Genomic DNA, 62,423 nt, shown 5'->3' with positions numbered 1-62,423 from the left:
CCTAACCCCTACTTCCAACCCCTAACATTCACCCTAACCCCTAACCCCAACCCCTTGCCCTAACCCCTAACCTCTTCATCTAACCTCTTACCTTAACCCCTAACCTTCACCCAAACCCTAACAAAATTTTGTCCAAAAACGGCATAGATTAGTATGCCAATTTGCTTTTTGGCTAAAAAAGGTGTGCCGATTTTCTGTGAGTTGAAAATGTATCGTGAAATGTTTAATCGTGTACGTAATATGTAGAATACTACAGCAAACACAATGGAGGAATGCACTTGTTGTTGAAAAATAGAGCTATGGGAATTTGGCTCATCTTTGACATAAACGGCAGAGTTTTTTTTTGGGACGTGAACATTTAGTCCCAAAATTTTTCACTTTTAATCTAATACATAGCATACTAAGGGTAAATACAATGGATGAATTAACTTTTGTCCAAAAAGAAAACTGTAAAAATTTGGCCAATTGTGCCTAAAAACGGCAGAGGTTAGTATGCTTATTTTCTTTTTGTGGGACGTAAAAATTTCATCGTAAAATGTTCCACTTTTAATCGAATACATAGTATAATAAAGCTAATACAATAGAGGAATGAACTATTGTCCAAAAATAAAGCTGTGAAAGTTTGGCCAATATTGGCCAAAAACGACATAGGTTAGTAGGCCGATTTTCTTTTTTTTACTTGAAAATGTCATGGTGAAATTTCCAACTTTTTAACGTAATATATAGGATATATAAGGCTAAACAACTCCGAGGATTGCACTTTTGTTGAAAAAGAAACCTGTAAAAATTTGGCCAATATTGGCCAAAAACGGCATAGGTTAGTATGCAGATTTGCTTCTTTTTTACATGAAATGTTCATGGTGAAATATCGTACTTTTAATGCAATATACTGTATAACATACTAATGCTAAACAAAAGGGAGAAATTCACTTTTTCTTGGAAAATGTAGCTATGAAAATTTGGATGATTTTAACATAAAACTGCATAGGTGCCCTAATCCTAACTACCCCAACCCTAACCCTCAGCTATAACCCTAACCCCTGAACCTAAACCCTAGCTTCTAACCCTAAACTTAACCCCTAACCCTAACCCTAAACCCTGAACCTCATCACCGAGCCCGAGCCCTAACCATAACCTCTAACCCTAACCCCTAACCCTTAACCCTAACACTAAACCCTGAACCTCATCCCCTAGCCCTAACCCTAACCTCTAACCCTAACCCCTAACCCTAAACTCTAACGCTAACCCTATGCCCTAACCCTAAATGACCCTAACCCTAAACCCTAATCCCTACCCCCAACCCCTAACATTCACCCTAACCCCGAACCCCAAACCCTTTGCCCTAACCCCTAACCTCTTCCTCTAACCTCTTACCTTAACCCATAACCTTCACCCAAACCCTAACACAATTTTGTCCAAAAATGGCATAGTATGCCAATTTGCTTTTTGGCTAAAAAGGTGTGCCGATTTTCTGTGAGTTGAAAATGTATCGTGAAATGTTTAATTGTGTACGTAATATGTAGAATACTACAGCAAACACAATGGAGGAATGCACTTGTTGTTGAAAAATGAAGCTATGGGAATTTGGCTCATTTTGGCCATAAACAGCAGAGGTTAGTATGTCGGGTTTTTTTTGGGACGTGAACATTTAATCGCAAAATTTTCCACTTTTAACCTAATACATAGAATACTAATGGTAAATACAATGGATGAATTCACTTTTTTCCAAAAATAAAGCTGTAAAAATTTGGCCAATTGTGGCCAAAAATGGCATAGGTTAGCATGGCGATTTTATTTTTGTGGGACGTAAAATTTTCATCGTGAAATTTTCCACTTTTAATCTAATACATAGCATACTAAGGGTAAATACAATAGAGGAATTAACTTTCGTCCAAAAATAAAGCTGTAAAAATTTGGCCAATTGTGGCCAAAAACGGCATAGGTTAGTATGCCGATTTTCTGTTTTTTTAGTTGAAAATTTCATGGTGGAATTTCCAACTTTTTTACGTAATATATAGGATATATAAGGCTAAACAACACAGAGGATTGCACTTTTGTTGAAAAAGAAAGCTGTAAAAATTTGGCAAATATTGGCAAAAAACAGCAGTATGCCGATTTGCTTATTTTTTCACATGAAATGTTCATGGTGAAATATCCTACTTTTAATGCAATATATAGCATACTAAAGCTAAACAAAAGGGAGGAATTCACTCTTTCTTGGAAAATGTAGCTATGAAAATTTTGATGATTTTGGCATAAAACTGCATAGGTGCCCTAATCCTAACGACCCCAAACCTAACCCTCAGCCATAACCATAATCCCTTAACCTAAACCCTAGCCCCTAACCCTAAACTTAACCCCTAACCTAAACCACTAACCATAACTCTAACCCGCACCTTAACCCTAACCCGAACCCCTAATCCTAACCCCTAACCCTAAAACTAATTCCTAACCCTAATCCCAAACCCTAATTGATATGCCTTTAAACGTGTCTCAGCGATATGAGTTGAATTGTATATGGCGCGACTCTGTCGAGTAGAGTCGAAGGGCATACACCACTTGCTTGTGTGACTTGTGGAACCGGGTCGGCATTTTGCATTGAAGTCAATGATGGGTGTGATTTTTGCCGATTTGAAGCGCACTGTTTGGGAATGCAGTGCGTTTCACCATTTCAGCACCGATGTTCACCAAATATGCAACTGTGTAAACGTATGGGACAGCTTGGGATGTCAATGCAGTAGTTTGTTACTTGAAAATCCGTGAAGAAATAAAGAATTGAAGTGCAAATTCGGCCAGATAGTTTAGTTTTTATTTTCGGCGCTTGACGTGTTATGTGTGCCCTCTGGTGTACACGTGCAGTACCACAAGCATTCAATTCGTGGTGAAGTCTGCTATGTGGTGGACATGTGCAATGTAGGCCAACACAGTTCGCCAGCAGTTGCCGCTGTCAGACGTCACCCCGCGCGTTCCCCGCAGTTGTGAGTCGCTGCTGCTGCGGCGTCCTGGCGTTAGTCCCAAGCGCGGTTGGCTGCGATGAAGCCGTGAAGACGCCGCACAGTGACACTGCTGGCTGTCACCGCGCCAGGCACTGCAGTTGTACCACGTGACCACACGGTGGCGCTACAGCACCTGGTTGAATTTCGATTTAAAACTTTCGTGACTGCAGGGATTCATCTTCTTGGTTCTTTTGGTAAAGTCACATAGAAGGGAATTAATAAAATAATAAAAATAAAACATAAAAAAATATTCTCACGACGTTTCGGCCACAACGCAAGCAGCCGTCCTCAGGTGAAACCAGGTTTGTCCAGGCGAGAGCGTCGCCGTGATAATTATTTTATAATGTTTTATTTTTATTATTTAATTACTTCCCTTCTACGTGACTTTACCAAAAGGACCAAGAAGAAGCACCTAGTTGGTTAAGTTGTTGAGCGAGTGTCCATGATGGTTAGGTTATTTAGAGAGTGTCCTTGTTGGTTAGGTTATTTAGCGCGTGTCCATGTTGGTTAGGTTATTTAGCGAGTGTCCATGATGGTTAGGGTATTTAGGGAGTGTCCATGATGGTTAGGGTATTTAGCGAGTGTCCATGATGGTTAGGTTATTTAGCGAGTGTCCATGATGGGTAGGGTATTTAGCGAGTGTCCATGATGGTTAGGTTATTTAGCGAGTGTCATTGTTGGTTAGGTTATTTAGCGAGAGTCCTTGTTGGTTAGGTTATTTAGCGAGTGTCCATGTTGGTTAGGTTATTTAGCGAGTGTTCATGATGGTTAGGGTATTTAGCGAGTGTCCATGTTGGTTAGGTTATTTAGCGAGTGTCCATGATGGTTAGGTTATTTAGCGAGTGTCCATGTTGGTTAGGTTATTTATCGAGTGTCCATGATGGTTAGGTTATTTAGCGAGTGTCCATGTTGGTTAGGTTATTTAGCGAGTGTCCATGCTGGTTAGGTTATTTAGCGAGTGTCCATGTTGGTTAGGTTATTTAGCGAGTGTTCATGTTGGTTGGGTTATTTAGCGAGTGTCCATGTTGGTTAGGTTATTTAGCGAGTGTTCATGTTGGTTAGGTTATTTAGCGAGTGTTCATGTTGGTTAGGTTATTTAGCGAGTGTCCATGATGGTTAGGTTATTTAGCGAGTGTCCATGATGGTTAGGTTATTTAGCGAGTGTCCATGTTGATTAGGTTATTTAGCTAGTGTCCATGATGGTTAGGTCATTTAGCGAGTGTCCATGATGGTTAGGTTATTTAGCGAGTGTCCATGTTTGTGTGTATGTTGAACTTCCTTCACACCGTACATACCGTACACCCCCTAACCCCTAACCCTAACCCATAACCATAACCTCTAACCATAACCCGTAACCCTAACCCCTAACACTAAACCTAACATTGACCCTAATCCTCCCCAAATCCTACCCTAACGATAACCCCTAACCCTAAACTCTGAACCTCATCCCCTAGCCCTAACCCTAACCTCTAACTCTAACCCCTAACCCTAAACTCAAATGCTAACCCTAAGCCCTAACCCTAAATGACCCTAACCCTAAACCCTAACCCCTACTTCCAACCCCTAACATTCACCCTAACCCCTAACCCCAACCCCTTGCCCTAACCCCTAACCTCTTCATCTAACCTCTTACCTTAACCCCTAACCTTCACCCAAACCCTAACACAATTTGTCCAAAAACGGCATAGATTAGTATGCCAATTTGCTTTTTGGCTAAAAAAGGTGTGCTGATTTTCTGTGAGTTGAAAATGTATCGTGAAATGTTTAATTGTGTACGTAATATGTAGAATACTACAGCAAACACAATGGAGGAATGCACTTGTTGTTGAAAAATAGAGCTATGGGAATTTGGCTCATTTTTGACATAAACAGCAGAGGTTAGTATGTCGTTTTTTTTGGGACGTGAACATTTAGTCCTAAAATTTTCCAATTTTTATCTAATACATAGCATACTAAGGGTAAATACAATGGATGAATTAACTTTTGTCCAAAAAGAAAACTGTAAAAATTTGGCCAATTGTGCCCAAAAACGGCAGAGGTTAGTATGCTTATTTTCTTTTTGTGGGACGTAAAAATTTCATCGTAAAATTTTCCACTTTTAATCTAATACATAGTATAATAAGGCTAATACAATAGAGGAATGAACTATTGTCCAAAAATAAAGCTGTGAAAGTTTGGCCAATATTGGCCAAAAACGGCATAGGTTAATAGGCCGATTTTCTTTTTTTTACTTGAAAATGTCATGGTGAAATTTCCAACTTTTTAACGTAATATATAGGATATATAAGGCTAAACAACTCCGAGGATTGCACTTTTGTTGAAAAAGAAAGCTGTAAAAATTTGGCCAATATTGGCCAAAAACGGTATGCAGATTTGCTTCTTTTTTACATTAAATGTTCATGGTGAAATATCCTACTTTTAATGCAATATACTGTATAACATACTAATGCTAAACAAAAGGGAGGAATTCACTTTTTCTTGGAAAATGTAGCTATGAAAATTTGGATGATTTTAACATAAAACTGCATAGGTGCCCTAATCCTAACTACCCCAACCCTAACCCTCAGCCATAACCCTAACCCCTGAACCTGAACCCTAGCCTCTAACCCTAAACTTAACCCCTAACCCTAACCCTAAACCCTGAACCTCATCCCCTAGCCCGAGCCCTAACCCTAACCTCTAACCCTAACACCTAACCCTTAACCCTAAACCCTAAACCCTGAACCTCATCCCCTAGCCATAACCCTAACCTCTAACCCTAACCCCTAAACTCTAACGCTAACCCTAAGCCCTAGCCCTAAATGACCCTAGCCCTAAACCCTAATCCCTACCCCCAACCCCTAACATTCACCCTAAACCCTAACCCCAAACCCCTTGCCTTAACCCCTAACCTTCACCCAAACCCTAACACAATTTTGTCCAATAATAGCATAGATTAGTATGCCAATTTGCTTTTTGGCTAAAAAAGGTGTGACGATTTTCTGTGAGTTGAAAATGTATCGTGAAATGTTTAATTTTGTATGTAATATATAGAATACTACAGCAAACACAATGGGGAAATGCACTTGTTGATGAAAAATAAAGCTATGGGAATTTGGCTCATTTTGGCCATAAACAGCAGAGGTTAGTATGTCGGGTTTTTTTTGGGACGTGAACATTTAATCGCAAAATTTTCCACTTTTAACCTAATACATAGAATACTAAGGGGAAATACAATGGATGAATTCACTTTTTTCCAAAAATAAAGCTGTAAAAATTTGACCAATTGTGGCCAAAAACGGCATAGATTAGTATGCCTATTTTCTTTTTGTGGGACGTAAAAATTTTATCGAAAAATTTTCCACTTTTAATCTAATACATAGCATACTAAGGCTAAATACAATGGAGGAATGAACTTTCGTCTAAAAATAAAGCTGTGAAAGTTGGGTTTATTTTGTCTATAAAACGGCACAGTATGCTGATTTACATTTAATTCTCGAAAATTTAATGGATGAAATTGCCCACTTTTAAATGTAATATATAGGAGACTAAGGCTAAACACACCCGAGGATTGCACTTTTATTGAAAAATAAAACTGTAAAAATTTGGCCAATGTTGGATAAAAAGGCATAGGTGAGTATGGCGCTTTTCTTTTTGTGGGACGTGAAAATTTCATCGTGAAATTTTAGACTTTTAATCTAATACATATCACAATGCGGCCAAATACAATAGAGGAATTAACTTTTTTCCAAATATAAAGCAGTGAAAGTTGGGCTTATTTTGGCTAAAAACGGCATAGGAGCCCTAACCCCAACTACCCCAACCCTAACCCTTCAACATGACCCAGAACCCTGACACTAACCCCTAACCCGTATCCCTAACCCCTAATCCTAACCCCTAACCCGAACCCCTTACTCTAATCCCTAACGCTAATCCATATGCCTTTAAACGCGTCTCAGTGAGATGAGTTGAATCGTATATGGCTCGACTCTGTCGAGTAGAGTCGAAGGGCATCCACCACTTGCTTGTGTGACTTGTGGAACCGGGCGGCATTTTGCATTGAAGTCAATGATGGGTGTGATTGTTGCCGATTTGAAGAGCACTGTTTGGGAAAGCAGTGCGTTTCACTATTTCAGCACCGATGTTCACCAAATAGTCAATAATGTAAACATATGGGACAGCTTGGGATGTCAATGTAGTAGTTTGTTACTTGAAAATCCGAGAATAAATTAAGAATTGCGGTGCAAATCGGCCGTAGAGATTCGTTTTTTTTTACCGGCGCTTGACGTGTTACGTGTGCCCTCTGGTGGACAAGTGCAGTACCACAAGCATTCAATTCGTGGTTACGTCTGCTATGTGGTGGACATGTGCGTGTGTGTGTGTGTTTAGTGGGGGTGTACTTGTGTGTGTTTAGTGGGGGTGTACTTGTGTGTGTTTAGTGGGGTGTGAGTGTGTGTGTCTAGTGGGGGTGTGTGCGTGTGTGTGTTTTAGTGGGGGTGTGAGTGTGCTCGTGTGGAGGAGTGCGAGGAGATGGCGGCGCCAGCAGAGTTGCTCCGTTGCTGTAGCACCACAAGTGTCCATGATGGTTCAGTTATTTAGCGAATGTCCATGTTGGGTTAGGTTATTTTGCGAGTTTCCATGTTGGTTAGGTTATTTAGCGAGTGTCCATATTGGTGTGTATGTTGAACTTCTTTCACACCATACAGAGCCAACCATGCTCATTGGAGGTGCGGGGAAAGGACAACAAACTAAGCACAAAAGTTTTGCCAAAAAATGGCATAGGTTAGTATTCCGATTTGCTTTTTTTTACTTAAATTTTCGTGGTAAAATTGACCACTTTTAATGTAATATATAGGATATTTAGGCTAAACACAACCGATGAATGCACTTTTTGTTTTAAAATACAGCCGTAAAAATGTGTTGAATTTTTGCAAAAAACGGCATAGGTTAGTATGCCGATTTACTGTTTGCAACGTGAACATTTCATGGTGAAATTTTCCACTTTTAATGTAATACATAGCATACTAAGGCTAAATACAATGAAGGAATTAACTTTTGTCGAAAAATAAATCTGTGAAAGTTGGGTTTATTTTGTCTATAGAACGGCACAGTATGCTGATTTACATTTTATTCTCGAAAATGTAATTGATGAAATTGCCCACTTTTTGATGTAATATATAGGAGACTAAGGCTAAACACACCCGAGGATTGCACTTTTATTGAAAAATAAAACTGTAAAAATTTGGCCAATGTTGGCCAAAACGGCATAGGTGAGTATGGCGATTTTCTTTTTGTGGGACGTGAAAATTTCTTAGTGAAATTTTAAACTTTTAATCTAATACATATCACAATGCGGCCAAATACAATAGAGGAATTAACTTTTTTCCATTATAAAGCGGTGAAAGTTGGGCTTATTTTGGCTAAAAGCGGCATAGGAGCCCTAACCCCAACTACCCCAACCCTAACCCTTCAACATGACCCAGAACCCTGACACTAACCCCTAACCCGTATCCCTAACCCCTAATCCTAACCCAAACCCAAACCCTAACCCCTAATCCTAACCCCTAACCCGAACCCCTAACTCTAATCCCTAACGCTAATCCATATGCCTTTAAACGCATCTCAGTGAGATGAGTTGAATCGTATATGGCTCGACTCTGTCGAGTAGAGTCGAAGGGCATCCACCATTTGCTTGTGTGACTTGTGGAACCGGGGCGGCATTTTGCATTGAAGTCAATGATGGGTGTGATTGTTGCCGATTTGAAGAGAACTGTTTGGGAATGCAGTGCGTTTCACTTTTTCAGCACCGAAGTTCACCAAATAGTCAATAATGTAAACGTATGGGACAGCTTGGGATGTCAATGTAGTAGTTTGTTAGTTTTAAATCCGAGAATAAATGAAGAATTGCGGTGCAAATCGGCCGTAGAGATGTGTTTTTTTACCGGCACTTGACGTGTTACGTGTGCCCTCTGGTGGACAAGTGCAGTACCACAAACATTCAATTCGTGGTTAAGTCTGCTATGTGGTGGACATGTGCGTGTGTGTGTTTAGTGGGGGTGTGCTTGTGTGTGTTTCGTGGGTGTGTGAGTGTGTGTGTTTAGTGGGGGTGTGTGCGTGTGTGTGTTTTAGTGGGGGTGTGAGTGTGCTCGTGTGGAGGAGTGCGAGGAGATGGCGGCGCCAGCAGAGTTGCTCCGTTGCTGTGGCACCACAAGTGTCCATGATGGTTCAGTTATTTAGCGAATGTCCATGTTGGGTTAGGTTATTTAGCGAGTTTCCATGTTGGTTAGGTTATTTAGCGAGTGTCCATATTGGTGTGTATGTTGAACTTCTTTCACACCATACAGAGCCAACCATGCTCATTGGAGGTGCGGGGAAAGGACAACAAACTAAGCACAAAAAATTGCCAAAAAATGGCAGAGGTTAGTTTGCCGATTTGCTTTTTTTTACTTAAATTTTCGTGGTAAAATTGACCACTTTTAATGTAATATATAGGATATTTAGGCTAAACACAACCGATGAATGCACTTTTTGTTTTAAAATACAGCCGTAAAAATGTGTTGAATTTTTGCAAAAAACGGCATAGGTTAGTATGCCGATTTACTGTTTGCAACGTGAACATTTCATGGTGAAATTTTCCACTTTTAATGTAATACATAGCATACTAAGGGTAAATACAATGAAGGAATGAACTTTTGTCGAAAAATAAATCTGTGAAAGTTGGGTTTATTTTGTCTATAGAACGGCACAGTATGCTGATTTACATTTTATTCTCGAAAATGTAATTGATGAAATTGCCCACTTTTTGATGTAATATATAGGAGACTAAGGCTAAACACACCCGAGGATTGCACTTTTATTGAAAAATAAAACTGTAAAAATTTGGCCAATGTTGGCCAAAACGGCATAGGTGAGTATGGCGATTTTCTTTTTGTGGGACGTGAAAATTTCTTAGTGAAATTTTAAACTTTTAATCTAATACATATCACAATGCGGCCAAATACAATAGAGGAATTAACTTTTTTCCATTATAAAGCGGTGAAAGTTGGGCTTATTTTGGCTAAAAGCGGCATAGGAGCCCTAACCCCAACTACCCCAACCCTAACCCTTCAACATGACCCAGAACCCTGACACTAACCCCTAACCCGTATCCCTAACCCCTAATCCTAACCCAAACCCAAACCCTAACCCCTAATCCTAACCCCTAACCCGAACCCCTAACTCTAATCCCTAACGCTAATCCATATGCCTTTAAACGCATCTCAGTGAGATGAGTTGAATCGTATATGGCTCGACTCTGTCGAGTAGAGTCGAAGGGCATCCACCATTTGCTTGTGTGACTTGTGGAACCGGGGCGGCATTTTGCATTGAAGTCAATGATGGGTGTGATTGTTGCCGATTTGAAGAGAACTGTTTGGGAATGCAGTGCGTTTCACTTTTTCAGCACCGAAGTTCACCAAATAGTCAATAATGTAAACGTATGGGACAGCTTGGGATGTCAATGTAGTAGTTTGTTAGTTTTAAATCCGAGAATAAATGAAGAATTGCGGTGCAAATCGGCCGTAGAGATGTGTTTTTTTACCGGCACTTGACGTGTTACGTGTGCCCTCTGGTGGACAAGTGCAGTACCACAAACATTCAATTCGTGGTTAAGTCTGCTATGTGGTGGACATGTGCGTGTGTGTGTTTAGTGGGGGTGTGCTTGTGTGTGTTTCGTGGGTGTGTGAGTGTGTGTGTTTAGTGGGGGTGTGTGCGTGTGTGTGTTTTAGTGGGGGTGTGAGTGTGCTCGTGTGGAGGAGTGCGAGGAGATGGCGGCGCCAGCAGAGTTGCTCCGTTGCTGTGGCACCACAAGTGTCCATGATGGTTCAGTTATTTAGCGAATGTCCATGTTGGGTTAGGTTATTTAGCGAGTTTCCATGTTGGTTAGGTTATTTAGCGAGTGTCCATATTGGTGTGTATGTTGAACTTCTTTCACACCATACAGAGCCAACCATGCTCATTGGAGGTGCGGGGAAAGGACAACAAACTAAGCACAAAAAATTGCCAAAAAATGGCAGAGGTTAGTTTGCCGATTTGCTTTTTTTTACTTAAATTTTCGTGGTAAAATTGACCACTTTTAATGTAATATATAGGATATTTAGGCTAAACACAACCGATGAATGCACTTTTGTTTTAAAATACAGCCGTAAAAATGTGTTGAATTTTTGCAAAAAACGGCATAGGTTAGTATGCCGATTCACTGTTTGCAACGTGAACATTTCATGGTGAAATTTTCCACTTTTAATCTAATACATAGCATACTAAGGCTAAATACAATGGAGGAATGAACTTTTGTCGAAAAATAAAGCTGTGAAAGTTGGGTTTATTTTGTCTATTAAACGGCACAGTATGCTGATTAACATTTTATTCTCGAAAATGTAATGGATGAAATTGCCCACTTTTTAAAGTAATATATAGGAGACTAAGGCTAAACACACCCGAGGATTGCACTTTTATTGAAAAATAAAACTGGAAAAATTTGGCCAATGTTGGCCAAAACGGCATAGGTGAGTATGGCGATTTTCTTTTTGTGGGACGTGAAAATTTCTTTGTGACATTTTAAACTTTTAATCTAATACATATCACAATGCGGCCAAATACAATAGAGGAATTAACTTTTTTCCATTATAAAGCGGTGAAAGTTGGGCTTATTTTGGCTAAAAACGGCATAGGAGCCCTAACCCCAACTACCCCAACCCTAACCCTTCAACATGACCCAGAACCCTGACACTAACCCCTAACCCGTATCCCTAACCCCTATTCCTAACCCAAACCCTAACCCCTAATCCTAACCCCTAACCCGAACCCCTAAATCGAATCCCTAACGCTAATCCATATGCCTTTAAACGCGTCTCAGTGAGATGAGTTGAATCGTATATGGCTCGACTCTGTCGAGTAGAGTCGAAGGGCATCCACCATTTGCTTGTGTGACTTGTGGAACCGGGGCGCCATTTTGCATTGAAGTCAATGATGGGTGTGATTGTTGCCGATTTGAAGAGCACTGTTTGGGAATGCAGTGCGTTTCACTATTTCAGCACCGAAGTTCACCAAATAGTCAATAATGTAAACGTATGGGACAGCTTGGGATGTCAATGTAGTAGTTTGTTAGTTGAAAATCCGAGAATAAATGAAGAATTGCGGTGCAAATCGGCCGTAGAGATATGTTCTTTTTTTACCGGCGCTTGACGTGTTACGTGTGCCCTCTGGTGGACAAGTGCAGTACCACAAACATTCAATTCGTGGTTACGTCTGCTATGTGGTGGACATGTGCGCGTGTGTGTTTAGTGGTGGTGTACTTGTGTGTGTTTAGTGGGGGTGTGAGTGTGTGTGTTTAGTGGGGGTGTGTGCGTGTGTGTGTTTTAATGGGGGTGTGAGTGTGCTCGTGTGGAGGAGTGCGAGGAGATGGCGGCGCCAGCAGAGTTGCTCCGTTGCTGTGGCACCACAAGTGTCCATGATGGTTCAGTTATTTAGCGAATGTCCATGTTGGGTTAGGTTATTTAGCGAGTTTCCATGTTGGTTAGGTTATTTAGCGAGTGTCCATATTGGTGTGTATGTTGAACTTCTTTCACACCATACAGAGCCAACCATGCTCATTGGAGGTGCGGGGAAAGGGCAACAAACTAAGCACAAAAATTTTGCCAAAAAATGGCATAGGTTAATATGCCGATTTGCTTTATTTTACTTAAATTTTCGTGGTAAAATTTCCCACTTTTAATGTAATATATAGGATATTTAGGCTAAACACAACCGATGAATGCACTTTTTGTTTTAAAATACAGCCGTAAAAATGTGTTGAATTGTTGCAAATAACGGCATAGGTTAGTATGCCGATTCACTGTTTGCAACGTGAACATTTCATGGTGAAATTTTCCACTTTTAATCTAATACATAGCATACTAAGGCTAAATACAATGGAGGAATGAACTTTTGTCGAAAAATAAAGCTGTGAAAGTTGGGTTTATTTTGTCTATAAAACGGCACAGTATGCTGATTTACATTTTATTCTCGAAAATTTAATGGATGAAATTGCCCATATTTTAATGTAATATATAGGAGACTAAGGCTAAACACACCCGAGGATTGCACTTTTATTGAAAAATAAAACTGTAAAAATTTGGCCAATGTTGGCCAAAACGGCATAGGTGAGTATGGCTATTTTCTTTTTGTGGGACGTGAAAATTTCATCGTGAAATTTTAGACTTTTAATCTAATACATAGCACAATTCAGCTAAATACAAGAGGAATTAACTTTTTTCCAAATATAAAGCAGTGAATGTTGGGCTTATTTTGGCTAAAAACGGCATAGGAGCCCTAACCCCAACTCCCCCAACCCTAACCCTTAACCATGACCCAGAACCCTGACACTAACCCCTAACCCGTATCCCTAACCCCTAATCCTAACCCAAACCCAAACCCTAACCCCTAATCCTAACCCCTAACCCGAACCCCTAACTCTAATCCATATGCCTTTAAACGCGTCTCAGTGAGATGAGTTGAATTGTATATGGCGCGACTCTGTCGAGTAGAGTCGAAGGGCAAACACGACTTGCTTGTTGTGTGACTTTTGGAACCGGGGCGGCATTTTGCATTGAAGTCAATGAAAGGTGTGATTGTTGCCGATTTGAAGAGCACTGTTTGGGAATGCAGTGCGTTTCACTTTTTCAGCACCGAAGTTCACCAAATAGTCAATAATGTAAACGTATGGGACAGCTTGGGATGTCAATGTAGTAGTTTGTTACTTAAAATCCGAGAATAAATGAAGAATTGCGGTGCAAATCGGCCGTAGAGATTAGTTTTTTTTTACCGGCGCTTGACGTGTTACGTGTGCCCTCTGGTGGACAAGTGCAGTACCACAAGCATACAAATTCGTGGTTACGTCTGCTATGTGGTGGACATGTGCGTGTGTGTTTTTAGTGGGGGTGTGCTTGTGTGTGTTTAGTGGGGGTGTGAGTGTGTGTGTTCAGTGGGGGTGTGTGTGTGTTTTAGTGGGGGTGTGAGTGTGCTCGCGTGGAGGAGTGCGAGTAGATGGCGGCGCCAGCAGATTTGCTCCGTTGCTATGGCACCACAAGTGTCCATGATGGTTCAGTTATTTAGCGAATGTCCATGTTGGGTTAGGTTATTTAGCGAGTTTCCATTGTGGTTAGGTTATTTAGCGAGTGTCCATATTGGTGTGTATGTTGAACTTCTTTCACACCATACAGAGCCAACCATGCTCATTGGAGGTGCGGGGAAAGGACAACAAACTAAGCACAAAAAATTTGCCAAAAATGGCATAGGTTAGTATTCCGATTTGCTTTTTTTACTTAAATTTTCGTGGTAAAATTTACCACTTTTAATGTAATATATAGGATATTTAGGCTAAACACAACCGATGAATGCACTTTTTGTTTTAAAATACAGCCGTAAAAATGTGTTGAATTTTTGCAAAAAACGGCATAGGTTAGTATGCCGATTTACTGTTTGCAACGTGAACATTTCATGGTGAAATTTTCCACTTTTAATGTAATACATAGCATACTAAGGGTAAATACAATGAAGGAATGAACTTTTGTCGAAAAATAAATCTGTGAAAGTTGGGTTTATTTTGTCTATAGAACGGCACAGTATGCTGATTTACATTTTATTCTCGAAAATGTAATTGATGAAATTGCCCACTTTTTGATGTAATATATAGGAGACTAAGGCTAAACACACCCGAGGATTGCACTTTTATTGAAAAATAAAACTGTAAAAATTTGGCCAATGTTGGCCAAAACGGCATAGGTGAGTATGGCGATTTTCTTTTTGTGGGACGTGAAAATTTCATCGTGAAATTTTAGACTTTTAATCTAATACATAGCACAATGCGGCTAAATACAATAGAAGAATTAACTTTTTTCCAAATATAAAGCAGTGAAAGTTGTGCTTATTTTGGCTAAAAACGGCATAGGAGCCCTAACCCCAACTCCCCCAACCCTAACCCTTAACCATGACCCAGAACCCTGACACTAACCCCTATCCCGTATCCCTAACCCTTAATCCTAACCCAAACCCTAACCCCTAATCCTAACCCCTAACCCGAACCCCTAACTCTAATCCCTAACGCTAATCCTTTAAACGCGTCTCAGTGAGATGAGTTGAATCGTATATGGCTCGACTCTGTCGAGTAGAGTCGCAGGGCATCCACCAGTTGCTTGTGTGACTTGTGGAACCGGGGCGGCATTTTGCATTGAAGTCAATGTGTGTGATTGTTGCCGATTTGAAGAGCACTGTTTGGGAATGCAGTGCGTTTCACTATTTCAGCACCGAAGTTCACCAAATAGTCAATAATGTAAACGTATGGGACAGCTTGGGATGTCAATGTAGTAGTTTGTTACTTGAAAATCCGAGAATAAATGAAGAATTGCGGTGCAAATCGGCCGTAGAGATTAGTTTTTTTTTTTTACCGGCGCTTGACGTGTTACGTGTGCCCTCTGGTGGACAAGTGCAGTACCACAAGCATACAAATTCGTGGTTACGTCTGCTATGTGGTGGACATGTGCGTGTGTGTTTTTAGTGGGGGTGTGCTTGTGTGTGTTTAGTGGGGGTGTGAGTGTGTGTGTTCAGTGGGGGTGTGTGTGTGTTTTAGTGGGGGTGTGAGTGTGCTCGCGTGGAGGAGTGCGAGTAGATGGCGGCGCCAGCAGAATTGCTCCGTTGCTATGGCACCACAAGTGTCCATGATGGTTCAGTTATTTAGCGAATGTCCATGTTGGGTTAGGTTATTTAGCGAGTTTCCATTGTGGTTAGGTTATTTAGCGAGTGTCCATATTGGTGTGTATGTTGAACTTCTTTCACACCATACAGAGCCAACCATGCTCATTTGAGGTGTGGGGAAAGGACAACAAACTAAGCACAAAAATTTTGCCAAAAAATGGCATAGGTTAGTATTCCGATTTGCTTTTTTTTACTTAAATTTTCGTGGTAAAATTTACCACTTTTAATGTAATATATAGGATATTTAGGCTAAACACAACCGATGAATGCACTTTTTGTTTTAAAATACAGCCGTAAAAATGTGTTGAATTTTTGCAAAAAACGGCATAGGTTAATATTCCGATTTACTGTTTGCAACGTGAACATTTCATGGTGAAATTTTCCACTTTTAATCTAATACATAGCATACTAAAGCTAAATACAATGAAGGAATGAACTTTTGTCGAAAAATAAATCTGTGAAAGTTGGGTTTATTTTGTCTATAGAACGGCACAGTATGCTGATTTACATTTTATTCTCGAAAATTTAATTGATGAAATTGCCCACTTTTTGATGTAATATATAGGAGACTAGTGCTAAACACACCCGAGGATTGCACTTTTATTGAAAAATAAAACTGTCAAAATTTGGCCAATGTTGGCCAAAACGGCATAGGTGAGTATGGCGATTTTCTTTTTGTGGGACGTGAAAATTTCATTGTGAAATTTTACACTTTTAATCTAATACATAGCACAATGCGGCTAAAAACAATAGAGGAATTAACTTTTTTCCAAATATAAAGCGGTGAAAGTTGGGCTTATTTTGGCTAAAAACGGCATAGGAGCCCTAACCCCAACTACCCCAACCCTAACCCTCAACCATGACCCAGAACCCTGACACTAACCCCTAACACCGTATCCCTAACCCCTATTCCTAACCCAAACCCAAACCCTAACCCCTAATCCTAACCCCTAACCCGAACCCCTAACTCTAATCCATATGCCTTTAAACGCGTCTCAGCGAGATGAGTTGAATCGTATATGGCTCGACTCTGTCGAGTAGAGTCGAAGGGCATCCACCACTTGCTTATGTGACTTGTGGAACCGGGGCGGCATTTTGCATTGAAGTCAATGTGTGTGATTGTTGCCGATTTGAAGAGCACTGTTTGGGAATGCAGTGCGTTTCACTATTTCAGCACCGATGTTCACCAAATAGTCAATAATGTAAACGTATGGGACAGCTTGGAATGTCAATGTAGTAGTTTGTTACTTGAAAATCCGAGAATAAATTAAGAATTGCGGTGCAAATCGGCCGTAGAGATATGTTTTTTTAATCCTTTATATTAAGTTCACTTGCTTGCTTGCACGCTTACGACCGTGCAAATCTTTTGGTCGTTTTTTAACCCACTTCCCGTGATCCAATCGAGCTGACATTTTGCACACAGACTCGTTGTGCGTGACAATTTCTTTTTGTGAAAATTTTTCCCAAAATTTTACTTTTTTTAAATTTAAAATACCAATGTGATAAAAATGAAACTCTTACTCAAGAAAAACAAAAATGAATAATAAAATAAAACCGGTGCCACGCATATAAAGGATTTATAGTGAAAAACTTTGTTTTTACTGGTTAATTTTACCGGCGCTTGACGTGTTACGTGTGCCCTCTGTTGGACAAGTGCCGTACCACAAGCATTTAATTCGTGGTTACGTCTGCTATGTGGTGGACATGTGCAGTGTAGGCCAACACAGTACGCCAGCAGTTGCCGCTGTCAGGCGTCACCCCGCACATTCCCCGTAGTTGTGAGTCGCTGCTGCTGCGGCGTCCTGGCGTTAGTCCCAAGCGCGGTTGGCTGCAATGAAGCCGTGAAGGTTCTAGATTTGAAGCTTTCGTGACTGCAAGGATTCATACTCTTAGTTCTTTCGGTAAAGTCACGTAGGTAAAAATGAAATTAAAATTTATAAAAAATAAAAACAATAAAATCACGACGTTTCGGAGGCAACACAAGCTTCCGTCTTCAGGTGAAACTGTCACAGCAAAACATCTGTATCAAGTGAAGAGAAGTCACAAGAGGTACGACCTTATATACTGCTGCTGGAACTACGCCTTTGTAATATAGATGGCATATGTAGATAAGCCAGCTAGGATTAAGCCACCTTTTCTTATGCTGCTGGGTGGGTAAATGAATTAAATCCGAAAAAGAAGAGTACTGTTAAACGCTGGGGATGTTAACACTCGGTAAACCCTCTGGCTACCATCAAAGGTTTGTACACGAAACCATCTATATATATAAAATCGCAAATCTGTCTGTCTGACTGTGTGTGTGTCTGTGTATCGGACCATACGCAGTTTCATTGGACGAAATGTCAGGGATTTGCGAGACACGATTGGTCCGGCGGTTGCCCCTGGCAACGGGTAGCGACGCATTCGCCGCGGGGTGGACGCCATTTTTAATTCCCGTTAAAAATAGGCGCACACATTAACACGCGACTCTGAGGTAAATTCATCAAAGTTTCACGTCCTCTTCACTCCCCCCCCCCTCACCACAATATGTGCAATTACTATTATAGGGTCGGTAGATTATAAAATTATAGCGATTAGACAGTATTATTGTAGCGCGGGGGGGGGGGGGGGGGGGGACGGCACCCGTACCCAGCCTCAGCCGGGTGGGCAATTTAGGCGAGGCCGGAGGCTCTGCACGGTACTAGGCCTCGACACCCACCACGCGACTCTGAGGTAAATTCAGCAAACTTTCACGTCCTCTTCACTCCCCCGCCACCCCAATGTGTGCAATTACTATTATAGGGTCGGTAGATAATAAAATTATAGCGATTACACAGTATTATTGTAGTGCGGGGGGGGTAACGGCCCCGGTACCCATCCTCAGCCGGGTGGGCAATCTAGGCGAGGCCGGAGGCTCTGCACGGTACTAGGCCTCGACACCCCACCACACTTTAGGCCGTACATACTACTGCACAGCGGCCGTGGAGATCGTGGCTGGGGGGGGGGGCAGGGGTAGCAGCCCATCTGTGTATATATGTAAGGTTATTAAGAAATATATTTTTCACCCGGGCAACGCCGGGTATTTCTGCTAGTTCAGATATACAAACACAGACATAATTTCAACCGTGATGATGGGTACAAACTTAGTAATCATTGGAAAGATGTTATCAACCATGCAAAAAATATTTAATTACACATTTTTGGACCATCTTATCTGACAGGCACTATTTTACTTTACCGAGTATTTACATCCCTAACGTTTAACAGTACTCTCTTTATTGTCAGCCAACACTTGTATAAATATAGCCATTTTCGTTCCTTTTCTATTATGTACATCCACAGTGACTTGCTCACAAACACGTCGTTGACCACGAGTACCCCGTCCCTCTGTTAGCCCCCCCCCCCTCCCGATACGTTCCATTCATTGGCTACCACATTCTGATAAGCCCCTCCCCTCCCTGCCCCCTTAACTGGTACTTAAGAGCTTACATCTTGAATCCCTCCCTCACTTGATGCAGCAAATCTGTCTGTGACGGTCCCACCTGATGACGGAGACTTGTGTTGCCTCCGAAACGTCGTGATTTTTATTGTTTTATTTTTATTAATTTTAATTTCATCTTTTACCTCCGTGATTTTACCGAAAGAACTAAGAGTATGAATCCTTGCAATCACGAAAGCTTCAAATCTAGAATTAATACCCTCTACGGGGAGGAATTTCACCTGTCTGTTAGAATTTTTAACAGACGAGACAAGAAGTCACAGCTTCTCAAGACGCTGGCCTTCCTCAAGAGATGCCGCGATAACAAGGTAATACCCATCGCTTTCACACTCACATCTGCTGCTGTGTCCTCACCGAACTCTAAACAGATTTTACTTAAAGCTAGCCTATCACTAATCTCGGAGAAAATAAGGTTACTCCGAGTTGAACTCGATAATTTAGACAAGACTCTCTTACAAACACATTTAATGTTGACACAAAAAATGTCCCCTTCTGATTGGAACCACGTTGACAACATGACTTCTGCTTCTGCTGACTGTCAACCAAATGCAAAGCCAACCTGATTTCTAAATTCAACCTCCTATCTAAGAAGAAATCAGAGCCACAAATCACAAAGCTGGATGTCAACAAGACTGTTATTAATCAGAGTAACATACCAATTTCTGACAATCTGAAAACGGTACTGGCCAAAGGACTAAATTTCGCTGTCACCCCTAAATATATACCAGTAGAGGATGTCATTTCTCAGGTTACTGTTGCCCTCAGAGGCATAGGATACATCCATGCAGATGTAGCAAGAGCTGAAATAGCCATGATTCTTAAGAATGCTAAGAAACCCACTAGTAACATTAGCAAAAACGAACGCTCTGAACTCGCGAACTTAAAAAAGAGAGATGATATAGTCATCCTCTCGGCAGACAAGGGCAATGCCACGGTCATCATGGATAAAGAATCATACAACAACAAAATCCTGGACCTACTTAATGATAGTAGTTACTCCAAAATTAAAAGCGATCCTACTAACAGCCTAACGACAAAAACCAACAGGATCATCACTAGTTCGACTTCCCTAATCAAACCAACTAAACGTCCCTCTCTAAAACCCTCGGCGGCAAGACCTCCCAGACTCTATGGTCTTCCCAAGATCCATAAAGAAGGCACCCCGCTACGACCCATCGTGTCAACGATTAACTCCCCTACCTACAAACTAGCCCGGTTTCTATCACATACTCTGCTTCCCTTCACAGGCAAAACCTCTTCGGCAGTACTCAACTCAACCCAACTAGTCTTTTTGGTCAAGGACATGGTACTATCTCCTGATGATATCCTCGTCAGTTTTGATGTAGTATCTCTGTTTATCAAAGTTCCAGTGCCTGACACCTGAACAATAATTGAGGACTTGGTCCAACATGGATTGAATTCGGATGTATCTGCACTGGTTAGGCATTGCCTCACCAACACTTATTTTACCTGGAATGGCACCTTCTACAAACAGAATAAGGGTACCCCTATGGGCTCCCCCTTGTCACCAGTGATAGCCAACATGTTCATGGAAAAGTTTGAATCAGACACCATCCAGACATCCACCCTGCGTCCTTCCCTGTGGAAGAGGTATGTGGATGACACTTTCGTCATTTGGCCACATGGCCTCCCAGCATTGAACCACTTCTTGGACCACATCAATTCCAGACATCCATCCATCAGATTCACCATGGAAGTTGAGAAAGATGGCAAACTACCATTCTTAGATATTCTGTTTGAGAAGAGACCTGACGGATCCTTGGGACATTCTGTCTACAGGAAATCCACCCACACAGATTCCTACTTGAAACCGGATGCCCACCACCCATCTCAAAATAATTCTCTCATCAAAACGCTATACCACAGAGCTCATGGCATTTCTGACCAACACCACCTGGCCAGTGAATTGAGACATGTACATCGGGCCCTCAGGATGAACGGATACTCTGAACGCACCATCCACCAAGCTGTTTCTCCCACCATACAGAAACAGCCACTTGAAACGCCGATCAAAACTGTCACGTTACCATACATAGCAGGCGTGACCAAAAAGATCTCCAAAATTCTAAACAAACATAAGATCCAAGTCCGATTCAGTACAGTACATAAAATCCGTGATCTAATTCCATCTGTGAAGGATGTCATCCCTGACTTGCAATACCCTGGAGTCTATAAACTGAGTTGCAGCTGTGGTGACTGTTACATTGGGGAACCGAAACGTCATGTCTCTGATCGTGTCCGCGAGCACAAGTCAGATTTGAAACACGGCAAAATTGAGTCGTCCGCCGTTGCCGATCACCGCTACAGCGCGGTGGGCTCTCATGAGATTGTTTTCTCCGAGACTAAGGTGCTCAGCAAACCCTCTGGCTACCATCAAAGGTTTGTACACGAAGCCATTCAGATATACAAACACAGACATAATTTCAACCGTGATGATGGGTACAAACTTAGTAATCATTGGAAAGATGTTATCAACCATGCAAAAAAGATTTAATTACACATTTTTGGACCATCTTATCTGACAGGCACTATTTTACTTTACCGAGTGTTTACATCCCTAACATTTAACAGTACTCTCTTTATTGTCATCCAACACTGGTATAAACATAACCATTTTCGTTCCTTTTCTATTATGTACATCCACAGTGACTTGCGCACAAACACGTCGTTGACCACGACCACGAGTACCCCGTCCCTCTGTTAGCCCCGCCCCCCCCTCCCGATACGTTCCATTCATTGGCTACCACATTCTGATAAGCCCCTCCTCTCCCTCCCCCCTTAACTGGTACTTAAGAGCTTACATCTTGAATCCCTCCCTCACTTGATGCAGCAAATCTGGCTGTGACGGTCCCACCTGATGACGGAGACTTGTGTTGCCTCCGAAACGTCGTGATTTTTATTGTTTTATTTTTATTAATTTTAATTTCATTTTTTACCTACGTGACTTTACCGAAAGAACTAAGAGTAAGAAAATGACTTTCCGGCATGTCACTGCAGTTTGGCTGTAACATCCAATCCATTACCAGATAGCAATATTGCGGGGTATCTAACATCGCTTTCAGTTCTTTCTTCTCACGAATTAAGACATCGCTTTAACATTAAAGTGGCGTGCCTGCAAACTCATGTCACACAGCTTTGAACACGCAACGAAAGTTAATATGTACAAGATAAGAACTCGATTTACTGCATCTTCCATTGATGTCAATGACTATGATTACAGTAACGTGTCGTGAATCTGCGGAGTATGAAAAAGCAGAGTGGTGGCAATGGAAGATATGATTCCAGCGATCGCTTCTATGTACTTAGCGAACCAGTAAGTACGAGAAGTGCAATGACCACGATGGCCGTGGATGCTTTCCTTTGTGCCCCCTGAGCCAGACCCTCCCCCTGCACCCTGGGACCCCTGTGGTGACCCGAGACAGGAATGCCTGTGGGGCACACGATGCTGGTGTTCAGCGAAGTCCAGGGCACCTGCACCTCAGGGTTTGTGACCATGCCTTGCACCTGTACAGGAGGAACATATGGAGATGAGTGATAGTGAGTTTGCGGATTCCAGTAGATTCCATTAACATTTGCTTACACATAGATTGCAGTGGACTGCATTATGTTAAAGAAACATCCCTGAAGATGACATCACAAAATTATTTATGCATTTTATGTAAAACCGAAATATTATATCTCAGAGCTGGAATATGCTGAATTAATAAACCAAATTTAATGTTTTGTGCAGTCATTGGTCACCAACTAGCTCCTCTTGAGAACCCGACACAAAATTTGGTTTGGCATAAGAATTGGGTGGATGCAAGGGTTGCGTGATTATGGGGTTCAGGCGGACACGGGACTGACTGGACAGAAACGACATTCGGGCGGACAGACAGAACGTTCGGGTGGACACGAGATTGGTCAGACAGACACGGGGTTTGGGCAGACACGGGTTTGGGCAGACACGGGATTGGTCAGACAGACACAGGATTGGTCAGACAGACACGGGGTTTGGGCAGACATGGGATTGGGCAGACACGGGATTGGTCACACAGACACGGGATTGGTCAGACAGACACGGGATTGGTCAGACAGACACGGGGTTTTGGCAGACAGACACGGGGTTTGGCCAGACAAGGGATTGGCTGGACAGACAAGGAGTTTGGGTGGACAGGACTGGGCGGACGTGGGCCTCAGTGAGTCAGAGAGAGCTACTCACAGACCACTCCTCCAGCTCATATTTGGAGCATCGGATGTTAACGGGCAGTCTCAGCACGAGCTGGTTGAAGTGGCGGCGCTGGCGGCGGCCCCAGCGGAAGCGGTCCATGGCCTCCGTGAATGTCAAATTGCGGTACTGCATGGGATCCTTGATGAGGAACGGCCATGTCCTGAATTGTGGGCAGCAGAACAGGTGCCCACAGTGCATTGTGTTTGGTACAATGGTAGCCAAGAGCAAACCATTTAGAGAGTGCAGAGAAAGCAGTCACTACCTTGCCTTTCCTATGTGAGATCCCCAAGTGGTGGCATGACAGAGAACAGCAACGTCACTACTTGTATCACACAATTCCATTAGTCTATAGGCTGGTTGCTCGACTACGTACATAGTACTTGGTGCTTTGGATATCTGCATAAGGGGCCACATGATTCTGCACTCTTTGGAAACTCTCTGGCAGTTTAATTAATGAGTCATGCATACAATAATCGTGCAGCTACCTCCAAAGTGTTTAAGTTGTTGTCCTTCCCCGAACCTCCGATTATCAAGGTTGGCTATGTATGGCACAAAATAAGTTCAACATACATACAAAGGGTGGAATGTTTTAATAATGTTTTCATGATTTCAGAAAACTTCTTTTCTTGAGGTCAATGCTGATTTAAATAGGTGCATGGACTGAGGGAGGCATTTCTAGAATAGATGTGACATGATGGCAAAGTTAAACATGGTTTGTTATTATGGCTCCATAGTTATACTTCACCAGTCCTGTAAGATTTGTTTTTGTCTTCTGAGAATGATGATGATAATGACATTGGAAATAGCCCTTTAGAAGGGGGGCAGCTTTTTCACTGGTGTTATTATCAGATAGGGTTGATAGACATGGGGGAATATACACAGTGCAGAGAAGACACTCACGTGACTGGCTTGTAGATATCAGTGACGCCAATGAATGCCAGCTGCCCATTGATTTCGGGCAGGCTCTGGCAGCGGGATAGGTTGACGCGTGGGTAGTAGAGCACATATGCGAGGCACATCTCGTTATGCGTGCTTTGACCACCCTGCGACGCACAAGAACACATTCACACACACACACCATGGAGGAATGGAATTTTAAAACATCCCAATATCGCGTAACCACATTCATTCAAGAAATCTGACAAACCTCACTTGTTTGGCCATATTCACATATAATGATGAAATTACCCATTTCTACACTGCTATAAAGAGGGACGGGTCGATTCACAGGACAACCACTGTTCACTTCCACTAAAATGTGGTAGCTAAGTTACTGACCTGGAGGGATGATGGGAGTTAACCCCGACCAGAATTTGAACTTGCAACCTCCCAATTGCGAGCTGCTCACTCTACTACTGAGTTACTTAGCAAGCAAATAGTACATTAATATGTTATTAATGTAACCTTGTTATCATAGAATTACCTTTTATTAACAATAACAAATACGAGTTATTTATTTATCTACGTAGGCATCACTTGTTTCACAACATTTCACTTGGTTTGTTAATGTATACTACAAACTCCTAAATATTAAACCATCTGCTATCGAATCTATCATACAGCTGAGCAATGTCAATGCTCTCATCTGTATATTCTGGAGGGAAAATGGCAATGAAGTACTTTCAACATAGATTTTTTTTTATGTAACATTATGTGTACCAGTGGAATTCACTCATAATAATGATAACACGAGCATGTGTGTTACAAATGAGCATTGAAGTAGTGCACAATTCCTATTTACAGCCCTAAGTCAGTGGTTGAAATTACACATTCCTATGTTAGAGGAACGTTATCCATAGGACGACCACTGTTGACATCCCCACCAAATGGTAGAAATTTTATTGACATAGGGGGGTGATGGGCTGATACAACCTCCAACGAGGGTTTGAGTTCCCAACCTTCCAAATTCGAGCTGCTCGCTTTACCGCTCACCCACCAATTAATTATCACAATTTGAGTTGTGGTGAATGTGGTGCCTCTGGTATTACAATGATTAATCACATGCAAATACATTATTTTGAATGCTAAATAATCTATTTGATGAATTTATTGTAAACATAGCAATTACATTGCATAATCATTGTATGCCTAGCTTGGGTGTCAATCACAAGCACCAAACACGCATGTGCTTGTGTTCCCTGTGCACATCCTGTGCAGTCGAAGCCCCTAAGAGTGTATATTGTTGTGCTGGCCGTTTGCGACGTCCTCCTGTAAGGCAATGGTGAGGTGCGGCCATCTTACCCACGTCATGTTCACTCGCCCCTCCGTATTGTACACGCACTCCGTGGTCAGGTGATCTCCCTGGGAAACATAGTAGGAGAGGGGTGCAGGTGAAATGTTAGCTCACAAGAATTGTCAAAAAACCCTAGTGATCAACTCAGCATGGGTAGTCCTTCACCCAGCAGGAGAGCTTTGGCAGAGCTGTTAATTATCATGGCTATTGATTACATTTATATTTATCCACAAAAGCTTAAATGGGTTAAGACTTTTTTGCGTCACTCTTGTGGAAAACGTCCGCTGCTACGTGTCATGATGCGTAATGTAAAAGAGGGTTTAAATTTCGTGTCAAGTGTTGCATCGAGTGTTGAAGGGTGTGGAGGAAAACAGGGAGACACATGCTACTTTAAACAGATTTTGTTGAGCTTGTGTTTTTACACTCGCGGTTACACTAAAGATTCGGGTTATGGAGTTCTATTTGTTATAAGACCATCCTCAGTAAGTTCACGACTGTATTAGTTAGTTAGGTGCCATGGAGAGGAAAATAGACAACACTCCCAAAGCAACTGTTGCTGCAAGATGACAGAAATACCAATTACAGAAAAGAGAGTCTTGAATCGAAATATGCAGCTTTTATTACTACCCCCTCATGTGTGTGCGTTTTCATTGAGTACACTGGTATCCTTCCACCCACAAAACACATATGAATGAAATTGCCCAAATTTTCCAATGTAGGATATCAGCTGGATAGGTGATGGAGCAGGGGGTGCAAAGAATCACAGGGTACGAACAGAACACCTTCTAGATTTGACGACAACTACGCACAACACATGGACTCAGTCTCGTGAATTAAACCTTGTTAAATTTGAGAGAGAATTGACAGATATAAATTGGGCCATACTTGGTAACAATGAAATGAGAAGGGAAGAACTCTATATTTCTGAAGAGTGGCTATCTTTCCAATTATAGAGTTATTCTTGAAGAAGAACCTTGAGACTCAGCGGAGCTTTCCTGGATATATCGTTAAAATCTTCCTGCGTGATTCCGCAGCCATGCCCTCAGCCTGGGGACCACGTGGTGTGTCGGGGGTCTGGGTACCGGCAAGAGGAGCCTCTCGGTGGGCAGCATATGCAGCTCCTGGAAGTTGAAGTCATACTCCGAGTCTCGCGCCAACAGCGATAGCTCACGGTTACCACGCCAGTGTCGCACGAGCAGCTCGCGCCCCGCTAAGTGCGCATGCAGCAGCACAGCGAACACTGACACACCCTGCGGGCGCTCCGTGCCCAGCGCCTGCAGGAACATGCGGAGACGTGGTGTGGGGAACACAAGTGACAAACAACCCTGACAAGGCAACACTTACCTCCTCTATTTAGATGATTACTAGTTTAGTTTCACTAGGTAAGGCCCACTAGCTCTTTTTCAGAATCGACCTGGTGACAAATTATAACTCAACAAAGTGGCTTATTACGTGGAAATGTATAGCAGGCAAATAATATAACGCATATTTCTAAATGCAGAGAGATAAACATTCGAAACTCCAAATGTACAGCAGGCATCAAGGTTGGAATCGAACCCACAACCTCCTTCATACCAAGTGAGGGAGATAATACCTCTCCACCGAGATGTTTCAACAAAATTAATGTGCCTCACTGCTCAATCCATGAGGTGATCCTAACTCCATCTAAAGCCCTAAACTAGTGGTGAAAATTCGAGTGACATGGCAGTCGCCAGTATATCTGTAGAGGTGCTAGACACACTCTATTCGGTAACCTGCGGGGCCGCTATGTATCAGAGGGGCAATGCAGAGTTACCACTCTGGGACCAACGGCCGGGGTCAGGGAGAGGTGAGAGCGGATCGTAAACACAGATTCCCGCCAGACCAACGGCCAGGGGTCAGATGAGGTAAAAGAGGATCGAAACGACGGATTGTGAAGAACCAATCAGAGGGTTCCACGAGGGAGCGTGGGATTGGATAAAGACCGTTACAAACGGGTATAAAAGGGTGAGTGCGGGGAGCACGCGCCAGTTCTCCTCACACGAAGATAGAAGCTTGGGCTGAAGACGCTAGGACCCTGGACCAAGCCTTCCAGCTCTTCTAAGAGCTCAGGCTCAGTGTTCCAGTGGTCAAGGGGAGAATAGGTCCTGGCAGGCAGGACCCTGGCTCCCCAGCCTTCCAGCTCTTCTAAGAGCTAAGGCTCTGCGTGACCAGTGGTCAGGGGACCCACCGAGCCAGCGGTGGGTCAAGCAAGCCTCCCCTCGGTCCCAGCCGGAGGACGCTAAGGTAGCAGGTAGACTGAGAATAGCTCCCACCAGTTCGGAGGCTGTACCTCCCTAGGCTATCAGCCAGACCCTTGTATAGGTCCTGCCATGTACGGAGGCTGTACCTCCTTAGGCTACGGGTGAGGGAACCGTATATCCCTCCGTGTGTATAGGGACTGTGTCGAAAGAAATACAATAAACCAGTGTGTGCCTTAAGGAGTTTATTCATCTGTTATTTACAACACTACATATCCATGGGATAAGCGCTGCTGACACTCTGCAAAGTGGGACACATTTTAATTATCTCTAGAGGAATGATAGGCTGTCAACACCTGGCTAGGATATGAACTCGCAGCTTTCAGATTGTGGGTCAGTCTCCTCTATTTAACCAGAATATTAAATAAACCCATGGAGACACATTAAACATCATTGCAACGGTGACCTCGCGTAAACAAATCTCTAACAACATTGCCCGCTCTTAAAGCTGCACATAGAAATATTCGCTCAAGTGATATCCAAAACCATCGCCTATGTTTTAAAATCCCACTGGTATATCTGTTTACATGGGGATTAAAGTAACAGTGCTTTCACAAAATGTGAAAACATTACTTGTTAATTGGGTCAAATTTATTGCTGGTGTGTTCTCAACAGCATTATTTTAATGTAGTTTATTGCTAACTGCTGCTATTCAGGAATTAAATTTATCCATAAGAATCATAAAGGTGCTTTAGCTTAGTCTGGTACTCTATAGGTAGTTGTTTCACTTGATGTGCATGTTGTACTTGAGAAACTTCGGGAAAGACAATGGCTGGCAGTTCCAATGTCCAAGGCTAGACAGTAAGAAAGGAGGAGAAATGTTGCATCCTACAATATAGTCGGCGAGCCCAGCATAGATAACAGGAATTAGTCAATGTAGTAGAAGAGTGTACCTTATTCTAATTTGGGAATTTTGACGTCGCATCATACATCCGAGGACACACGCACCAGCTTATCCACTTACCAGCTCGCCCACTTACTTACCAGCTCACCCACTTACTTGCCAGCGCACCCACTTACTTACCAGCTCACCCACTTACTTACCAGCTCAACCACTTACTTGCCAGCTCCTCCACTTACTTACCAGCTCACCCACTTACTTGCCAGCTAACCCACTTACTTGCCAGCTCGCCCACTTACTTACCAGCTCACCCACTTACTTACCAGCTCGCCCACTTACTTACAAGCTCACTCACTTACTTGCCAGCTCACCCACTTACTTACCAGCTCACCCACTTACTTACCAGCTTACCCATTTACTTACCAGCTCACCCACTTACTTACCAGCTCACCCACTTACTTACCAACTAACCCACTTACTTACCAGCTCGCACACTTACTTACCAGCTCACCCACTTACTTGCCAGCTCACCCACTTACCAGCTCACCCACTTACTTACCAGCTTACCCACTTACTTACCAGCTCACCCACTTACTTACCAGCTTACCCACTTACTTACCAGCTCACCCACTTACTTGCCAGCTCGCCCACTTACTTACCAGCTCACCCACTTACTTACCAACTAACCCACTTACTTACCAGCTCACCCACTTACTTACCAACTAACCCACTTACTTACCAACTAACCCACTTACTTACCAGCTCACCCACTTACTTGCCAGCTCGCCCACTTAGTTACCAGCTCACCAACTTACTTACCAGCTCACCCACTTACTTACCAACTAACCCACTTACTTAACAACTAACCCACTTACTTACCAGCTCACCCACTTACTTACCAGCTCACCCACTTACTTGCCAGCTCACCCACTTACTTACCAACTAACCCAATTACTTACCAGCTCACCCACTTACTTACCAGCTCACCCACTTGCCAGCTCGCCTGCTTACTTACCAGCTCACCCACTTACTTACCAGCTCACCCACTTACTTACCAGCTCACCCACTTACTTGCCAGCTCGCCCACTTACTTGCCAGCTCGCCCACTTAATAGCTCGCCCACTTACCAGCGCGCCCACTTACTTGCCAGCTTGCCCGCTTACTTACCAGCTCACCTACTTACTTACCAGCTCGCCCACTTACTTACCAGCTCACCCACATACTTACCAGCTCACCCACTTACTTGCCAGCTCGTCCACTTACTTACCAGCTCACCCACTTACTTGCCAGCTCGTCCACTTACTTGCCACCTCGCCCACTTAATAGCTCGCCCACTTACTTACCTAGCTCACCCACTTACTTACCAGCTCACCCACTTACTTACCAGCTCACCCACTTACCAGCTCGCCCACTTACTTACCAGCTCACCCACTTACTTGCCAGCTTGCCCGCTTACTTACCAGCTCACCTACTTACTTACCAACTAACCCACTTACTTACCAGCTCACCCACTTACTTACCAGCTCACCCACTTACTTACCAGCTCACCCACTTGCCAGCTCGCCTGCTTACTTACCAGCTCACCCACTTACTTGCCAGCTCGCCCACTTACTTACCAGCTCACCCACTTACTTACCAGCTCACCCAATTACTTACCAGCTCACCCACTTACTTACCAGCTCACCCACTTACTTGCCAGCTCGCCCACTTACTTGCCAGCTCGCCCACTTACTTACCAGCGCGCCCACTTACTTACCAGCTCACCCACTTACTTACCAGCTCACCCACTTACTTACCAGCTCACCCACTTACTTGCCAGCTCGTCCACTTACTTACCAGCTCACCCACTTACTTGCCAGCTCGTCCACTTACTTTCCAGCTCGCCCACTTACTTAATAGCTCGCCCACTTACTTACCTAGCTCACCCACTTACTTACCAGCTCACCCACTTACTTACCAGCTCGCCCACTTACCAGCTCGCCCACTTACTTACCAGCTCACCCACTTACTTGCCAGCTCGCCCGCTTACTTACCAGTTCACCTACTTACTTACCAGCTCGCCCACTCACTTGCCAGCTTACCCACTTACTTACCAGCTCGTCCACTTACTTACCAGCTCACCCACTTACTTGCCAGCTCGTCCACTTACTTGCCAGCTCGCCCACTTACTTACCAGCTCGTCCACTTACTTACCAGCTCGTCCACTTACTTACCAGCTCACCCACTTACTTACCAGCTCACCCAATTACTTACCAGCTCACCCACTTACTTACCAGCTCACCCACTTACTTGCCAGCTCGCCCACTTACTTTCCAGCGCGCCCACTTACCAGCTCACCCACTTACTTGCCAGCTCGTCCACTTACTTACCAGCTCACCCACTTACTTACCAGCTGGTCCACTTACTTGCCAGCTCGCCCACTTACTTAATAGCTCGCCTACTTACTTACCTAGCTCACCCACTTACTTACCAGCTCACCCACTTACTTAATAGCTCGCCCACTTACTTACCAGCTCACCCACTTACTTACCAGCTCACCCACTTACTTACCAGCTCGCCCACTTACCAGCTCGCCCACTTACTTACCAGCTCACCCACTTACTTGCCAGCTCGCCCGCTTACTTACCAGCTCACCTACTTACTTACCAGCTCACCCACTTACCAGCTCGCCCGCGCACCAGCTCGTTCAGGCACCAGCTTACCCATGCACCAGCTCTCCCGCACACCAGCTACTCATGCACCAGCTCGCGCTCGCACCAGCTGCCCACGCACTAACTCACCCAGGCACCAACTCGCCCAGGCACCAGCTCGTCTAGGCACTAGCTCGCCCATGCACCAGCTTATCCAGGCACCAGCTCGCCCACATACCGGCTCATGCTTGCAACAGCTCACCCAGGCATCAGGTCACCAGGTCAACCAGGTACTAGCTCATCCACGCACCAACTCGCCCGTGCATCAACTCATCCACGCACCAGTCCACTCTTAGGCCTTCTACAGTGCAGTTTTAACGGTCACCTGTGCCAATCAGTGCTTAAATTACAAAAATTACCACTGGAATCATATCTGACTTTCGGGCCAGTGAATCTCACCTCGTTGAGGCACTCGCGTGTGCAGTGGCCCTGGGAGACCCAGTGCGGGGCGTGGGGCGGCACCATGTGATACAGGCTGACCCAGACACCCGTCTCCATGACACCCGCATCATAGGCACGCAGCTGTGCCGTGTAGTGGAGACGCAGCCCTGAATTGTCCCGTATACCTGGGCATCATGCAGACACAAAACCAGAGATACACACGCTTGTTCGCATGTGTTACAGCCATGTGCATGTGCATAAACATGCAAACTCATGCACAACTATCTGTACACAGACGTGCACACTCTTACACATGTGCATATATGCAAAAGTGCACCACATAGTAAGTGCAGAATCTGAAAAATGGGTCTGGCTTGGTCATTTGGATAATAACTAAAATAATAAACACATCTTCTTGGTTCTTTCGGTAAAGTCACGTAGAAGGGAAATAATAAAAATAAAACATAAAATAATTCTCACGACGTTTCGGCTACAACGCAAGCAGTCGTCCTCAGGTGAAGACCAGGTCTGTCGGGGAGACAGCATCTGAATGAAACACCACCACGCTTGGAGCGTCTATTTAAGCTGGGTTGGAAGGGGGGGAAGTGCGCCTTGACAAAAGAATTTGCATATCAGGAGGAATTTAGCATATTTATGGGAAATGCAGGTATGTGATTAGTACTACTTGTGAAATGCGTAGGAGATGGGCGGGGGGTTTCAAAGTCATATTATGCCCGTGCATTATGCAGGATTAGCAGCATCAAAGGGAGGGGATAGGGGTAGTATTAATAAAGGGAAGGAATGTTAATGGTTTATTATTATACAATCTGCTATACACTATACCATTGACCGTCGAGTGAAAGATACTAAGAGGAAGCAACGAAATATGTCAAAGGGAGAGTGGTAGTATGAGATTTGCAGCGGAGCAAAAAATCCATTCCTTGCGGAGAATACAAGATATATAGTCATGCCAGTGAGTGGACTGCGGTCTGAAAGTCACCATAAACGTGAACACAATCAGTTAAGATCCGAAATGGTTTATTACGTCCTTCCAATGATTGCTGAGCCAGAATCCATCTTCTCGGTTGAAATTGTCTCTGTGTTTGTATATGTGGATCGCCTCATGAACGAATCTCTCATGGTAGCCAAATGGCTTGCAGACTGTCGATGCGGCGACCAGTTGTTGAGATGCAGACTGAGAAATGTATTAACTGCTGCTGCAACCACAACTCAGTTTGTAGACACCAGGGTATTGCATGTCAGGAATCACATCCTTTACAGATGGGATTAAATCACGGATTTTGTGTACTGTGTTGAAACTAACCTAGATATAGTATATAGATAGAGAGTGAGAAAAGTAAAGGACCCAAGAGGATTCCCTGAGGGACACCTGCAATGCATGACCGGAAGTCGAGCACTTTTAATCCTTCATATAGGAGCTTCAGTCAGAGAGCCATAAACTATAAACTAAAGAACTACCACGTGAGCCACAGCAGAGCTATGCTGCTGATGAAATCGGATGCTAAGCGTTCAATCAAAATATCATTGATTAAAGTGTCAAAGATGGCAGAAATGTCATGGCCAACAAGAGCAATGATGGAACCAGAATCGATAGAGGCCTGGATGTCATCAATGATCTTCATTAGTGCAGTCTCTGTAGAGTGAGCTGGGCGGTAGGCAGACTTAGGGGAGCAGAAGTTAGGGGATGAAGTGATGTGATCTTTGATTCTAACAAGGGCGAGGTGCTCTAGAAGGAATTTGGAGATGGCTAATAAGTTTGTGATAGGGCAGTAGTTTTCAGTTTCAGGGTCAGAGCTAGATTTCTTTAGTAGAGGTTCAATTGGCCCAATTTAAGTGACGGAGTGAAAATACTGGACTAAAAGGAGGTGTGAGCAACATGAGAAAGTATCGTTGTACATTTGTAATGGATGTCAAGAGGCAAACCCTATTCGGAAACAAATAAATATACAATCACCATGTCTAACGGCTCGTAAGTTTGGATAGCATACTCGACTCTCATTGGCGAGAAGCTATCAGAGAGGGAGCTCACATAGGAGTACAAATCATATTTGAAGGTGGAGAACATTCAAATAAGATTGGTCGTCATGGAAAACTAAATGGAAATTAGGGGTCGGTTTGGGAAACCATTATGGGAAATTAATGGGATTGATGGAGAGTCATGGAAGGTTTGGAAAAGCATGGTGAAGAGAACAAAAGGAGGTATGACCTGAGAATAAGGTTTTCCCCTTTAATCTGGCAACAAAACAGTTGTTAAAACACCAAACTGAAACCTTTTACAAGGAATCATGTCTGCATTAACCACAATACTTGTGATCAAAATGAAAAAAAAACACTCTGTTGCCAGATAAAAGGGGAAAAAACCTATCCTCATATTTTGGTACTGGCAAAGGAGGTCCCATGATGAGGTATGACTTGTTTGGAACTCATTTACACATTCATCAGCACAATGCTTGAAGCCGCTGGCTGTTAGGAGATCTAAGGAATTAGACTGAGAACCTCTCGGGGTGTCACAGGTGGGAGGGAGGAGAGGATAGAATGAGGGTCAAGAAAAGGAATGGCCGGGGGTTGATGATGACGGGCCGACAGAGAGTTCCTGATGGTGGAGAAGACGCTGGTGATCTTGACTCTTGAAGGATGAATGATGAGTCGGTCAGGTGATTGCACCAAATCAACTCAGGGTTGAGATGGAAAATGGCATCAAGTGTGGACCAGAGTTGATGCAGGTGGTAAGCTACAGTGTTAATACAATTGTTTGTGTATGAAGTGCGTGGGGCCATGATGAGCTTGTTGGTGGATTTTCAGGCAAGATGATATGTAATGCAGTCAGCTTCAAGTCCGGAGCGTAAATGGGTTTCCAGTCGGCATCCGCTGCACTTTGATATAACAGCTGCTGCCGAGGGCCAACGGTTGTCGCGAGAGGTGAACCAGTTGGTTAAGCGTTAAACTGGTGCAAATGTATCAATGACGTGTTTAACGTTGAAGTTACGTTTATTGGAACAGATTATGGCATCAGATAATGGTGAAGAAAAGGAGAAGATAGAGGTTCATAGTTTCTTAAACATGGTATAATATAAACAGGCAAAGTTGCGAGCATGATGAGTAATTTTCTGGGGTGACTGGTTGACAAATGGTGCCTGGACAACTATGAGGTGATCAATAGGATTATCTCTTTTCTTGTTAATAAATCACAATTCCAGCTTTGTTCTATCAGTTTCACTTGTAAAGAACAGTTGAATGGTTTCCTATTCGTTTTGTATGTTGGGGTAAGGAGGGCCAAATATGGATCCCTGCCCACATTCATTTAAAGTAAATCTTTGTCATCTGGAAGACCCCTTGACTTCAACTCCTGTCATACAGCTACAATTAAGAACCATGTTGTGCAATCTATGTGCTACAAAGCAGGTTTACTCGACAGCTGCACTTCTTATAAAATAAATTCACAACAGTGATACATGACTTAAAGCCAATAGATATACCCATTGTTTACTCACTGGTAAAATGATCATTGACTTCAAAATGCACACATTAATGTTCAAGTTGTTATAACTGACCCTACTACAGACTACATACTACTGTGGGACTTAAAGCAAGGGAAAGTAAATATTTGGTAATGTACAATATCATACATATCCGGTCTCGAGAAAACAAATGGCCACATATTTTGTCAACACAAACTATCAGAAACATTTCAGCCTTTGCTCTGCCAAGGATTCAGTCCCACACACAGAGGAGTGGCGTTATATATGCCACCAAATTTGTGAGGAGCAACACATTGGTGGAATCTTGATTTAAAGCTTTCGTGACTGCAGGAATACATATTCTATGGGTCTTTCGGTAAAGCCATGTAGATATAAAAATAATAAAAATATCACGACGTTTCGATCGCAACACAATCAATCGTCGTCAGGTGAATCTATCTACGTGGCTTTACCGAAAGACCCATATAATACATTGGTGGAAGATGAATGTTACTATAATGCTGGGTTTGTGAACACAGACTTGCTGCTGATAATCACTTGGTCATATGTGACTCTACAGATGGTGCCCCCTATTGTGTTCATACAAACGGAGATATTTTCTGTGATGTCTGCTTCTGTTGGCGGTTCCCTGACACTGCCTTGTGGGAGTTCTGAATGGACGTCTCGTTAAAAAATGCAAACGCATATTTGAAATAAAATCAGGAAAACAATAACAAAATGTAAATTATGCAATTGATCCTTACCAGACAATTGGAGCGGATTGTCATAGTGCGTCTCCATGAGCACAAACACTGGGTCCCCTGGCTCACCCAGAGACAGTCCCACATGCGGTGGGTAAAGAAAGGCCTGAGAAAGAGAGCGTGGAGGGGAGCACGTAACACATCAGTGAGCGGCTCGCAAACGGAAGTTGCGAGTTCCAATTCTGGGTTGCGGTTGAATCAGTCAATAATTCCTACAGGGTTCATAAAATTGGTACCACTGTGTGGGGAAGTCAAAAGTCATTGTCCAATTTGAGAGACTCACCCCCGCCATAGGAATATGGAGTGTCTACCTCTGGCCTAGGACTATGAGATGAGCACCAACTTAATGTTCATTCGGGCAGGTAATCACTGAATGAACTAAGGGGTATCGGTGTTAGGGCACAGTGACGACCAGTAACAGGCTTCGCCCACTTTATTTTGGCTTTAACACCACACTCCATATGATCGAATTACTTGGTACATTTGTGATGGGGACCATATCTTTTTAAAGTATTTAGCGCAAGACTAAGTAATTTTTTTTTTTCTGAAACCAAGCAAAATTTGGAGGTAAAACTTTGTAAAAAGTTCAGGTTATAAGCATAGATTTATAATATGCAAAATCTGCAGCCTTTCCAAAACATTGTCATAAATGAACAACTATGGAAGTCGCTCTCATTTTTATGTAATAGATAGTGGATAAGCGGGTGCAATGGTGAGCGGGTGAGTGGGCGTGTGTCCGGTTGAGCGGGTGAGAGGGTGGATGGGCAGGTGGGTTCACGGATGACTGAGCGTGTGGGTATGCTGGTGTGCGCATAGTGGCTGTTCAGGCACCGCGGCATGCAGGTGCTCTGTTGGGAGATTTGACCGATGTCAGGGTAAGCAGATGAGCCAAGGTGCATGTGGATGCGTGAAACTATGGAAGTGTGTGGGGAGCAGTAGTGCAGCGATTAGCACGTTGCGCAACAAATCAGGCGACCCGAGTGTGATACCTGTCCTGAGCCTCCCTAGCTCGAGTAGGGCACGGTGCTTGCCACCCACCTCCTCGTGTGCCGTGCCAGCCTTCATATATGCTCGCCAATAGCACTTGCCCCAAAAGCTTTTTAAGGCTATAGGAGGATCTTTGTCTTTGTATGGGAGTGTGAGCAGGTGGGTAGGTTTGTGGGTGGGTGTTCAAGAGGCTAGATGGCTGAGTGAGTGGAGAGCGGTGTGGGTGAGTGTACGCTCGCACTCCGCCGCCGATGGCCCAGGCAAAGAGGATGCTCTCGCAGGAGCGGAACTCCTCTGGCATGTTGGCCTGGTAACAGCGGTGGCCCGACTGTAGAATGGCCTCACGTAGGCCCAGGGCGCATTGGTACAGCAGGATGTGGTGCACCATGCCCTCGTGGCCAGGCTCCACCAGAGGTTCCACCTGTTCTCCGAGTGACCACAGAATCGGCATTATCAGCATCGCTAACACTGTCAGCACCAGCAGCAAGAAACATAGACAAGGTTTGACTGTCAAGCCTTACCAAACTGTTTGTAAAATAAGGTGGTTGTGCGAACTTGCGTCAACCACAGGAAGATGGATTCCTTGACTGATTTATGGCCACAAAGGCAGAACCACACACATTTGGCCACCTTTGTGGCCTTGTTGCCGATGGTGATCACTTTGCAGCAGTACGGATTATTTTAGGCTAAGTTAACCTAGGGAAGACCGAGACTCTGCTCTGAAATCAACTGGCACTGCCGATGAGCAACATGGCAAGGTACTGAACCTGGCTAATTGTGAGCATGTAGGTCTATAATTAGTTTGACCAACTTGTTGCTGACTGGATTGTGAAAGATCTGGGGCACAGTCCCACCGGTGAGCTTCTCCGGCTGGCAAGGCTGCGTTGGATGGGTTATGTAGTCCACATGTCCAACCACCGCATGTCCAAGAAGTTTCTGTTTGGCCAATTAGTACGGTTGGCTACATACGGTATGAAAGAAGTTCAATGTACATTAATACAGGGAGCTAAATGGGTTCAGTAAGGGCTAAATAAGAGATGCGCTGATGCAATACAGGAGGATCTGGAGCTGAGTGGACTTGGTTTAACACGTAGGCTTTCGCGACCAATATCATCCATAAGAGGTTTTTTGGGTTAGATCGCGTAAATATATGTGTCGTTAAAACCCGCCACCACCTGACACAGCCAACTAGGAAGGATTGTCACGTAAACAGAACGTGCCAATTCGTCACTTGTACAGCACACCGGTGTGTTGGAGAGCCAAGCCACAACATTTACAATTTTAAGAACGACATTTCGCCGGTAATTATAACTAGCTTCATCAGGCAACAGCCAGATTTGTGGAGAAGTCAAACTGTTTTGTTCCTTATATAGAGGCGTAGATGTGGTGACCACACGCTGGCAGTGCCCTGTTTGTTGGGCACAGATTTTTTCGTGCAGGATGCCCCTCAGGGATGTATCGAGATGCCGTCGGGGCAGTGCCTGCATTTTTTGAAATCCCCCACAACATATACATTGGTTAATGTGTTTGTGCTGGCTGCAGTTAGCCAGACGGTGTGCGTTCCACCAGTCACACAGATGCTTGTACCACTGCGGTTGCGTAAGAGCTTGGCCCTGCTAAATCTGGAGGAGGGGATCCTCTTGACCCCCTCTAACGCGATATCGTGAACACCCTCCTTAGTGGGGGCACTGGCTGTCGTGCCGGCAAACTGCGATCCCTTCCTCCAAGTGGTTAATGCAGGCTATACACCGGTAGTTATCCAGGCAGGCACCGTGTTGGCACATGCGACGGCAGCTCAATGCACGGAGCGAATGGTGTGCATGTCAGGTGTTGTCGAGGATGTCTCGCCTGCTAGCGACATCGAATCTGCGTGGATGCAGAGGTTATGTCAGAAAAACAGCGATTTATCGACAAAGCAGCGAGCGCGCCTTCGGCGACTTTTGCACAAATTCCGGGACGTTTTTAGCAATGGTAAATACGACATAGGCCGGACCACCCTCTTGCAGCACCATATTCATACGGGGAACTCGCCTCCCATTCGATTAAATTCTCACAGAATGAGCCCTCATGAAAAGGAATGTGTTCGTCAGGCTGTGGATGAGATGTTGGCTGCAGACATTGTCTCTCCCTCCACCAGCCCTTGAGGGGCGCCCATTGTATTGGTCAAAAAATGTGACGGCTTTATGCGATTTTGCGTTGACTTTCCTAAGCTCAACAAAATTTCTGTAGCAGACGCATACCCGCTTCCTCGCATGGACGAATCCTTGGTGCACTGTTCTTCTCAACCCTAGATTTGCTGTCAGGATTTTGGCAACTGCCCTTGGATGCAGAATCTAGACCTAAAACGGTGTTTCGAACACCACAGGGATTGTTTCATTTCAATTGTCTCCCGATGGGGCTTCACTTTGCGCCGGCTACCTTTTAGCGCGTCATGGAATTGGTTCTATCTGGTTTGCAATGGGAATTGTGCCTTATTTATTTAGATGACATCATTGTCTTCGGTCGCACTTTTGACGAGCACTTGCAGCGGATGCGCTCTGTTTTCTCTCAAGTGCGTGATGCAAACTTGAAATTTAAGCCGCAAAAATGTCATTTGTTGCAAGCTTTGGTGAAGCATTGGGCCATGTCGTCAGCACGTCAGGGGTCGCTACCGACCTGGATAATACGGCCTGCATGCGCACGTGGCCAACCCCCAAATCGGTGGCAGAGGTCCGCAGCTTTATGGTGTTTGCCTCATACTATCGCAGGTTTGCAAATAATTTTGCGACAATTGCCAAACCGCTCCATGCTCTAACAGCCAAGGGACAGAGATTTCGTTGGGACAAGGCGGAGAATGATTCTTTTGTAGCACATCGTGACGCTCTGGCCAGTGCACCACTGCTCATTTATCCAGATTTCGCCAAGCCCTTACCCTGGACACTGACGCCAGTAATACGGGCATAGGTGCTGTCCTGTTCCAGGTCGTCGATGGGGTAGAGAGGGTTGTGGCATACGGCAGCCACGTTTTGTCTCCCGCTGAGCAGCGGTATTGCGTCACACGCAGGGAGCTGCTTGCCATGGTCCATTTTATGCAGTTGTACCGCCCATACTTGTACGGCAGGGACTTCCTTGTTCAAACCGACCACGGAGCACTCCAATACTCCATGCGTGTGGACCAACCCTCCGGTCAAATGGTCCGTTGGATTGAAATCCTCCAGGGATTCTCCTTTACTGTACTGTATAGGAAGGGGGCGTGCCATGTGAATGCGGATGCGCTGTCCCGGCTGCCGCCGCCCGGCTCATGCAGGTGCGTAAGGGGATCGACTCGGTGCAGACCGCCGCTGCAGAAATCGCCTGAGATGGTCGCCGCAGATGACTCGGTCCAGGCCAGCCATGCACAAGCGCCGGCCGACCGCATATTAGGCCTGAACTACAGCGAGTGGGGACGGCTCCAGGTTGAGGATGCCTCCCTGCTGAAATTGCGACGCCGTACCTGTCGACAACCGAGTGCAGCGGGGTGACCTTTTCTGCAACTCAGTGAGGGGCTCCTCCTACGATGGGATGTAAAGCTCCAACTTTTTGTTTAGTGGTGCCCACGAGCCTACGAGGCAGACTTACGCACTCGTTGCATGAAAAACGTATACATTTGGGTGTCAAGAAAACGCTCTCAACCTTAAAGATGGATTTCTATTGGCCAGGGATGGACAATGATGTGTATCTGTTCATTAAAGCTTGTTCAGAGTGGGCGCGTTGGAAGTCACCTGCACAACCACACAGGGTGCCGCTGCAGTCCATAACGGTCTCGCGTGAACGAATTGGTGGCATTGGACATTTAGGGACCGTTTCCCATTACCCAGAGGGGTCACAAATATTTGCTGGTTGAAGTTGAGTATCTTACCTGATGGCCAATGGTGTGGCCTTTGTCTGATCAGTTGGCTGTGTCATAACTGAGGCCTTTCTGCAGGGGTATGTGTTTGATAAGGGTGCCCCAGAAAAGCTGCTCACTGACCAGGGTAAAACATTTTCCTCCAAGCTACTGAAGGAGGTGTGTGACTCCCTGGGCAATAAAAAGATTCGGACGTCCCCCTACCACCCACAAACAGATGGAGTTGTTGAGCGATTGCACCGGACCTTGACGACCATGTTGTGTCAGCAGATAAACGCGGCTCAGTCCGATTGGCACATCCCGGGTGTCCTTGCTGCATATAGGCTGGCCCCCCATGCCTTGACGGGGTTTTCGCCCTTTTATTTAATGTATGGTAGGGAACCCGAACCCCCCATGCAGGTACAATTGGGCGTGCATCTACCGGGCAAGGGATCCACCGTGCCGGTTCCCATGCAGGTGACCCTCGACTGGCTGAGAGAGGCTCGAGAGGCCACCATAAATAACTTGGCCCAGCGGCAGGTGGTCAACGAGCGGGTGCAAGGTACACAACCGCCACGTGACCCGCCATCGGCACACAGTTTGTCATGGAAGGGACATCGCTCCTCGTCCAGGTTTGGCCCTTCTCCTCCTCCGGCCGTGCTGGACCCGGTTCGCGGGGACAGGACGGCCGCAGGAACCCGCTCCCGGAGAGTTACGTTCCGCTGAGGAATGTGGAATCGACGGAGCCATGGACCGTTGCGCCGTGCTATCCTCGGCAGAACAGACTGCACTCTTACACCCCCACAAATAGTTTTTATTGTTCTACGGTTGTGGTTTTTATTCATGGTTTTTGTTGTTACCTGTGTCATGGGTTCGCACGTTACTAAAGTTGTATTTGAGGTCAGCTGGGATGGCTGGGTTTTACATCACGGGGGGGGGGGGGGTAATGTAGTGGTGTGACGCGCGGGGTTAGTGAGGGGTGATGTGAGGTGACACTGGTGTGGCGTGGCGCCAATTAGGGGGCGAAGGATAGATTGAGTGTGTGCATTTGGGGACGAGCAGGTGTGAGCATTGGGGCACGGGGTAGGCGCCGGAAAGGCGGGAGATGGAGGCGATAATTGGAGGATAGCGCATGCCGGAGACGCGTGGAGGCGGTAGCTTAATGGGGGGGTAAGTGAGGAGTGATATATAAGGGAGTGTGCGGAGCAGCACGGGGTTGGTTATCCAGGGATGAAGAGGACAAGAGTCGGGGAGAAGACACCTGGGACCTCGCCCTCTTCAACTCGGCCTCGTCAGCAGTGTTGGCTGATCCCCTGCTGGGGCAGGAACGAGGGCTGAGGTGTGAGGGAAGCAGGACAGGCGAGGGGAGTTAGGACAGTGAGAGGGGATAGGAGAGTACCGTGGGGTAGACAGAGTGGTTACCGCTCACGGGGTGCGCGAAGGTGAATAGGGAGAGTCGGGGAGTTCGGAACAAAGGGTGTGTGTGTGTTAACGTGAAGTGAGGAGCATCCACACTGGATGCAAGGTAATAAAGTGACACAGGTGGAAAGTTAAGAGTGTCCGTGTGAGTACAACACTACACATACATTTATATAAAACACACAGTGCGTGCACATGGTAATATTTTCGCAGCCATGGACATTTGAAAGGGCGAGGTAACACGAGGTTACAATGTAATTAAATAAGTGGGATGCCCCAAGTGGTTTCCTCCAGGAGATCTCCCACATCAACAACCTCTGCCAAAAGGAATAAATAATTAAATAAAATCCACGAATGGGGGTGGCTAGGGGCCTCCAGGGGCTGATGCTGTCTGTACACCGAGCCGGCAACACTAAGATCCTGGGTTTGAATTCGAGTTTCAGGACCTGAGAATTAAACTGGGTTCTTCAGTGTAAGGAGTTGGCGGTCTTGAGCCTGAACCACCAATAAATAATCTAATATCATAATGAATTTAGTTTCAAACTTAACTGAAGATGTTCTAGCTCTGAGAATTAAAAAAATCAGTTCTGTAAGCATACGACAAACACTTATTTCAGGGTACATCAGAGCAAGCCAGTTAATTAATTTTAGGTTGTGTCTTACTTTAATATGCATCACATTTTTTTTAAACAAAACTTCTGAAAGATGCTTTTATTTGCAAACTAAGGCTCGGTTAGATTAATCTTCTCCACTGCCATTCTGCAGTAATCATCGCACCTCCGATAACTAGGGTTGAGACTATGTATGTTGTGAGAGAAGTTCAACATACAAAAGATCAGCCATCATTCTAAAATTACACATCATGGGAAAAGAAAAAGCCGCACCCTGGCCTCTTTTCAAACATTTCAGAACACGGAAAATATGGGCAACCAAGGCTCTTTCACTGTTAACTATTGAAGAAGGGAAGCGAGACCAACAGCACAAAAGTGAAACAAACATCCTCCCCATGATTATGTTTCGCGACCCAGCCCGTTTCCAAAGAAAGAGCAGAGATAATGAACAATAAACAAATGCAAACAATATCCGGTCAGGCAACACTATCTGAAGAATGTTGGTCTTTTGCATCAGATGGCTAAGCATTAAAACCTATTTGGGGGTTGATGCAACCCATCATTCCAGGTCTCCCTTGAGAATGAGACTGCAGCATTCAATGGCCTCTTACCTGGCCACAGAAAACTCAATTATCTAGCTATTTAACAATTTTATCATTCGTATTTTATTTTGTAGAGTGTACCTTGTATGCAAAGTCTATGCAAATGTAACCTTAATATGAATAAGGTTAATTAGGCAGAAAAAAATTAAAATACAAATGAGAAAGACAGAATCAGCAGACAGTACAATCGTGACAGACAATATAAACGAGATGGAAAAGAACCCATTCTTTGATCGAACTGTGACCCCGAGTCATGAAAATTCGTCAAATCACAGCAGATGTCCTATGGAATGATGATCTGACTGCCACTATGGGACTGTGGAATTGTAACCACTAGAATATGGCCAGCAATTGAGATGAATGCCACGCAATTGCTTGTTAAGAGTGGAGACACAACGACTGATATCACATGTATGTATATGCACATAGCCAACCGTGCTAATCGGAGGTTAGCAAAAGTTATTTATTTAAGCATTTACTGATTCACTCCATTCACTCATTCACAGGTGGTGAGTCGTCTCCTTATCACTCTTCTATTATTACTATTCTAGTTACTGTTGTTGTGAACTTCGATCATGTACTTATCCTCCGGTCTTGAGGACTGTTGACCATACTGTGTCATCTGATCCACACAGTGTTCAACCTGCTGCAGGTCACAGTGCTCCTCTAGCTGCTTCTTCCCTCGCACTGCCCGACTTTGCAATGATCTCCCATTGTCTCTTGTCCCACGCTCTATTCTAAACCTTGCTCAATTCAAAAGATCTGTGTACTCACATTATAGAACTTTGAAAGTGCTATTTTTCCTGGTCACTTGGGGTTTTGGACCTTTTGGCCTGTGCTCAGCAACTATTCAATAAAGTAAAGCTGCTCAGTGCAGCAGACAGCCGGAAGGAATGCTGAGCTCTGTGCTCACCCTGTGCTCACCCTGTGTGTTCACTCTGTGTTGTCACTCTGTGTTCACTTTGTGTGTTCACTCTGTGTGTTCACTCTGTGTTCACTCTGTGCTCACTCTGTGCTCACTCTGTGTGTTCACTCTGAGTGTTCACTCTGTGTTCACTCTGTGTGCTCACCCTGTGTGCTCACCCTGTGCTCACTCTGTGTGTTCACTCTGTGTTTACCCTGTGTTCACTCTGTGTGTTTACTCTGTGTTGTCATTCTGGGTTCACTCTGTGCTCACTCTGTGTTCACTCTGTGCTCTGTGCGCTCACTCTGTGCTCACTCTGTGTGCTCACTCTGTGCTCACTCTGTGTGTTCACTCTGTGTTTTCACTCTGTGTTCACTCTGTGTTCACTCTGTGTTCACTCTGTGCTCTGTGCTCACTCTGTGTTCACTCTGTGTGCTCACTCTGTGTTCACTCTGTGTGTTCACTTTGTGTTCTCACTCTGTGTTCACTCTGTGTTCACTCTGTGTTCACTCTGTGTTCACTCTGTGTTCACTCTGTGTTCACTCTGTGCTCACTCTGTGTTCACTCTGTGCTCACTCTGTGCTCACTCTGTGTGTTCACTCTGTGTTTTCACTCTGTGTTCTCACTCTGTGCTCACTCTGTGCTCACTCTGTGCTCACTCTGTGCTCACTCTGTGCTCACTCTGTGCTCACTCTGTGTTCACTCTGTGCTCACTCTGTGTTCACTCTGTGTTTTCACTCTGTGTTCTCACTCTGTGTTCACTCTGTGCTCACTCTGTGCTCACTCTGTGCTCACTCTGTGTTCACTCTGTGTTCACTCTGTGTTCACTCTGTGCTCACTCTGTGTTCACTCTGTGCTCACTCTGCGCTCACTCTGTGTTCACTCTGTGTTCACTCTGTGTGCTCACTCTGTGTGCTCACTCTGTGTGCTCACTCTGTGTTTACTGTGTTCACTCTGTGCTCACTCTGTGTTCACTCTGTGCTCACTCTGTGCTCACTCTGTGTTCACTCTGTGCTCACTCTGTGCTCACTCTGTGTGCTCACTCTGTGTGCTCACTCTGTGTTTACTGTGTTCACTCTGTGTTTACTCTACGTTCACTCTGTGCTCACTCTGTGTTCACTCTGTGCTCACTCTGTGTTCACTCTGTGTTCAATCTGTGCTCACTCTGTGTGTTCACTCTGTGTGTTCATTCTGTGCTCACTCTGTGTTCACTCTGTGCTCACTCTGCGCTCACTCTGTGTTCACTCTGTGTGTTCACTCTGTGTGTTCACTTTGTGTGCTCACTCTGTGCTCACTCTGTGTGCTCACTCTGTGTTCACTCTGTGTGTTCACTCTGTGCTCACTCTGTGTTCACTCTGTGTGTTCACTCTGTGGGTTCACTCTGTGGGTTCACTCTGTGTTCACTCTATGTTCACTCTATGTTCACTCTGTGCTCGTTGGGGCAGATGCTGTTACAGGAGAGACTGACCCGGATCACATGGTGCTTGGTGTGCAACTCGGGCAGCCGGAAGATCTGGCACCAGTAGGTCGTGTCACTTGATGGCACCTCCACCTGTGAAACAAAAAGAAGACAAAGATCCCCTGTATAGCCTTAACATACTGTAGGGGCAAGTGCTGTTAGCGAGCACCTATAAAGGCTGGCACAGCACACAAGGGGGTGGGTGGCCAACACCACGCCCGGCCGCCTTCGTCTCCCTAGTGGCAATGTTTACACACCGCGCCAGGTACATAACAAGGTTGATCAATAGGGAGCTATCCCTTGACCACACCCAGGCAACGATCAGCTTTCCATTGTATCTGTACCAGATGGAAATTCCTCTAGTTCAGCCATGGAAAGCTTCTCAAACCATGTGGTCAAAAAAAATCTGTTCAATAATGAGCCAAGGGACGTCCCTGTCACACCCCAAGTTGAACAGGGAATGGCTGATTCCCTGCCATGCAGCTTTATCTGTGCCTGCCCACCATCATGAAGGTCCTTAATGATTAAGTTTAGACTTAAAACTTTCGTGACTGCAGGAATTGATATTCTTGGTTCTTCAGTAAAGTCATGTAGATAGAAAACAAAAATCTAAATGAAAAGCAAAAAACCCACGACGTCTCAAACTCAACACAAGCGGCCGTCTTCAGGTGGATTGTGAGCAGAGGGTCAGGGAACCCAAAAGCATGAACAATATCCCAGAGCCCTGGCCTATTGATGGTCTCAAAGGCCTTAACCAATAAACTAGAGATGTCGGTATACACACCTATAAATACATGTCTACACGTAAGTGTATGCAGGGTAGATTTTCTCCATATACTCTGATTTTCTCCCACACATAAAACTGCTAATTAAAAATGAAAGAGCCATATTAAAGCAGGTTCTGAATTGTTGTAAGTTGAGTCTTATTCTGGTTACAAATGACTGCAAAGAACAATCATTATATATCTTTCACTTAATGTAACAAAATGTCCAGCTCTAAAATAAATATCAGTTGTATCGCTATGTGACAATCGTCTCTACAGCAGGGCACACGGGACAGTGCAGCACCCCGAGTGTTGATAAGAGGTCACCAGGAAAGGATCTCAGAAGTAGTTCTGTGATGATATTGCCTTCCGCAGTCTGTTCACTCGTGTGCTGGTGCAATCAGCACCCTACATCTTCTTGAACACTTCTGTAACTTAATTTTACTGTGAACAATTTCAAAAAGTAATATATCTGAGCCAACTTTCTTTGTAGGAAATGTATTTTAATCAATACTTGATTATATTTATAATTTATTTTGTCATGCAGTTGTTTTTTGCATCGATTTCTGTAAGATGTTTTGCCCTGTACTTTGTTTTGTGTTTTATTGTTTTGTCATTTAGGTGACCAAGGTCACTCTTCCATGTCTCTTGAGTTTTCACCTGGTTAAACAAAATAAACTTAACGCTAGCAATTTGAAATCCAACATGGCATGATGGGCTGCTGAACAAGCATTCCGATTGTCTCAAGTCATACCACAATAGAATTTGGAATAGATGAAGACGTAACATTCTGGCTACTTAAGTGGGGATCACAGCCGAGCAACCGGCACGGTCTCCACGTGGCCGTGTGATGCGGCAGCTCACGTTACGGTTGCATAGGTCCACGGCGTCGGTGAGACCCAGGTTCCCCGGCACTTCGCTTGCCGGGTTCAGCAGGTTGAGGCTGCGGACGCCCCGCACCACCCCATGGTACTGGGCCCTTGCCCCAGAGGGGTCCCCCAAGGGATCCCCCGGAGAATCCTCCACATCCTCCTCGTGCAGGGCCCAGAGGACGCGCACCGTGCCGCTCTGATGGGCGACAGGGGCCACGGGTGTGTTGAACCACCCAGGAAGACGATGGTGTCACACAGAGAGATATTTATTTCTAAATAAAAAAAAGACATTCTTTCAATTGCATGGCCATCACCGAACCATTCCCGGGGTGATGCGTGTCACTTTCAGCTCGGCATTAGCAGCATCCGAAGCGAAGGAAAGTCACCAAAAGCAACCGAAATACATTTACTTTGAAATGGGACTTGCATGGACTGGAAATTGTCAAAAACTATAGTGCCGAGTTAGATTTAGTTTTGTGAGATATGCGCAAAATATCAACGGTCAATACATTCCACAAATGTACTATAAACGTAGTTTCAGAGCTCATGCAGAAATTGTTGTCCGAGTCGGAACAATTGGGCAAACGATTTAAACAAAAAAATCATCAGAATATATATAAAAAAAAGAGAACAATAATAATGTATTGCCCGATATGGCAGGGGGGTCCCCAACCCCCGGACCGCGGACCGGTACCGGTTCATGGCCTGTTAGGAACCGGGCTGCGCAGCAGGAGGTGAGCGATGGGCAAGCGAGCAAAACTTCATCATCTGTATTGACAGTCGCTCCCCATCGCTCGCATTGCCGTCTGAGCTCCACCTCCTGTCAGATCAGCGGTGGCATTGGGTTCTCATAGGATCGCGAACACGACTGTCAACTACGCATGCGAGGGATCTGGGTTGTGCGCTCCTTATCAGAAGTCAGAATCCGACACTTATTTTAGTCTGTGCGTGACCCACCCATTATTTTATTTACCACTTCCGTCCGCGCCTCTTTCCCGCACTGCGCACTTTTCTCAGTCACAGTTTTGGTGAGCCCACACGCTAACCCCCTCGCCAAAATGAGTAAAAAAACAAACCCAATGATGACCCCCCCCCCCCCCCGTGAAAAAATTGTCTTCCACAAAACCGACCCCTGGTGCCAAAAAGATTGGGAACCGCTGCTATATTGCATGTTTTGACAATATAAACATTTCCAAAAAAGCATACCGAATCTATTGATACCATTTTACAAACAAGACTCGACAAGCCAATTACGGCACATGAAGCACAGCCCGTCAAGCTGACAGCTCTCCTCTCGTGTGCACAGCTCTGTCTCTGCAACAAGCCAAGACCCCGAGGCTCCCCACACCCCCTACCCGTCAACGCCAAGTCTCTCACGAGATGGAAAATGCACCACAACACCACGAGTATCACAGGGTCCAACAGTTCCTGCACATCCCATTCAACCCACAGATAACGTCCACACTTAGATACAAACAATGTCCCTGAGATAAACGTAATAATAACCTGGACAAATGCATGATGCTGTTTTGTCAAAAAATGTTTAATGCTCAATTAAACGGAAGTGGCGAAACACCCATTGCAGGACACTTGAAATCAATATCATTGAGACTCAGTGAGGCTCTTTTGGATAAAAGGCATTGCTACAACTTCTATTCTTAAGTGGTTTCCTTTTCAAACACGCATGCAGTGCTAATCTCCTATTTACAGTTCAGAGCCAGTAGTATCGATTCCACATTCCTATTGCAGACGACAATGACACCTAAGGAATGTTGACTTTCCATTTAGTGGTATTTATTTTGTTGAGAAGTAAAGAAATGAGATCCCCCGCTGAAATTTGAACGTACACGCTTCCACATTTGAGTCGCACTCACAAACCAAGGCAATGCCAGCCAGCTGTGCTGCCTTGCCCCATGTAGGTGCGTGCACATCTTTGATTGGATCTTTCTACATTTCATTTCACGAAAAGTGCTTCGCAAGGAATGGCCGTAATAGAACACTCTCCAAGACAGAATAGTAATTTTTACTCTAAGCCTTAATAATGGAAGCTGGACAACACTACAATTTAATATCGTTCCAAGATGCTTCTCTGGCACCTGCTACTATGAGATTCTATTGCGACCAGACTTTCACGATGTCAAAAGGAAAATGACTTCCATCTTCCAAGACCTTCACAGTAAATAGTCTCTAAATGCCTTCTCGAAGCTTTACATGACCACAACTTAACAAGTTACATTTTCGCAGAAATTTCACCCAAAATGTACACATTTTTAGGGCAGTAAATGGTCTCTTCTAGGCTCAGCAGTCCTAATATGCACACTATACAATGTCAAGTATTAATTGCATACTAAAGCAATATTTCCCACACAAATTAACACACCATAAGGCGCTCTTTTGCTGTTTACAATATTCAGGCAGATGTGGAAATTGCAAATTTATCGACCCCAGAGAATGAAAAATAAAAACCAACCCCGAACAGGAATTTTACCTCATTATGTTCCGAGGGTGAGGCGCACACTCTAACTACTGTGCCACTTGTCCAGGTGTTTATCTCGCCTGGCACAATTACACAATATTCTGACCTCAGGTCACTTTCTTTATTTGAATCTTTCGTGACTGCAGGAATCCATACTCTTTGGTTCTTTCAGTAAAGTCACGTAGGTAGAAAAAATAATAGATCACGACGTTTCGATCGCAACAGGTGGGACAACCACGGCAAGAAAAAACTGCTGAAGTAGGCGAGAGATCTGCCGTGGCACGAGGTTATATAGTAGTGTATAGTGTAGTGTATATAGTGTATAGTGTAGTGTTTAGTGTATAGTGTAGTGTATAGTGTAGTGTATAGTGTAGTGTAGTTTATAGTGTAGTGTATGGTAGTGTATAGTAGTGTATAGTGTAGTGTATAGTGTAGTGTATAGTGTAGTGTATAGTGTAGTGTATAGTGTAGTGTATAGTGTAGTGTATAGTAGTGTATAGTGTAGTGTATAGTGTAGTGTATAGTGTAGTGTATATAGTGTATAGTGTAGTGTTTAGTGTAGTGTATAGTGTACTGTAGTTTATAGTGTAGTGTATAGTAGTGTATAGTGTAGTGTATAGTGTAGTGTATAGTAGTGTTTAGTGTAGTGTATAGTAGTGTATAGTGTAGTGTATAGTAGTGTATAGTGTAGTGTATAGTGTAGTGTATAGTGTAGTGTATAGTAGTGTATAGTGTAGTGTATAGTAGTGTATAGTGTAGTGTATAGTGTAGTGTATAGTGTAGTGTATAGTAGTGTATAGTGTAGTGTATGGTGTAGTGTAGTGTATAGTGTAGTGTATAGTGTAGTGTATAGTGTAGTGTATAGTGTAGGCCTCGGCAGTAGGGGGGGGAGAGAGAAGGGGGGGGGGGGAGGAGGCGGGGCAGAAAGTGGACCCCGCAGCAGCACTCGGGCCACACGAATGGGATGTGCAGGTTTTTAGACTGCATACATACAAAATGATTTGCATTTAATTGCGTGGTAACAATGGACATCAACAATTGCCCTGAAGTCCCTGAGCACCCTCGAGGGATGTGCGTCGAGTGCCCCTCCCTGGAGTTCCTGGCTGCTGCCTCCATGCCAAGACGCGTGGACATGTGTAGCCCCCGTCATCAGCAAGAGAAACACGGAGAAATGTGATCTCCATTTGTCAGTACGATGCCCTTTAGACACTTCGAACACTAATACCATGTTTTATCTTGACAAGCACTCACCTGTCAAAGTAAAAAGAGAGCTGTATTTACGTACAGCCTGGACAGGCGGCACGGTGGTCAGAGTGCAGGACTCCCAATCAGGAGGTTACAAGCTCAAATCCTGGTCAGAGATGGACTCAACACATCTCTACTGCAGGGTAAATAAAATTAGAATAAATGTATGCAAAGCCAGTAATGATTGTCCCATGAAATAATTCACCAACACCAGAAGAATGTAGAATTTACACTCTTGATTTCGAAATTAGTACTGCTCAATGCTCGTTTGAGGAGGAATCTGCTGACTCTTTAACTATAATTGCACACTGTGCAGTGGTGAATGGTGACCAAGAACTATGAATCAGAGACCTGGCTATACATTTTGGATTCTGGCTCCACATTTTGCTAATTGTGACTTACTTCTTGGACCATCATGGACTTATGATGACACCCTGCTGATGAGACTTAGTGAAATAAAAACTAGTCCATAGCTACGTTGCTTAAACCAACACTACTGGGAGATGAACAATGAAACATTCTGAAGCTCGTCGAGAGGTGGATTTAGTGTAATTTACTTTAACCGTAAAAACAAAACCATTGTGTATACTGAACGCACACCAATGTAAGACAGCAAAGACGCACACACACCTCAATAACCGGCAATCACTAATTTAGTAAATGATCAAATGTGCATAAGCGGGAGTGACCCGTGATGACCACAGGATGCCGTGTGGGTGTGTTGCTGCTGCACGGAAGCCACGTTGAAAGTTACTGACTGCGCTTGCATTTGTAACGGCAATGTGCCAAGCAGCAACAAGCAACAAGGCACCAGGAAATAAAGTGATCCACCCTATGGGACACATTTCACAAAAACCCAGCCAAAATATCGTACAGCAGGGCCTGAATCCCGTTTTCTGTGTGAAAACATCATAACGGAGTGTGACATTTCACGTTTATTCAGCACTCGACAATAAGCTGCTGATCTGTTCTGAAATATTTGACTCTGGAGGATTAACACGTGCCTGGACCATAGAGGCTCAGATAGAAAGAAGAGTAAGCATTTAAGTGGACAATGGTAAATTTTCACCACAGCAACCAAAAAAGCCTTCTTTGCTTTTGTTATTACACAATGCAGTCAATGCGATATAGATGAGTCCTGTATTGGGGCGTTTGTCCAATTTCCATTTTGAGCGGCATATGGGAAGAAACTGGAAAATCAAGAGGAAACACCAAACATATGAGGGTGTAAAATAATAAAGCTCTGCAAGTTTAGATTCACGAATCCACCCCTGCATGGTCATCGCCTGGCCACCTCACCACCCAAAGAGGCCACACTTGGCACTCCCAGACAGTCTCCCATTCAATTGCTAACCAGGGGCAATTTTCCTTAGCCTCTGAGATCGAATTAGATGGGTACATTCAGGGTTTGCACGAGGAGGTAGAACTTGTATCAGCTGTGGTGGTAGAGGCACGAACCCTCGAACTGGACGGGAGAAAACCTCCTGGGTGGCGAGACCGTACTGGCTACTTTTAAATCGCTTATCCCCGTGCCAACAGCTGATTTCTTATCAATTGCAGAGCTCTCCGCTGTTTTTGTCTTCTGCTCTGGCCTCCTAAACCCAGCTGTACTGCATTCCACACCCCCCCCCCCTTCCCGTGAAGCTCAGAAGAAGCAGCCCATAGCTATCCGTGGTCCCAATAGCGATGCGAGAGCAACCCACACACGCAGGCTACCACTGCCTAGCCAGGGTGTCAGATATGTATGTGGGTGCTTTTTTGGGTAGACGGGTGGGTGGGTAGGTAGGTAGACAGGCAGTAGGTTTGTTGTAAGATGCATGGATGAGAGCGAAGATAGATGGGTGGTGCAATAGGTAGGTAGGGAGCTTAGTAGGTAGGTATGCGGACATGGACTCGCCAGACAAGTAAGTTTCACGTCCGTGGGTATAGTTGGGTGAGTAGGTAAGTAGATATGCAGGCAGACAGGACAGCTGGTAGGTTGGCTGGGAGGCGGGAAGGTATGTGCCTAGGTAGGCTGCAGGTAGGTAGGTAGGTCGTAAACAGGCAGACAGGTAATCAGGTAGACCGGTTCCTGGTTTACCACCTACCTACCACTCACCGTGATGATCTTGTCACGGGGGTCACACGTGTCGAGCGCCCGAGAGAAAATCAGCTCGGTGTGCGTGGAGTTCTGGGATGCGCTCTCCAGGCGGTAGTCCTGCCTCTCATCCAGCAGTGGACGCTCATTCCGTTCAGCAAAGTAATCCTGCCAAGAGGAGGTACATGTGGGGAGTGACATTTGGACTTTGTAGCTCTACGTATCCACAGCAGTTTAAATGCATTTGTGAAACACTCAGATACATTGGGCTGCAAGGTGGCCAATATATGGCAGGACAGCAACGTATTCTTGGATCCATCTGTGCCGAGCATTGCGCCTTATCCACTCATTTGTACGAGTTTTCTCCAGCTACACCAGTTCCCTGCCATGTACAATACACACGACCCTGAAATGAAATTGGCCAAACATTTTAATTCAGGACTCTCATGAGGGTCATGACTGAATAAGGCTCCCCTCATAGAGTATGTTTATAGTACAGTAATACTTGTCAGCCATTTGTCATTCCACTGCCAGATGAAGGCCTCGCCATGCCGTGTTTGTCATTAGAGTTACTTGACCATACTTCACCATGCTAGTCAGTATGGATTTAACCACTGTGCAATCACTCACACGAAGGACATCATTGGGCATGAATTTATAACCAGTACAGAACTTCTATTTCGTCTTGACGTCTCTTTTGCAATGCAGATCTGGGTTAATAGTTGGTGGAGCCAAATCAGGCAATTTCAAATGTATAAAACAAAACAAAAATACAGAAAATATTATTTGAAAAATATTTAAACACGATTAAGAACAATAATGAAATCAAACCTTAAAAAATATAGGGAAACTCAAATTGTGTGCACTCAAATTTGATATGAAAAATAATTCATAGCCTAATAATAATACCACGTGCGGACTCAGAAACATAATTCTGCTCAAACACTCGTACAAAATTATCAGCCCTGTCCTGAAGTGACCCTCTAAAGCCCAACACCCACAGCCTCTCACAGCCACAGACAGCATTTGGTGTGACTGTTGGCAGACGGCAGTCAGGCCATGTCAATAATAATCGCTTGAAAGCAATGTCATTTGTCTATCAGTCGGTTAGTCTATCTGTCTCTCCACTTGTCACATCATTTGAGTAATTTTCGTCAAAAGGGTCCAGTGATAACGGCTTCTGACCATTCGGAATCATTGACCTATGGTATTGCATTTGACCCATGTATGGCATTTGACCTTTGACCTATGTAATAAAAACTCACCAGTGATCGCCTGCTAAGCACAGTGGTTGTGCCACATGCTAGACACATGCGCTCCTGCTCAGGGTGACCTCAGCTGTGGATGGTAATAGGTGAGTGGTGAGTCCCTCTCAAATGATGAGTGGTGACTATTGAATGTTCGGTAAGTGGTGAATGTACGGTGAGTGCCTGGCGAGTGTTAAGTGGGAGTCCGGTGTTAGAATACTATTGAATGAACCCCGTCTCTCGGACAGGTTACCCTTAATTAACTTTAATAACAAATCTAAACAGTTTTAAATCTCCTGTAGCTATTGCACGGTTACATGAAGGACAATGAGGCATTCATTGTCAAGTAATCCTTTTTGTCCGGTCCTAACAGCACAAGATTCCACAATGGTAATAATAATGCTAGAAATCCTCATGGGATTCAACGCGTAAACTAAAACATATCCGATCAGTGTGCTTGAGAGGGGATCCAACTGTGAGTTTGGAGTGTGAAGCATCTTGTGGGTAGGATTCATTGAAATATAGAACTGATGCGCCTTAGCTCGAGACATGTTTGAACTTGAGCTTTAGATCTCGTGAGAATTCAAGGTGAGGTGTATTTAAATCAGCACCTGCGAGTATGTTTGCCTTATTTGTATGGGAAGCAATGCACAATTTACAAGAACGTCTCACTTGCAGGGTCGGGTTTATTTGTTAAGGACTCACACATCCAGGTATGGTTAAGTATTGCGCAGATCTCATCTGTACAATAACTCACCAAAAGCCATGGCTCGCTTGTAAACACAGCGCACCCGTCGGCATGACTCACCAGTACACATGGCGCTCATGCAATATTCCGCATCTGTATGATACACCTGTTAGCATCGCTCACCTGTATAGATGGCTCACGTTTACTTATGGCTCACCTGTGAGTATCAAAGACAAAGGTGCCTCGTATAGCCTGAACAGACTGTTGGGGCAAATGCTGTTAGCGAGCACCTATTAAGGCGAGCACGGGTGCCCAGCGCCACGCCCAACCGCCTTTGTCTCCCCAGAGGCGATGTGTACACGCCGTACTAGGTACTTATTTAAGACCGAGTCGACCTAGGGGAGGCCCAGGAATGGTGAAGATAATCCTCATTGTTGTTGGCCAAGAACCTTCACACGCGGCTCACCTGTAAGTAGGCTTTCCCGTTTGTCCTGACACCGCCTATCACCAGGTCTGCCCCGGCCATAGATCCCGCGGGAGAAAACCCGAGTCCGACCCATCCCGTGGTGCGCGCCTCCACCCGGAAGGCGATCGTCTCCCCCGCCGCCGCATCCCCCCCGGGGGCCCCCGCTCTGGTCGCGCTCCAGCTCAGCCGCACGCGGCCCACCTCGTCCAGCTCCGCGCTGCGCTCCCAACTCCGCGCGTCGCGGGAACTCGGGGAGCCGAGGCCGGCGGCGAGGCAGAGGCAGAGCAGCGCCTCCACCGCGCGCGTCGTCCACCAGGGCATCGTCCACCAGGGCATCGTCCCGCTCCCCGGGGCTTCCGAGGCGCTCTCAGCCCTGCAGGGGTTCAAAGCATTCCGAGTTCTGAGTCTCGAGTCGGTGTTCGATTTGAGTTCCGTCCCTTAACTCAAGGTGCAAACGCGACTCCTGCCTGCAGTCTGTGCACGTCGTGTGTACAACACACAGCACGTGCGCGGTTCCAGGCGAAAGCACAGCTCTACACACACACACAGTTACACACTTTGCACAGTTACACGCATACACAGACACTTATACACATCGTCATACACACGACGTTACATAGATACACACACATACATAGTTACATACGCACGTACCCAATCACACACGGTCACACATCTACAATACACGCGCCATGATCGATCGCGACCTCCACGCGTTTTCTTCTCGATGCAAGGACTCGGGCACCGAGTAGCAGCAGCAGCGCCAATTTCCCGTACTGCCTCTCCCGACTCTCTCCCCACTCACACTCTCTCCACTCACCCTCTCTCCACTCACCCTCTCCCCACTCACCCACTCCCCACTCACCGTCTATCCACTCTCTCCCCACTCACCCTCTCCCCACTCACCCTCTCCCCACTCACCCTCTCTGTCTCTCTCCCCACTCACCCTCTCCCCACTCACCCTCTCCCCACTCACCCTCTCCCCGCTCACTCTCTCCTCGCTCACCCTCTCCCCGCTCACCCTCTCCCCACTCACCCTCTCTCCACTCACCCTCTCCCCACTCACCCTCTCCCCACTCTCTGTCTCTCTCCCCACTCACCATCTCCCCACTCACCCTCTCCACACTCTCCCTCTCCCCACTCTATCTCTCTCCCCACTCACCCTCTCCCCACTCACCCTCTCCCCACTCACCCTTTCCCCACTCACCCTCTCTCCACTCACCCTCTCTCCACTCACCCTCTCTCCACTCACCCTCTCCCCACTCACCCTCTCCCCACTCACCCTCTTCCCACTACACTCTGTCCCCACTCACCCTCTCCCCACTCACCCTCTCCCCACTCTCCCTCTCCCCACTCTATCTCTCTCCCCACTCACCCTCTCCCCACTCACCCTCTCCCCACTCACCCTCTCCCCACTCACCCTCTCCCCACTCACCCTCTCTCCACTCACCCTCTCCCCACTCATCCTCTCCCCACTCACCCTCTCCCCACTACACCCTCTCTCCACTCACCCTCTCCCCACTACACCCTCTCCCCACTCACCCTCTCCCCACTCACCCTCTCTCCACTCACCCTCTCCCCACTCTCTGTCTCTCTCTCCACTCACCCTCTCCCCACTCACCCTCTCCCCACTCACCCTCTCTCCACACTCACCCTCTCTCCACTCACCCTCTCTCCACTCTCTGTCTCTATCTCCACTCACCCTCTCTCCACTCACCCTCTCTCCACTCACCCTCTCTCCACTCACCCTCTCTCCACTCACCCTCTCTCCACTCACCCTCTCTCCACTCACCCTCTCTCCACTCACCCTCTCTCCACTCACCCTCTCTCCACTCACCCTCTCCCCACTCACCCTCTCTCCACTCACCCTCTCTCCACTCACCCTCTCTCCACTCACCCTCTCCCCACTCACCCTCTCTCCACTCACCCTGTCCCCACTCTCTGTCTCTCTCTCCACTCACCCTCTCCCCACTCACCCTCTCCCCACTCACCCTCTCTCCACTCACCCTCTCTCCACTCACCCTCTCTCCACTCACCCTCTCTCCACTCACCCTCTCTCCACTCACCCTCTCTCCACTCACCCTCTCTCCACTCACCCTCTCTCCACTCTCTGTCTCTATCTCCACTCACCCTCTCTCCACTCACCCTCTCTCCACTCACCCTCTCTCCACTCACCCTCTCTCCACTCACCCTCTCTCCACTCACCCTCTCTCCACTCTCTGTCTCTCTCCACTCACTGCTCCACCAGACCCCGGGGTGCCCGGGGCGGCAGCGCCTCTCCCCGCCCGCGTTGCCTGCGCTCCCCTGCCACCCCCTTGCCGATCTGCATGGCTGCCCGCCTTTGTCTCTCTGGCTCTTCCTACTGCGTCGTGCTTTGCGCGGCAAGGCTTTGCTACCCGAATGTATGGACCGTTGCACTGGCACTGATGCTTCTAAAGTCTCGCAGCACGAACTACCATCCCGCCTTGAGCGTGTCCCGACAGAGCGTGGCTGCGACAGACGGAGTCATGGGCAAGTGATCCATAGAGGCACGCCAGGTCTCCCGCTCTCCCCCTTTCCTACCCCGAACCCAACAAGCCCCTTCCACTCCTACCCCCAGCCAACTGCGCCGTGCCCTCCCTTCCACCCACCCCCCATGCCTCCACAGCAGCCCAGCCAACCCTGCCAGACAATACTCACACGACAGGCCTCCCTGCTCCCTTCCCCCTACCCACTCTCATTCCATTCTTTTATGGACATTCTTTTCTTCTCCCCGATCATCGGAAAACAGCATTACGTAAAATTGTTGCCCGGCTTTTCGAACAAGGATCCGGCAGAGAAATGTAAATCGGTTTCCAAGCGTGAGGAGGAGTGGAAGACGCGTGTGCGAGTTCACTGCTCTTGCTAGAGAACATTCCCCGTGAATACTCCAGTCGAAGATAAACAGAGCCCCGCCTGTAGCGCCAGTACGTGTGTGAGTCCATGACTGCTCCATGTGTCTGTATGTGTTTGCCTGTGTGCACATACGTATCTCTGGGTGGGTATGTCTCCGTGTATGTCTTTGTGTCCAGTGTGTGTGTGTGCCTGGGTTGGTGTGTGTCTTAAGTACAATATGTATGTCTACTTGTATACTGCATATGCCTGTTTCTATGTGCGAGAGGCTGCACTCACACCGAGAAATGTGGATCTATGGACGCGGGCAAAGTTGGCCAGCAGATGTCTTCTATGACCTTATCCAGAAGATGGCTAAAGTGGCCCCTCAGGAGTCATCTCATTTGCTGATTCTAATGTCCGAGTAGGTCATGACAGTAGCACTTGAGCAGGAGTGATTGAAACACATGGACCAGGTCATCTCAATAACGGTAGGAGGCTGCTACTGTCACCAACTCGCTGTTCCGGCATCGGTACATCCACAGATCATAGATGCATGCCAGATCTGAGCAAGAACTTCGACTGGACTAGTGACGGAACGGCGAATGTGGGGGCCATTTCCTTGACACCAGGACCTACCGTGCAGAAGAGTCGTCCACTGACCGTTTGCTGCCATATGCAAGCACCGATATGCCAGAAATTCATGCACTGTGATGGTGGGCATTCACTTAAGACCCAACTCAAGTCATAATAGCCCGGTCTCCTACACAGCAGCACTCTTCCACGAGGCACAGGCTTCAGAATAAAGACCGAAGTCTTGCAGAGACGTAGACAGCGCCCTGGACTCTCACCACATTCCGCAGTGCCCTGTGGCCTCTCCCGCAGCCCATGACATCAAAGCCCTCAGGTTTTGTGCACGAATCAGATGCGGAATATGGTCCCGAATCCCATCAGATTCTGCGTCCTGCCGGGCAGGCCAAGGCGTGGAGGGAGTGTCGTCTGCCCATAGCCGCACTACAAGACCGTGGCTATCATTACAGTGAACCCATCGCCATTATCCAGTATATAAAGGCAATGTCTCCTTCACATTAATTCTAGATTTGAAGCTTCACATGTCTGTCTCTCGACATACAAAAATGAATAACTTCTTAGACAACCCATCGGCCCAACATATTTATGGAAGTGCATCATTTTAGCAGCATTGATTCAGTACAAGCAAACTGTGGGCCAGTTTGATGTATGTTGAACTTAATTCACATCGGAGGTGCGGTTTGACATAAATAGGCTCACCAACATTCATGAGTTCTAGACAAGAACCCTTTCTTTAAGATACGATCTCAATTCAACGCAAAATTATATAATACATAATACATACATCACGGAATAGATAAGCATACAATATAAATATAGACACAGAAACAGAGAGAGAAAAGACAAAGACCCCCCGTATAGCCTTAACAGATTTTGGGGGCAAGTGCTGTTAGCAAACATATATGAAGGCTAGTACAGTACATGAGGGGGTGGGTGGCCAGAACCATATTCTGCCTACTAGCTCCACAAGGTAGTTTCGTCTTCGACCGCTTAGAAACCGCGTTATAACGGGAGCGTTCTGGGGTACACGGGGCGCGTTGTGTGAAGTGTTACTTTCATGGAAGAACCGCGTTATGACGAAAACGCGTTGCCTGAAGACGCATTAAGTGATGACTAACTGCATAAGCAACGAGAACACAGAAATACACGTAAATAAAATATCCAGACACTGAGGTAGACTTTGCAGCAGTGCCATTGGCGACTCCTGTGCTGACAAACCGGTTTACATTTGTTTATCTCTGCATCACTTTTGTCAGTCAGTCACTTTTACTTTGATGGTGACCTAACACAACAGGACCATAATGAACTTCTTCAGGAAATTATAATGCTTTTGATATTTAGAGGGGTAAACACAAATAAAACGCAGAGCCAGAAAGAAAGAAACAATGACTGGGGCCTCAATAAAGGTGAGGGCGGGGGGGGCTTGAGGGCAGCACTGGCTGTAGAAAATAAACAAAAACCCAAACTTCACACGAATGCCTTCATAAAAGCAACGCTCTGGCATGGCTATGAGCCCACCCGAGGCCACTCAGCCATGTGGAGAGACATGCTCTAATTAAGGTGAACACGCAGCCCCTAGAGGACCGCGAATGGAAGCAGACACAGCATCGTCTCCCCCCTCATCGTGGAGCCGCTCGCAGGATCAAAGCGCTCGGGGTTTGCGCGCCCACTGCCCGCATGAGACGCGTCGAGAAGAGTGGCAGCCGCGTGATGTTCCCGATCCATCTCAGCGACTCTGGAACTCGGCAACCCCACAACCCTCTCAGCCTGTACCCCCACCGGCCATGGATACCAATCAACACATGCGTGACACGCGATGCAGCACGCCAAAATGCACATTTGAATTGATTGATTATATCGCGGAAGCAGAGAACGAGCAGCAATGAGCTGTAGCTTCGTTGTATTGCTAGTCGTGGTCCGTGTGTGTGACAACACAGGGGCCAGAAGAAGGCAGCTGCCGCCCCACACATTTTAGAATGGGGGAACGCCAATTGCTGTGCACTCTCAATGAATGTCATTCATGGACCCCCCCCCCCCTTGTATCCACATCGTGGGCTCCCAATACACACACCAGTAGGTATTTGCATGAGTACATTGATTCCTTACTTTATTTTCCCACTATTATGATTGCTCATTCACTTGTTCATTCATTCATTTGCATAACCCATATACGAAACCTCAATGCCACGTGTATACTCTGTACCCATAAACTAACTCAGGTCCGACAAACGAGCATGGGACCTATAATCTTATAATACATAGGAGAACCACCGACTTACAGTGGACACAAACTAACATTGGACCGATAAACGTATGCATAAAGACCGAGATTGACGCCTTCGATTAGCAGGTTGGCTACGTAGGGTGCAAAAGAAGTTCCACATACATACAACATAACACATAGCTCAGTTGAAATATATTGGTTAAACATTTAGAACAAAAATCGGAACTGCGTATCAGAGGAAGGGATGCATCGACTCTCACGAAGTCATTCCCTGCGATATTAGTTGTCTTCTGAAAACTGAGTTACAGAAATAAAGGCATTCAAAAAAAGGATAAAATATGAACCATCTCAGATTTTGTGATGACGGTAATGATAACAAGCAATGGAGATAAACTCTCAATATAAATAATACAAAAGTATAAGTTTGAAAGAGAATATTTGTTGGAAGAACACAAATCGAAAACACAATTGATTGGTTTTGCTCGCGTCAGTCATTGAATGGAGTGCATCGCGAACCATTTACACGATCAAGTAAAACTTTCCAGAAGAACTCCAACCTGCTCTCGCCCACCTCTGTATACCATGTTCTAGAATGCGGTACGCCTTCAACAGCTGTGCCATATCGCAATTATATTGTCAGTCTTGGCCAAAAGTGCCTGTGTACCGAACTTGTTAATCTGCCGAGGTAGACGCGACAGCCCCCGCACCGCACACAGCACGGCACGGGGTTTGCACGAGTGGCACGAACGCTGCGAGCGCAGCTCCTCGGCTGGCGGGGACAAACTATTAAAAACCTCGCTGCTCAAAGCCGCCTTTGTTTGTGCTTCGGTGCGTGCAGTTTTTTCTTTACCCCTGCCTGTAAATCGCATCACAGCTCTCGCTGTCAGCAAATTTAGTTGGGTTGAAGAGAGGCGAGTGCAGAATAAAGTACGTGAGCTGGAAGGAGAGCAGTGGATTTCCAGGAGAGTGGTGTGGTGAGCA

General features: G+C 45.4%; 1 protein-coding gene across 1 annotated transcript; it reads right to left on the bottom strand.

Moving 5' to 3' along the window:
• Positions 1–22,144: 22,144 nt before the first annotated feature.
• On the bottom strand, positions 22,145–58,323 carry MOXD1 (monooxygenase DBH like 1). The gene is made up of 13 exons (XM_061569178.1): positions 57,983–58,323; positions 55,778–56,150; positions 53,398–53,544; positions 47,571–47,774; positions 45,952–46,035; positions 37,345–37,524; positions 36,120–36,222; positions 31,895–32,061; positions 26,768–26,959; positions 25,694–25,753; positions 24,353–24,495; positions 23,444–23,612; positions 22,145–22,746 (listed from the first exon to the last, which is right to left on the bottom strand). Exons 2-13 carry the CDS (start codon positions 56,111–56,113, stop codon positions 22,537–22,539), a joined length of 1,995 nt encoding a protein of 664 aa, XP_061425162.1. The 5' UTR covers positions 56,114–56,150; positions 57,983–58,323; the 3' UTR covers positions 22,145–22,536.
• Between the last annotated feature and the right edge of the window lie 4,100 nt (positions 58,324–62,423).

Source organism: Lethenteron reissneri, chromosome 42 (genome assembly GCF_015708825.2).
Source record: "Lethenteron reissneri isolate LAM-NWPU_2019-01 chromosome 42, ASM1570882v1, whole genome shotgun sequence".
Lineage (NCBI taxonomy): Eukaryota > Metazoa > Chordata > Hyperoartia > Petromyzontiformes > Petromyzontidae > Lethenteron > Lethenteron reissneri.
The sequence above is the reverse complement of the archived record's forward strand: the minus strand, read 5'-3'. Positions and strand labels throughout refer to the sequence as shown.

Coding starts and splice junctions, on each gene's coding strand:
- MOXD1 (XM_061569178.1), bottom strand. CDS start 56,113: ATGCCCTGGTGGACGATGCCCTGGTGGACGACGCGCGCGGTGGAGGCG. Junction 47,775..53,397: donor CCCGTGACAAGATCATCACG/GTGAGTGGTAGG, acceptor GTCGCCCATCAG/AGCGGCACGGTGCGCGTCCT. Junction 36,223..37,344: donor CCTGGGCCATCGGCGGCGGA/GTGCGAGCGTAC, acceptor TCTCTTTCTCAG/GCCTTTCTTTACCCACCGCA.